The sequence below is a fragment of the Hyperoodon ampullatus genome (genome assembly GCF_949752795.1).
Source record: "Hyperoodon ampullatus genome assembly, chromosome: 11".
Taxonomy (NCBI): Eukaryota; Metazoa; Chordata; class Mammalia; order Artiodactyla; family Ziphiidae; genus Hyperoodon; species Hyperoodon ampullatus.
The window spans coordinates 88,595,530-88,667,618 of record NC_136924.1 but is presented as its reverse complement, the minus strand read 5'-3'; the positions used below and the strand labels follow the sequence as shown (position 1 = coordinate 88,667,618).

The following is a 72,089-nucleotide window of genomic DNA, read 5'->3' as shown; positions in this document are numbered from 1 at the left end:
TCTAGCAGATACATTTTAAAAATGCTTAAAGTAAGTTAGTCAAGTGTTATTTTTGAAAAACTTCTTGGAAGTTTTAGTATTCCAATGTGAGTTGTAAGTATTCAAGAGGCGGTTATAGGTTGCAGTGCTTCCCACGTTAACTTGAAGTCAAAATTACGTTTTCATAAAAAAGAATGATGAACCTTGGAGTTTACTTGAGGTTGTTGATTATTCTGATTGGTAGTGACAGGAAAAGCAAATTAGCTTATCTCACTCACCAGTTAATCGTGTAAAAAGAGTAACTAGTATGGTTATGATAGTTAGAAGATAAATGGAGAGAAATTACTTGATAGGATTTTCATATAAGGAGTTGACTGTTCCTAGAGGTAAGATTCTCTATATTCAAATACAGGTTAAATTACATTGCTATCATCTTAGAAAAAACTTAGGATATATTAAACTATAGTTGAAGATTTTAAGATTATTTCCAAAAATTTATTTTAAAAGGGTCTTTTTATACCTAGATATATGTATTTCTTTTAATTCTTCTTAGAATTAATTATTGTTTATATGTATTATAAAATTTAAAAGATTTGTAAAAAATCATTAATAATTACAAAAATGATGTGTATTCCTATAGGTTCTATTTTTTACCTAAGTGACAAATTTAGCTTTTTAGACCTTGAGCTCATTGTAAGAATAGATACCATTTATAAGTAGCCGTTTCCTCATATGTAAGTACTGGTACCCAGAAAGAAGTAGCCTCTAGCGTTCTAATTTTGCATATTCAGTCGATAAAGTAGGAGAACATATGAGACTAAAATTCACTAACTAGGTCTCTTCCTGAATCTAGGATATGTAACAAATAAAATACTGAAGAGATGAGTATGAAATTTATTTCATAGAATTTTTTGAGACTTGGAAATGAAGAGGATTATACCAAACAAATGAAAAATCAAATGACAAAGAAATAAGAGATCAAATAAATGAAAGATCAAATGAGAATACTGTTACCTCCCACTTCCCACCTGGCCACAAACAAGCCCATAGGCTTCCTTATGTTAATGCTCAGAGCAAATATCTTAAGGGACCCTTCGAATACTGGATGTGACCACCAAAGTAACTAAAGATAAATGGTGATGCCTGGCAGAATATTAGAGGAGTTTAAGGCAGGAAGGAAAATATGGTGAAAGAAAGGGGAATCCATAGAGCTTGACCAAGTAGTTAATACAAATATAGTGTTTGGTGAACTTTTTAGGAATTTCTAATATATGTTTTATTGAAGGATAACACACAAAAAAGGAAAGAGTAGATAAATCATTAATGTGCAGTAAAATTAATCATCATAAAGAGAACACAGTGAGGTAAAGATATGCCAGGGAAATGCCCTGGAATCCCTGCCAAATATAACTACCCCTCTCCTTTCCAAAAGGAACATCATAGATTTTCTTGTCTCCTTTGAATCTTACATAAATAGAATCATATACTATGTACTCTGCTTTCACTCAACATTATGAGATTCATCCATGTCATGCCATCATGTGATAACTGTACTGATTTGGAATTTTAAAAAATAACCAAGTTACTTATGGCAAATCATAGAAAGTAATATATAAAATTTCCAACATTTTGAGACAGATGTTTATCTGGGTAAACCAATAACTTTTTTTTTCTTTATTTCAAATACAGAGCTGATGATTAATAACTAAATGTAAGCCTTTAGTTTCCTACATTAAACTGGACATAGAATAGGGCTAAATATTTTCATCATTGGGCTATCATCAAAAGCCAAAGAATTATCCTGAGTGCTTTACACAAAATTATGATAAAAAATTAAATACAATATCACATGAACATAGGAATTCTCTTATGCACATAGGAAGTGTAACTACAATGTAGAAAGAGTGATTTTCCTGTACGGTCTATAGGATCCTTTTTGTTTCTTGGCCTTTGAATCATGGGACCTTTTGAGAATCTGGAGATCATTTACGTTGGAAGATCATTCACTGGAAAATTTTCCATATCTACATACACAACATTCTGCATTTAGCTTCAGAGTGTCAGAGACCACATGAGGGAATTCACAAATCTATGATGCTGAAATGAAGAACATTAATTTTGAGTTATACTCTTGCAAATGTTTCTTTAAGAAACCACAAAAGACTGTTTAGAACAATACTCATACTCTTCTGTAGAGAGGAAAGTCACAAAGGCTTTTGTCATCTTTTAAAACGTAATGATAAGTCGGCAAACAGTTTGCTTTTCTGGTAACTGAAATGAGGCCACTGAGGTAGAACTGGTTTAGTCTTTGAGTTGTCTAAGAATTGTCTCCTAAATCATTTCAAATGCCCTTGTTCTACTCTTGTCCCACACTTGTCCCCAGATACAACGTATCGGATTCTCTCTCAATCTCTTCATCCTTCTCCCTCTCTCTCTCTCTGATACTCTGTTCTAACAGGTAATTTTTTCAAACATCTTCAGAAATTCTTCGCTTTGTTCTCGTTTTATCACTGAATCATTTTGTGAAAATACCAGCATCAGTCAGGGTCTAGCTCACAGCTACCAGAAACTGCTGTAGGTATTTCTGCAGAAAAGGCACTTAAAAGGAATTCAATGCTAACAAAAATCAATGTTTGGGCCTCCTTGAATAATTCCAAAATCACGTCACAGAATTGACCACTAGGCTGCCAAAATCAGGAAATGAAAGGAGGACACTGCTCTCCCAAATTCTGGCTTCAGGATCACAAGATCTTAGCAGGAACTTGGAGAGCAGAGAGCTGCATTGCAGCTGCTGGTTTGGGGAACACACGGCCTGCTGTGAACCAGGAATAAAGAGGCTCCACCAGAATGGCTGCCTGCAGGCTCTGCTCCCCCAACCAGACTGATGCTAAGCCCTTCTCTCCACTTAGGGCAGCTCTGAATTCAAGTCTGACATGAGTACACATGATCAGTAGAAACCAAATTACATCCAGAATTCTTGCTACAAGGTACTCCTGAAAATGCAGTCTTTAACATTTCACATCTGCACAACACAGGAAAGGCCACAAGGAAGTGGAATAGGTGCTGATAAGATAATTTACTTTATGTGCCACGAATACCTAGCAGCATTCAATCCTGGCTTTACAACCATTAGGATGTGATTATCACAAGAACAGCAATAAAACTCCAAAATAAATTTTATTTAAAGGCTATTCATTTTTTTAAGAAAAGGTTACCCTGTATTTAAGCATCAGGGTTATTATAGAACTAAAGCCATGTCTATTGAATCACATACAGTGAATAACAGAGATTGCTCAAAATATCTTGCTCTACTGAAATTACTTTTCATTAAATATTGTTTGAAATAAGAGCTTGAAATCTGCTAGGACTTACCTTTTTGAAAAAATGTGTGTGTGTTCTACTTATAGAGGGATTTTTCACTTCATTAGCATTTTTTGTAATAGAATTTGATATTCATGTTCCAGACGTCTAGAAAGACAACAAGAAAAGCAGAACATTTTTTTCTGTATTTAATTAAATTTTTTCTTTACACAAGTTAAAAAGAGTATTGTATTATAAATATATATTTTTAAACATTTGCCTCAATAATGCTCTATAAAAGTAATGTCACATATGCATTTCCTGAAAGCAGATGTTTTGTTTTTAGTATATAAAAACAAGAGATCAGAATTTTTTGTTCATTCTTTGAATGTCCACGTACCTGATCTAAGTGTCAGGCTGCTTTTGAACTCTAAAGAAAGGACACTTGAATTAGTTCCCTTTTTTGGTAATTTATGTATAATAAAAATAATTCTGGTTATAATCAATAGCTAGAAAAGTTCTTATATAGCATGGTAAAATATAGGGAAAAATAAGTCAGTAACTGAGACATTCATCATATGTCAAAAATAAGGTGTCAGAGACATCCTTATATCTTTCATTCATTACGACTAAAAGAAAAACTCTTTGGTATGCTAATACAGAAATTTTTAGGACATTGTTCTGTAAAATTGACCTTTATATATAAGCCTTGTTAGTAGGTGATAACACTATTTGATATACGACCTCAGTTAACACTGAATACCACCCAAAGAACTAGGAAAAGATGCCAATTTGAACAGCCCAAAACTACTGTGTAGACATTGTTAAAGCAAGATTATAAACAATAATATATCAAACAAAAAACGTGCAGTGTAATGGAAGCTAAACGCACCCAGAGCCTCAATTATAAGAAAATATGCCTGCATTTCTCACAATTGCAGAAAGGAAAGTGTGTCTTCATTTCCACCACCGCACTTCTCCACTCTGACTTTCACTGATTATTACTCCATTTCCAGCAGGAGGTGAGAGAACCACAGTAGAAGACCTCTGGTCAGTCAGCCATGCAGCTTGGTGCCCTGATCCCACCTCTGGCGATTTCTGGTGTATCTCACACTGAGAATCTTTGATCTTTGTGTGTCTGTGTCTGTGTGTCAATGGGAAAGGGAGTGTCGGAAAGGGAATATCAGAAAGTGGTGGGGATAATGAAAACTCTTTCCAGTGTTGTCATAATTTTTCTCAACCCCTCCTTCTACTATCAGGAACTATCAGCACCCCCTACTGGGGAGCAAGGATGTAAGCCTGGGTTGAAATTCAGGCTCCAGTGTTTTCTAATTCTATTCCCTGGGGTCAATCCCAGCATTTGTGAGTGTCAGAAAGGCTATTTACCCTTAAATACGGAAGTCCTATCTTCAAAGCTATTGTAAGAATTACATAATTGTATGTAATATATATATATAAATGCCAAGCCTCAAGGTCCAGGGAGAGTAGATTCTCAATATATGTTGGTCCCCTTCCTCTTCCCCCAGCTCACACAAATCTGTATTTGCCCTCCCCCTAGTGGCAGACCTCCCACATGCATTATTTGCATAAATTACTCACACCAAACACTGTTTTGCTTTCAACAATCCGCCCAAAAAGTCAAAAGATAAGACAATATTATGACCAAATTAAACACTGTGGAAAACAAACAAAATGCAGACCTTCTAGAAATAAAAAGAATACAAATACTAAATGGAGTAATTCTTTTAGCCAGAAAAGAGATAAAGATGAGAAAATATAAACAGCATAATTACAGAGAAGGAAGCACACGTGCTGCTTGCCCAGCCTGGATGTAATTTTTGGTTCTGGTTGTCACAATTACAAGTTAAGTAGCATTATATTGTTCATGGGTAATTTACTTCTGGGCTGTTTGAAAGGACCAGCTCTCTGTGTTTTTTGTGTCGACACATCTGTTGACATGGCCGCCATCTTAGAGTCAAACTGCATAAGTTGATGATGATTAGGGATTCCATCCTCTGCTTAGAAATAAGACTGCTTTCTAAGAAACTTTTGTTTCTGTATTGCAAAAATCTCTGCTGTAATTTCAAACATTGCAAACCATGTTTTTTTACTATAGCCCTATTTCTCTCTTTTAATGTAATTTTATTGGTCACGTTTTAAGGGTTAGACACAAGGTAACTTCTTTGTTCTTACTGTACGTAACATTGACAGTGTTGTCTAGTCATTCACAGAGGCTTTTTATTTTTATTGTACAAACACCAAAAAAGCAAAATTTTTAAAATTTCTAATAGGTATGAATGGCTTAAAATTTTTATTGACTTGTGAATTAAAAGTTAAATTTTCTTAAAGAGAATAAATTTTTACCAGAATATATTTTTGAGAGAAAAAGAAACTTCTGTAGCACCTTTCATACCTATGTACAAGTATCTCCTAAATACCCTGAAAATTTCATATTTAATAATGTTTATTAAATAAAGGTTTCTTGAATATTATTTCTAGGAGATAATTAATATTGGAGTTACAGGATTAACTATTTTGTGGTGACTTTTTTCCTCCTTTATAACTCTACTTATCTTCATTTGTTGTCTTTTACAGATAAGAAACATTCAGGTCAGCCACATCAATAGGTTTTATTACAAAAAAACAGATGTTATCATCACCTATTATGTCAGTATAATTAGAAATATTGAAATGTTAAGCTTAAGACTGTGGAAAATAGCTTGTTTTCCAAGTTCTTCAAATTCTTATACAATGACTACTTCAAAAAATGAATCATTGTTTACATTTTAATGGGACCAGAGAAGAAGCAAAATTTTGGCATTTTTTAAACTTTTAAACAAATAATCTAGAATGTTTTAGTAAGGTCTGATAGTGGTACACGGGCCTCTCACTGTTGGGGCCTCTCCTGCTGCGGAGCACAGGCCTCGGTCGCACAGGCTCAGCGGCCATGGCTCACGGGCCCAGCCGCTCCGCGGCATGTGGGATCTTCCCGGACCGGGGCACGAACCCGCATCCCTTGCATCGGCAGGCGGACTTTCAGCCACTGCGCCACCAGGGAAGCCCAGGTCTGATAGCTTTTAATCCTACAGATCATGACACTATTTTAGAGACATAAGCCCCAAAGAGATGAATTTTACCAAGCAGTCTTTGCAAGTTTCCTCCCTGTCTACACGCCTACTTCATGCTATAGTTATTTATGGTGAGAGCTCCCTTCCTGGAACAGGTCATCTGTCTACATTCTTTTTGGCAATTATGGGGAAAGTCAAAGTTTCTTCCTAAGTCTTTTGGGCCTTAAAAAAAAGTCAGCCTAGGGCTTCCCTGGTGGCGCAGTGGTTGAGAGTCCGCCTGCCGATGCGGGGGACACGGGTTTGTGCCCCGGCCCAGAAGGATCCCACATGCCGCGGAGCAGCTGGGCCCGTGAGCCATGGCCGCTGGGCCTGCGCGTCCGGGGCCTGTGCTCTGCAGCAGGAAAGGCCACAACGGTGAGAGGCCCGCGTACCACACACACACAAAAAAAAGTCAACCTAAATTAATTCTCATGCCAAAGGGACACCATTTGGGGTGTTGCTCCCTTACAACTCTGTCCTTCAAAGTACTGGCAACTACACAACAACAATGAGGTCATCTAAATAGTGGGCTTAAAGGGGAAGGCAAAATCTTCTGTTCATGAGTTTGTGACTTTTTAATATATATTTGAAAGATTTAGTTATTGTACTTCTGATTCTCAACTACATTATGAATTAAGTTGTTAAATAGAAAAATTCTGAGTGATTTGAGTGCCATAGGGAAAGTACAGCTCAAATAGGCAAAGAATCGTGCATATACACAATAACTGTTGTATAGGTATTTAGATGTAAGTGCATATTTCGGAACATCTTATTAATATTCTCCCTAGTTAATGTTAAATCTTGCCCAGCGGGCATACATTTTTTTTTCCCTGTATTTACTGGTGTGCACTCATGTAAGGCTAGATCCAGGTTGGAAGAGACGAGCACATTCCAATTTAAATAGTTTTCTAATTCCCTGTTGCTGTCTTAGATTGGAAAACAAGTACTTTAATGGAATGAAGCCACTGAATCTACAAGAGTGCTAGAGAACCACTCAGCAAATAAGAAAAAGACTTTCACATAAGTGCAGAATATGTCTGATAGACTTGGCTTCCTAGATATAACAAATAGCAAATTAAGGTTTGAGATTATCAGAAATACAATATTTATGAAACAATAAAATCCTGGCATAGACACAAAAATAGAGGCTCACACACATACATTCATGCACCAACAAAATCATCTTATACAAAATTGCCACAAACAAAACCATATAAAACCTATTTCTATCCCATAGAAAATATTTCCAAAATGTCTCCTAACTTCCCAACAGGAAAATTAGCCTTTCTTATGGAGTGTGATATTAAAACTGTGCCCAAGGAGAGCAATTCACATTCAGAGGACACCATATCTGTATTCTGTTCCCTCATGAATGAAGGCATTGAATTAAATTGTCAGAGTTGGAAACTGCAACTAGAAAACCTGGAGTTCATTTTTTCCAGCTTCAAATGTTAGTTAGGAAAATTAACTTCAAATTCTTATTAGTAAAATTCTGTAATTAATTGTTTTCTAGTGATTGATGCTTACCGTATAATTTAACCCATTGAAGGATGCAAGTAGCTAGTTAAGACATGTTCTCTACAGTAATATTTTTTCAATTATTTAGTTTTATTTTAAAACTAGTTTCTGATTTGTTCTACTAACATATTAAAGACAGCCTGAAAAAAAAAAAAAAAGGTTCTGAAGAACCTAGGGTCAGTACGGGAATAAAGTTGCAGACCTACTAGAGAATGGACTTGAGGACACAAGAAAGGGGAAGGGGAAGCTGGGACGAAGTGAGAGTGTGGCATGGACATGTATACACTACCAAACATAAAATCAATAGCTAGTGGGAAGCAGCTGCGTAGCACGGGAAGATCAGCTCGGTGCTTTGTGACCACCTAGAGAGGTGGGATAAGGAGGGTTGGAGGGAGGGAGTCACAAGAGGGAAGAGATACGGGGATATATGTATATGCATAGCTGATTCACTTTGTTAAAAAGCAGAAACTAACACACCATTGTAAAGCAATTATACTAATAAAGATGTTAAATAAATAAATAAATAAAAATTAACAAAATAAAGACAGCCTGACAAAATAGTTGACAATGACAGTGTGTCCACTGCCAGCACAGTCTAGAAGTTTTCAACATCCAAAGTAAAGAAATGCCTTTCCAAACGGTACCTACAGGCTCAAGTAAGGCAATAGATTACTATAAATAATATTACACTTATAGAACATGGTAAAGAAGACTTCCAAGAGTGAAATTCCTCTAAAACAGACAACAGGAGGATTTGGAAATCGAAAGACTGAAGTTCTAATCGCTGCTTCACTTCTTGCAACACAAATTGTGATTTTTTTTCTTATAACAAGAGTCCTAACTCAGAGCCTCAGTATCTTGATCTATAAATTGAGAATAATAACACTAAAACAAGTTTAGTATTTATTATTTAGTGCAAGGTAGTGTGAGTGAACACAGATGTGAATATAATCCAGAGACATATTAGTTTAATTTTCACACCAGAGTATCATTCACTTTTCTGAATTTTATGCAAATCTCATGTGTTCCCTTCCTAGATAAATAAGGGTGAGTTATGTACCTGAGTTTGGAAACCAGGAGAGAAAGAAAATCCTCACTTTCCTACAAAGATGCTCTCAGGGTGTATCAGAAGTGCCCCAGGTCAAGACAATGTTTCTGAGTCTATTAATTGCCTCAGTGCTTGGTCACAATAACTGATATCAAGATAGGAGTATGATATTTTGCAGTTACCCTCAAGGTGTTTCTGTCCTGCATAATGTCAGAGCATTCTGAATACGCAGCTCCTGAAGAACTGTGACCGTAAATAAAAGCATGATGTGACAGAACCATTAGAAAACTCAGAAAGCGTGATTGTACCGACTTAACAAGATGACAGCAACAGGACATTGGAAGCTATCGTTGGAGGAAAAATATTCCAAGCAAGTAGATTGTTTTTGATTGCTTCTCCAACATTCATTTCCCTTTATGTCTTCTTAATGAGGCTCTGAATTTCCAGAGGGCGTCCCCTGACTAAGCTAAATCATTCCATGTATGCCAAAACCCCTTAGCTGCAGTGTAGGTGTGGGGATGATCACTTTAACCATAAATACTTGTTCTACTTCAAACCAGTCAAAGGAAAACTAGAGATTTGTTGTTGATAAAGGAAAGAAGTCCTCTCTTTTTCTGTGAAGGAGGAAGCCTTTAGCTCCTGAATTGACAGAAGTCATCTTGTTACTATGATAAAGAAGCCAGTTGAAAATGGAGGGCAAAGCTGAGATCCACAGAAAAGCCTCATTCATGAGCTTCTGCTCCTGGATATTTGTTCATGTGAACAAATCCCAGTTTGAGTTGCATTTGTCTATATCTTCCTACTGAAACCATCATAACCGATACACAAAAGTAATAAATCTGCCACTAAAATTTGATGCTTCGTGATATCATGTAATGAAATCAGACTAATCATGATTAACTTAAGAATGGTATTATAAGCAAAACCTATGAGGTAGAGAAAGATACTAAGAATTGGAAAGAAACAATATGTAAGTGTGTAGTAACAGGAGAAGAATAATGAGAACTTGCAGACAATGTAAAAATTCAAAAGTGGCTGTGAGCACATTGTAGCATTATTCACAGTAGCCAAGAAGTGGTAGCAATCTGAATGTCCATTGTCAGATGAATGGATAAAGAAAATATGGTATAAATACACAATAGAATATAATTCAGTCTTAATTTAAAAAGAAGAATAAAATCCTGCCAGATGCTCCAACACTGATGAACCCAGAGGGTATTATGCCAAGTGAAATAAGCTCGTCACAATAAGACAAATAGTGTAGGATTCCACCTGTGCAAGGTATCTAAAGCAGTCAAACTTACAGAAACCATACGTGGAATGGTGGCTGCCAAAGACTGGGGTAAGGGTGGGCAATTGTTGGTGAATGGGTACAGAGTTTCAGTTTTATAAGATGAAAAACTCGTAAAGGTTTGTTGTACAACAGTGTGAACTTGGGTAACATTGAACTGTACACTTAAAAATGGCTAAGATGGTAAACTTCGTGTTACTCGTTTTTACCACAGTTTTTAAAAAATGGCTCTGGAGTGAGCAGAGAATGGAGATAGATTACTCAGTATGGAGTTTTTTGGGGGGTGATAAAAAATGGTTTAGAACTAGGTAGAGGTGGTGGTTGCATAACATGTTGAAGGTACTGCATACAATTTTACTAAAATGGTGAATGTGAATTTTTAATGGTAATGTTTATGTTAATTTCACATCAACAAAAAATAAAGAAAAAATGTGACTTTGAAATCTATGCAAAGCAGTAGCAAAGTTCACACATACCTAGGGTTTACTATGACCCAGTCAAAATTTAACTGCTTTATATGTACTAAAATCATTTAATTATCACAAGCCTATAGAGTAGGTGTTATTACCATCTGTATTTTACAGAAGACAAATGAAAATATTTTCCAAGAACACAAACTTGTAGGTCACTCTAGTGAGGACTGAAGTGAAGCTATCTTCAATACCACTTCTTGGGAAAGAAATAGTAATGAAGCTGGTCTCCAGAGGTGTTTCACTTACTAAAAGAATTCTTCTTCCAGGTTCAGTCCATGTGATTACTCATTACAAATCACATGCTTATTAAAGCAGCTGGAATGAATCTCTGTTCCTTGCAACCAAATGACTCTACCTAGAACTCAAATGGAGAGGGGATTATAGAACAAGATGGGCCCTTGTGCTCAGAAGAAGAGCCTGAAATCAGGATCAGATTATCAGCAAAGTAAAGGTGATACTGAGTAAAAACAACAGAGGATGAAGAGAAGCAGGACCTGGAAAGACCCAGTTGGTCAGAATCAATTTATTTCTGCATGATGAGGAGAAAGTTGTAGTGGATTGAAATCAAGTTTAGTCAGATGGTTGAATCGGAATCTCAAAAATTTTAGATAGGACTCTCACCACCTATATAGTCCCTGGAAAGTAAATTAAATTTACTTTCAGCTGCACCTGCAAAAAGTGATCATGTTGTTCATAGAGGGATACTATAGCTTAAGCTATGCTATTTTCTGCAGTATTAGTAGTTATGGACTCATGATCCATCACCCTTTTAAAAATGTGAGGTCTTGGAGTTAGAATAGTTTGAGTCCAGTTTGCCACTTACTAGTCAAACCATTTGAATATGTCCCTGAGTATCAGTTCTTCACAGGTAAGATGGAGACAAAAATATGCTCCTTGACAAGCGTGGAGAAGGATAAAACAGAAAATATGTAAATTAACTAGCCAGTGCCTCATTGGTGATTCCAAGTGGTTCACTATTATGTTACTATAATACCTATGATTATCATTACATGTGTAAAATATCCAACCACGTAGAAAAATTCCTAAAATAACAATCACTCAGTAAAAGCAAGGTCCGATTTTTTCCACATATTAATTAGTTATATTGACTATATTTCCCACATTGTACATTTCATACACATGGCACAATTATTTTGTAACTGAAAGTTTGTACCTCTTAATCTCCTTTCCCGATTTCTCTCCTCCCTTCATCCCCACTCCCACTGTGGCAACCATCTGCTTAGTTTCTGTATCTATGACTCTGTTCCTATTTAATAATGTTTGTTTCATTTCTTTTGTTTTTTTAGATTCTACATATAAGTGAAATCATTCAGTATTTGTCTTTCTCTGTCTGACTTATTACACTTAGCATAATACGCTCTAGGTCCATCTATGTTTTGGCAAATGGCAATATTTCTTTTTTTATGATATATATGTATATACCATATGTGTGTGTGTGTGTGTATATATATATATACATATATATATACATATATATATATATGTGTGTGTGTGTGTGTATATATATATACCATCTTCTTTATCCATTCATCTATTGATGGGCACTTAGGTTGCTTCCATATCTCCATATCTTAACTATTGTAAATAATGCTGTTGTGAACATTGGAGTGCATGTATCTTTTCTAACGAGTGTTTTCCTTTTCTTTGGAGAAAATCCAGGAGTGGAATTGCTGAATTGTATAGTAGTTCTACTTTTATTTTTTTGAGGAATTTCCATACTGTTTTTCCATAGTGGCTGTACCAATCTACATTTTCAGCAATAGTGAATGAAAGTTCCCTTTTCTCCACATTCTTGCCAACACTTGTTATTGTTTTGTCTTTTTGATAATAGCCTTTCTGACAAGAATAAAGTGATATCTCAATTATGGTTTTGATTTTCATCTCCCTAATTATTAGTAGTGCTGAGCATTTTTTCATGTGCCTGCTATCACTTGTATATCTTCTTTGGAAAACTGTCTATTTGAGTCATTTGCCCATTTTTAGTAGTCAGGTTGTTTTTTCAATGCTGAGTTATATGAGTTCTTTGTATATTTTGGGTATTAACCCTTTATCAGATATACCATTTGCAAATATTTACCTTTACTTTTGAAAAATATTTTCACTATATAGATTTCTAGGTTGAGGGTGGTTCCTATCGGCATGTTGAAGATTTAATTCAACTTTCCTCTGGCTTCCATCACACCCATGAAAAACTGAGCTGTCAGTTTCATGTTGCTGCTTTGAAGGACAAGTGACTATTTCTCTGTCTGCTTTTATTTTTTTTTATCTTCGATTTTCAATGGTCTTAGCAGTATGTACTTAGATGTAATTTTTACTGGATTCATATTTATTGAGTTTTTCAGTACTTCTTGGGTGTGTTTTAACTAATTTTTCCAATATTTTCTAGTATGAAGTATTCCACTATTTTCTAATATTAATGGTTCTTATATTAATTTTTCCCCACATTCCATGTCCTCTATTCCTGGACTTCATCAATATTAATGTTAGACCTTCTTTCTGAGTCTGACATTTACTCTGACACTCTTTTTTCCCCAATGTTTATAATTTTTCTCTATGCAAATGTTCCAATATCTTCCATTGTCATAATATTTAGTTTTGTAATCCTATCATCTGCTGTATCTAATCTAATGTTAGACTCTGTTAATGAGTCATTTTGCCTAAAGATAAATATATATATATATATATATATATATATATATATATATACAATAAAAGAATCTATATCTGTCTGTATTACATAGATGTCCATTTATATTTCTGTTTTCCTCTTGGTTTTTGTCCTTATGATACTGTCTTTTGCCATGCTTTTTAACTTCTGATTGAATTTCAGATATTATGACTCTAAAATATTGTAGAGTTTCATATCATATTTTCAACTGTTATTTTGTATATCTGGGAAAAGCCTATCTTTCATTTCACTGTACAGATAGAGCAGTGACTGATCATCTTAATCCAACCAGATTATGATAAATTAAAAAGGGTGAAGTTCTAGTAAGGTTTAGTCTACCTCTGATTTATACTGCTTTCTAGGTTTTTGTTTTGTTTTTATTTTGAACTAAGAATATGATATACTCTGTGGAGTGCTTTCCCTACTAGGTAAAAAAACTCTAATCTCTATTCTCATGAGAATGCTGAAAACTTTCTTATGTTCTTCATTTTTTTCTGCTATTCTTACCCTTGGACTCCATGGAGCCCCAACATTTGGCAAGTGTACTGAAGGAAAATTAGCAATGTACTTGAGTCTCTAAATTTACATCCAAAGTCTTTGATTTTCTCTGCCCTTTCTCAGTAACTTCTCTTGAATTTTGTAATGGACTTCCAGCTTCTTCAAATGCCTGGGCTTAGCAAATGCCCACAGGTTGTTAAGTGTTTCAGAAGCCATCTTTCAACTCTAAGTTTTTTCTCCCAGAATTTTCTCGAGTTCTTTTGACCCCAGCAACCCTCCATTTCCTTCAGGTTTTTTTTTTCTGTATTTTAGCCATATTTGATGTATTTTATTTTATTTATTTTATGTATTTTATTTACGTTTATCTATACTAGATGGGAATGCTCATCTGCTGTTAAGTACCATATCTTAATCAGAGCTGAAAATTCACAAGGCAAAAATCATAAATACATTTGTAACTTAACAATATATAAAGTTAATTATTTTCTTTAATCTTCTTCTGAAAATTCATGCTCTTTTCTAGCATTCTAGTCCTGTTTTGAACATTTATCTATTCAATTGACATAATATTCTTACTGTTTTACACTGTCATCGTTTGTCTAGATTCAACTACATTTACAATATATCTGATGCATTACTGTTACATCTTGGCCTTTCCTTCTGGGAGTATTTTTATGTTTCTTATATGTACATCCTTTGGGTAATAAACATAAATCATAACTAATTAAGTCTGCTGTGTAACCGCCTGAGTTTCTAGGTGCTACTCTATTTAACTTTGAAATCTAAATGAAAAGTAGACAATTGTAAAAGAATATTAATGCACTAAGCTCCCAAAGATAGTTTTAGAATCAGGAAAGGGTCACATTCAAAATTATATACATTATTTTTTGTTTATATCTTTTGTCTGAGAGCTTTGGTGTTACTCTGCAACTATGAGACTCCATGAAATTAAGTCTGGTTTCTTCTCATCTTTTCGTGAAACTAAAGCTAATGATGCTGGTTTAAAGTGCTGCCTAATCTATGTTAATAGAATGCAGATTATTATGGAAGCTATAGTAAGCACAGGGAAATTGATAATGACTTGAATCAGTGCCTAGCTTGTTAATTGTAAAGCTTTTACTATAAAAGGAAATTATTTAACAACTGCACTTAACTAGTTTTAATAGACATAGAGATTAATGGTTCTTATGATATCTAGCACAGGATATAAAATTATTGTGTTTATGGTAAAACTGTGATCTTCACATGTTGATAATCTATATCCAGGTAAAGATTTGGAAATCCTAATGTTTCATTTTTTCCATGATTATATATTTAAATGATTTTATTGACAATAATATAGTGATAGAAGTTTTGTGACTAATAGAGCCAAATATTCAAATAGAGTGACACTTGAACAACACAGGTTTGAACTTCTCAGGTCCACTTATACACAGATTTTTTTCAATAAATACATACTACAGTACTACATGATGCATGATTGGTTGAATCCATGGATGTAGAACCTTGGAAACAGAGGGCCAACTGTAAAATTATATGTGGATTTTTTATTTCACAAGGGGTTGTCACCTCTAACCCTCACCATTGTTCAAGAGTCAACTGTATTATCACCTCCTACAGATAAGACTTACTGAAAGAAACTGTATCTCAATTCCACCAGCTTAAACATTTTAGAATCCACTTTAATACAGAATAAATTTGATACTTTACTATTACATATAAAGCTTAAAATTTGAAGGCCTTCAGAACAAGCAATTCACTCACAAAACTCCCTTTAGTGTAATTTCCTGATATTAGACCCTTTCAAGAAAATATATTTTAATAAAGAAAAGTAGATGAAGAGGTAAGAAACACTTATTGATTGGCTTTTGCTTGTTGTACAGTATACTAGTTGCTTTAAAAATGCTAGCTGATTTAACAGCTCCAATTTTATAAAATAGACATTGCTATTTTTATGTTCAAGATGCAACAACTGCAACAAACAAAGTTTAGCACCTTGTCACAAATCTCGAGGCTACTGAGTATGAATCTTTAATTTGAAAAGAAGGTATGTCCAAATTTTCCCACCCAGTAGATATTAAATGTAAAAGTTACAGACCAATAGAAGGTGGAAAGTTTTAAAGGAGAAGAAGTGAATGAGTGCCTAAAAACAGCTTCATTATCTTCATGAACTTCTGGTGAGGCAGTGCTATAGATTCCCCCAAATCCGATGACCACTTGCTTAATTTTTCACATCTTCTCCTTCCATTTTATATATAGTCCATTTTATTGCTTAGAAGATTCCATTAGGAGTGACCTAAGAGAAGGAGGTGTAGAGACAAAGAGAGGAAGAGAGAGAGAAAGAAACAGAAAGAGACAGAGAGAGAGAGAAAGGATGTGCTTTGAGTATATTTGGTGGTGTTCACATGATTACAATATTTACCATCATCCAAATTAACACCAGGAATTAACTGCAGTCCTTCTCAATGGCTTTGTATTCTGTAACTAGATGAGGTCCAATAGGTTGACACAGGAAGATAATAGAGAAAGCATTTCAGGTCATGGTAAAGATTATTGACTTTAATGGCAAGGAAGCTTCTGGAGAAATGGCCAATTTGTATTTCCCTTTGTGAAACATTTTCTGATCTGTACAAGAGAAAAAAATAAGGGAAAGAGACCTAACAAAGAAAAACTAAAAAGGAAAGAAAAAAAAAGAATAAGAAATTAAAATAAAAAGAAAAGAAAGGAAAGCAAAGGAAAAGAAAGAAAAAAAATTAAAGAGAAGAAAACTCCTCTATAGTCCCAAAGCACTTTTATACCACTAGTGTGATCCAGCTAAACAGCAAACTTTTCCCCTTGTGCTGCTTTATAAGGAGATTTCTAGCTGAAACTATTCAGTTATTTGTGATAACAGGAGAGTTGCCAAGTCAGGGGAAATTAAATCAGGCTATAAAATAATACAAAAGAAAGAGGAGAAAATATTACCAAGTTGGGACTAGTGTTTTGAGAGAGGAAAAGACTTTTGTTTTAGATGGAATTACAAAAATTGTAGGAGGACACCTGTAATATTTAGGACTTTGGGTAGACTAGCAAAGGTAAGTGGAATTTTAGGTGGTTTGCTCTGTGACATGTGATATAATTTCTTTTGCCACTTATTTGAGAAATTTTAGTGAAGATATAAATTGCTTTTCAGTGCTTTGCAGACTTCAAATTGGCGACTCTTTTGAATATACGTTGATGCTGAAATTGGCTTCAGGACAGCTCAATAACTAGAGCAGTGGAATGGATATTATGTTAGAATTAGTTGTAGGTGTTCCCACTGATAGTGACCTCCTCGAGAATAAGTGTCATATGCCTTGGTGCTTATTTTCCCAGTCCTTTCTCTTCTATGCTATAGGTGACACCATTTCCTCTTGCAGGTGCAGGTATATCCATGTGTAGCCCCAACTATGATCTCAGTCAATAGAAATTTAAGAGCCTGCTTCGGGTTCCTTATTCCTGTATGAGAGAAATGCACACAAGCATGTCATCTGTTCTTTATCTAGAATTTGCAGGTGCTTATGTAATTCACTGTCTTCCTCCTTGTACAGCTAATGACCCTTATATCAAGGTATTCTTCTGAGGGAGTAGTGAATCTGTTTGGTCCTAGTTTGTGTGAAACCATAAACTAGAAAGCACATACAATATCTACCACAAGAGTACTTTTAGCAAGTAGCATATAAGATTTTAATTAAAACTCAGTGAATGTATAGATTAAATGAATTCTGGGGCATCTGTTCTATTCTTTAATTCCAAGCTCTCAATTCTTAAAGAAATATACACTTCATTAATAATAAAACCATGGTTATTTCAAGACTGCAGTTAAATTATTGTTTGGTAGAGCTTATTTTGTGGCAACTACACTAGTTGTTCATCTCTTTTATGGTTGTGTTCAGTGAATAGTTTTATAAAAGTATTCCACTTGATCTAAGAGTCTTGGAACTTTAATTTTACTATGTAAGTGTGAGGTCCCTCCTTCAGTTCAAAAAGGTAAAGGAACACTATTTGGTGCCTATGGAAGGAAAAGAGTTTCACTCTATATACCTAGAGAATTATTCTTCCTAAGCTTAGACAGCCACCCCATGCCCATAGCTTGTCATCCTCACTTGTCAAAGTGGTGAGTACTTTCTCCTATGTATTGATACTTCCTAATCTTCATATAGGACACGTATATAATGGGATGATTCTAGTAGCAGCAGCTGACACATTCTGCATGTTTCCTGGTAGCCCACAGTAGTAAAGAAAGAATCTAGAATGATTCATTCTGCCTCATGTATGGATTTATTCAAAGTGAAAATGAAAACACTGTCTTCTCTGACTACACATAAAACAAACATCTGTTTCACTACGGTAGCAGTTATACTACAGGATAAGGAAGAAAGTTCTTATCAGTGTTTGAAAATGTGCTTTTAAACAGTTGACTTTGGTGCACCAACAGAAAGCCAAGAATAAGGTAACCAAAATACCAAAATCTTTTATTCTCGTATATAATGTTATGCCATTCAAAACATACTCTCATCAGCTCACTCCTAAAAACTCAGAACTCCCCCAAGATATAGGAAAAACACTTATAAAAGTGAGTGGCTTTTCCAAGATGAAAACTTTCTAGAGATCAGCTGTACAACATTGTGTGTAGAGTTAACAACACTGCACTATACACTTAAAAGTTTGTTAAAAGATAGATCATATGTTATACATGTTTAACCACAATAAAAACAGTGAGTGACTTGTCCACAATATCATATATTAGTGATAAAATTAGAATCTAGTACTCTGCTTCTTGGAAATACTTACCCTCTTCTCTCTCTCTCTCACTTTCTCTCCCTCTCTCTTTTCTCCCCCTTCTCTCCTTAAAATACATTTTTTAAAAATTTAAATGTATAGCTGCAAAAGTAAGAAAGTGTCATGTGGGAAATTACCTTCACACAAAGGTAGCTTCCAAGCATCCTACCAGACAAGTTTCACAGAGATCAGGGAAAGGAAAAAATCACGGAAAATTGAATTCCTTTAGTCAATTTAAAGCACACAGCACAAAGCAAAGTGAAAGAGATGGGTGAGTTAATGGGCTTAGGATATCATGCAATTAAATTGAAAGGACACTTCCTGATTCCGGGGAATTTTAATATTCATATGTCTCTCTGCTATATCAGCCTTCCCCACTGATGGTTTGGACGCAAGGATAAAAAGTGAGGTTTGAGTGTTTCTTGGGTGGAGGATTCGTGGGGCCATGATGGGAGTCATCAAACTTTGGCTGAATTAAGACTAAAGGAATATTAAATGTCTCATATATATTTCGTATGTCATGGAATACCTAATGTCCCAGGTACCTCGTGAATATTAGGTAGGTATCTCTGCGCTCTTCCATCCCTTTCTATATTCACACATATATGACCTACTTTGTCTTTCTAAATGCATCACAGTTTACTAATTTACCTCTGCTTACCACGTAAATTATTCCATTCACTTTCTTTTCTTCCATAACAGAATTGAATATGTTCAAACGTAGAAAATGCACTTTACAATAAGAAAAATCCCCTGGGGACTAAATGCAGGAGATGCTGAGAAACCAAAGAAAGAATGGATAAGCAAATGTGCTATCATACAGTGCTGGAGATGGTGTAAGTTTGAAAAGTTTCCAAGAAAGTAATTTGGCAATATGTATCAAAAGTCTTAAAACAATGCATAGCATTTGACATTTTCCTATTCTAGAATGTTATCTTATTTATATAATGATTCTATGGAAAAATACAGGCATGATAATACATATCACAGCATAATTTATTATAACAAAATTGAAAAAACATAAAGTGTATCTATAGAGCATTGATTAAATAAGTGTTACACATAAAATATGGTAATGAAATTTAAGATGATTATGTGAAAAAAAATATTGTCACATAGATGGTTAAAATCAGATAAAATATAACTTTATAATTTACTTTGTGAAATTTTTAATGTATAAAACTGAAATGATAAACAATATTATGCTAAAGACACAGCATCTATAAAATCAGCAATATGTATTAATTAGATAATTAGTGAAAACTTTAAAATTTCTTATTTTTCCCATTAAATGAAAACAGTTTTTAAAATGACTCCTGAAATAGTATTTCATGACAAAAAGATACAAATATTATTTCACAAGACTGAGGTGTATGTGTCTCTGTATGTCTTGAAGGAATTGTGTTAAAGGGGGCATAATTTCCCTATGTATTATTTCTACCTTCCCCTCCAAGTTCACGAGAAATTTAAAACTTCCAAGTTGTACATTTAATCCTTAAAATACGCAATGAAATAATAAAACAGTACACTGGTGAGGGGTAAGAACTCTTACCAAAAGTCAACTTGGACTAGGCTTTGAAGTAAATGTGATTGATTAAAAGAAAAAAATTAGAAACAATGATTAAAGTGCAGCTAATAATTCTGACCCAAGTCAATATTGGGTTTGGAAAACAATGGGAGTTACTTTTTTTAATTTTTAAAAATAGAAAGAAGGAAGGAAAGGAGGGAAGGAGGGAGGGAGGGAGGAATTTTCTTTAGGGTCTTAACTATATCTTAAGTATTGTATATAACCACTCCAAAACATATCATTTAAAATTCAAAAACAATTTGCATACATTTACTTTTTGTAATCAAAGGGAATATAACTATGCATAATGGTACAAGGAAATCAGAATTGATTTCTCCTTTTCACATAAAAATGTAACTGAAATAATTTAAACTTTTTAAAAAAATTATAGAAATTCAAACCAACCTACTAATTTTGGTATGGTTTTGACTATTCTAAATTTGAAAATATATATAAAATCATAGGGTGTATAACTTTTGTGGAACTGACCAAAATGAAAAAAAAAGGAATATACATATATTTTCTTGTCCTACCCCTCTCTAAATTTAGTAATAAAGTAACAATTATGTCAGAAAAAAGTGAATAATAGAGTTATTTAAAATGTTATTTTGTGATTTTAATTTGATTTTATTTTTTAATAAAACACTAAATCTATGCATTGTCACACACAAAGATGAAGAAAATCAGATTTTTAGTACGTAGGCTCTTGATACATAATGACAAATAGGTTATGTGAAGTTGAATCAATGTGTATGCTACCAGCAGGGTATGGAAATGCCAACCTCACTGTACTGGTTTTGGCATTGAACATTATCTTCATCTTAACATTTGTCAATATGATAGGCCAAACAATATTTTCAGTTTTGTATTTTAATTTATCTGGTTAAGAGGAACTTGAATGATTTTTTATCTATTCATTGGCTATTTGTATTTTCTTCTTTGTGACCCTTACTCATTTTATATGGCATTGCTGCTGTTTTTATTTTCTTTTGATTTATGAGACAATATTAAGTATTGAAGACATGATATTTATCACCTAAAAATTAAAGAAATATGCTCTGGAAATTCACTGGTTTTATTTATTTCTTACCACAAATAAAATATTTAAATTGTTATGACATTCCTACTCATCATTAACTGAATTTTTTTTTGCAGCTCTTGACTTTTATATTTTGGTTTTAATACATATAATGTGTGAGAAAGAACACTTTCTGATCAGATCCTGTACAAAGGCAGATCTATTATAGTGTCTTTTGTTATATTTCTCATTATTTCTAAGGATATAATAAACCTTAAATTGGAAGAATATTTTACAGTTACATTGTGAGATGTTTCAATAACTAAAGTATATTTACATGGCAACTTCAATGCTTCTGTAAATAATGGTCAATTTATCTATCCCTTTACTAAGGGATACTCAATTATCCAAAATGCTGCAGTGCATTTTGAAAATCCCCCCCAAAACATTAATAAATGCAGAGAATAGAGTGGGGCATTTTAATATCAAGCCCTTCTACAAGACGGGCATTTTCTATCACAGGGACTTGGTTATCAGTGCCAACTTAAATTTTCTGCATCTACTTTATACAAAATACAGTTCCCTACTTGAAGAATTCTGAAATTTCATTCCCTTCAATAAATGATTTTTGCATATTTATTATATTCTTAGACCATGCATGTAAATGTCCTACACCATTATGGCTTCATAGTATTATTAATGGACAAAAATGCATCTATCAAAGATTAATTTTTTCCACACATATATTTATAAAAATCTGAATATATCCACTTAGAAACAGCATAATGAACTAGAAATATTTCATGTGTTAAGAGACAGTTATAAAATAGCCCAAGTGGTATGAAGGAAAGAATTAACCACTAATACTACAGGGAATGAAAAAAGAAAAAGGAACCTATTTGGCTAGAGTATGTTGGAAATGTTTATGGAAGAATAGGAAATTGAGTGGCATTATTAGGCACTGAGATTACTCTTCTAATAGGAGACATAATTGATCCTGAGAATATTCTCCTCATTAATTTTAAGAAAATAATATCGGCAAGTTCATATCAGGTTACCAAACTGAAATAAGGCTTAAGCCACAATTTGAAATTACTATCATAAAAATGCCACTCTCTGAAAAAAGAAATGTTCACACAAATAAATAACCACAGATTAGATTAGTAATATACAGACGTCTTCCCAGAGATGTATACTTAAGAGATCATTTCTGGGCAGCATGAGATAAAGGGGGCTGCCTAATCTTCATTATGATTCCTCAGTGTTTCTCTAAAAATGAAGATATTATAGAGTCTTTCAAGAAGCAATATAAGTTATGGTAAGTTTTCATAGCAAATGAAAAATACTGAAGAAAAAAAGAGATGACATTTCCACGGAAATGACCATTCAAATCCATTTAGAAATTTTATCCTTATATGGAATACAAATTTGGATGCAGAAGATACTTGGGAAAGCCAGACTAGACAAGTGATCTTTAAGTGATTTTTCCTACCTGTTTGTACTCGTTGTGAGGACTGGAACCATGATTAAAATTGTAGGCTTCATGAAAGTAAATATGTTTATGCCATATAAGTATTACAATAATATTATAGACCCTCCAGGTTCCAGGTTAACACTCTCAGCTGGTTTTCTTCCTGCCTTTTAAAATTCTCATCTCTCAGCCTCCTTAGAGAAGGGTGGTCATATGTCCTGGCTGGTCTGGGTCAGAACCCATTTATGCCCATCACCTCTTATTACTGTAATTATTACTAAGGTCTCTTTCACTCTTGAGTGACCTCTTTTGAAAAATCAGTTATGTGTTAATAGTCTTAGTTATTTCCTCCTCTGCCTGTTATTCCTCTCAAGGTTTCTATACTAGGCCTGCTTTTCTTCTCCCTAAATTCAAGTCTCCAGACATTAATGTCCATTTATAAGACTTTGAATTTCTCCCATGTACATCTGACTCTTCAAACTGTAACACACACACTTATATACTGAACTCAAAAATGTTATACTCATCTCCTACTGGACATGCTACATGGATGTTCCAGAGGCACCATAAACCCAATATCTAAAAATGAATGTATTCTCTTTCCTCTCTAACCCACTCCTATTATATTCATTTGTGCCGGTGAAAAGCATCATAACCCACCTCAAATCCCAGGCATCATCTCCATCCTTTCTATCTCTTTTGTCCTATAAGCAACCATCAATTCTATCAACTCTACCTTCTATGTAGCTCCCTATTCTGCTGCTTCATTTGTTAGACAGAATAACATAGCTGTTAAGAATATGGTAGCTGAGTCAGAGAGATGTGGATCTGAATCCTTGTCTTACCATTTACGAATTATATAAAATACTTAATTACCCTGAGTTCAGGTTTTCTGTTTTGTCTGTATAAGGATAATAATAGTTCCCATGTACCTCATAGGGCACTTTTAAAATATAGGTAAGAAATTCTTGTAAAGCGGTTTTCCTGGTGCATAATTGTTCAGCAAAAATTGGCTTTGACTTTTACTATTGTTAATTGTTATTAGTGCAAGTGACTACCACCTCATGGTTAGATCATGGCAACCACCTCCTAACTCTGGTTTCCCTGATTCCATTCTTTCCTTCACATTGCCTTGCTTTATGTTGCAGGTAGAATCATATTTTTAAAGCACAAATGTGTGCATATTACTCCCTTGCCCCATGGGTACCCGTTAGTTTCAGCGTAAATCCCAAACCCCTAATCACCATGCCTAACCCATTCCTGATCTGTCTCCTGCTTATCACGCCAGATTTTTTCTTGCATTCTTCTTTGACAAAAAGGTTTACAAGCTTGAGTGTGCCAAGAATTACTAAAAACTATATTCAGACTGATTCTTATCATATACCCACAGATTTTCATTTGGTAAACCCAGGGTGGGGCTCAGAACTTTGCATTTTAAATTAACTTTACCTCCTGCACCTCCTCAGGCCGTCCCCACCCCACCCAACGCCAAGAGGTTCTGACGAGGGAACACAACTTCAGAAACTTTGGCTTGTATTGTATTATACTCCAAAGGCCTTTTTCAGCATTTTTTGCCTAACTGTCTCTTATTTTTTTTTTTTACTCACCTTAGAAGTCACTTTTTCAAGGAAGCAGTAAAATGTTGAGCTTCTTTTATTTTAATTCTTTGCAGAAAAGCAGACTTCTGATATTAATTTGGTCTCTTATACAAGTTCTCCTATTGAGAAGATAATTCATTGTGTAGTTGAAAGTTACTACATTTCCTCATTTTACATTAATACTTTGTCATCCTAGTGCACGTGTCTCTCATGACTTTGGTCAGCATGAATAAAACGTTCCTGAAATCTGAACTCTACCAGGCAAAGCAGTAAAACTGAGATCATTAATATTTAGAAATGAACAGTAGATCCTGAAATAGAATACATCTTGTGAGGTATCGCCTAAAAACAAAACAAAAGGACACGCATCTGTCTTAGGTTTGGCTTATTTTCAACAACATCTGGGATGAAACATAACTGTTGTCTCTCTGCACCCAGTGGCTTTGTACCTTTTGTCCTAATGGTGGCATTTGTATTTACTGAAATACTCAGCCATTTCATTTAAGACATAAAATTTAAGAGAACTAATATTATTTATTGTTATTTTTCCCCTTTTACAACGAGAGTCATCCCTTGCATGCTCTTGATTTTATTTAAATTTTCCCTCAGGTCATAAGTAATTTGATAGCTAGGTGTGTGTGTGTGTGTATGTGTGTGTGTGTGTGTGTGTGTGTGTGTTAGAGAGAGAGAGAGAGAGAGAGAATTTGTATCTTTGTGATTTATTTTTAAAAACTCTTCCCAGTAAAATCAGTAAGATTTTGCCTTTTTTTTCTCCCAGCATTTGACAGATATAGACATAGAGATAAGAATCATGATAGGCTGTTGAATAGTTTATCTGTTTGTAGTTTAACTTCAAATATATGACTCTAAATTTCAGAATAGATATATCACTTGGTGTAGTTCAGATAATTGATTCATAAGTCAGCTGCATCAGGCAGGTTTTGATGGTATCTTTATAAATAGGCCAGAGATTTCAAATGCCTGATCGTATCTCTCATGCTGACATGAAAGGCACTTAGAGGTTGGAATATGCTAGCAGTACAACTTGTATTCTAGATACAGTTCATGAGGCCTATTAGCTTCCTATGGTACAAGTAACAAAATATCACTGAATGTAATAAATTGAATGATAATCCCAGAAATGCTTTTCTAATTGTGTTTTAAAGGAGCCATGAGTGTTATGACTTTTACATTAGATGTTTAGAAATAAAACACAAGTCATTTTAATACGTTTAAAACATAAACCAGCATGATAATAAAATAAGAGGATTAAAAATTCCACAGACATATCCACCAGCGCATACTGCTAAGATGGTTTCTCATCCATATGTGAGTCACATGGAGCCTGCTTTTACAAAGTGCATTCACTCAATCTGTCTTCATAATTCCAGATGTATGCACACACATCTTTTATCCTAAAATTAGGTAATGGATTAGGAATTTGCATAGTGAGATATTTGTCAGATAACAGTAAACATACAAGATTCTGAGCTAGAAACAATATATTAGACAAATTTATCAGTTTAATTCTAACCAGATCCCTTGTACACTTTGTGAATTTCTTTGGGGCCAAGCATTCTATACCATACATTATACATCGTCTCCTCCCTGACTGCTGTCCTAACCTGACTTTCTGGTCAGTTCTCATGTACATAGAGGATTTTTTTTTTCTGGATAGGCTTGAAATACTTCATTCTAAGTACTGTTTCCCCACTCTATTCTGTACCACAAAAATAAGCACAAAACCCTATAATCCTAGAAGATAGCTATATCTGTTTGAAGAAAATCAGAATAGGTCACCCCAAAATACGCCACTTTGGCATATGGAGTATTTTGACTTCAAGGCACTTAAACAGCAGGGGAAAGAAAGACTCTTACCCTCTTTTTTCTTCCAAAAAGTTCCTCAACAAATATCAAAAAGTGCACAACAAGAAACACACTGGGGAGAAAACCTTCTAGCAACCCAAATTTGGAATGTGTTATCTGTCAAAGGAGAATATCTTGAAGCATGACACCCGGAGTTGTCTGAACCAATCCTAACAAGTCTTCACGTGCGGGAAGTGCCTGGAGACCTTCTGCTGGAGGATGGAGCTGCCGGTACAATTGGCATCCCACACGGGGGAGATGCCCTCCAAGTGTTGGGCTTGCTCGCAGCAGCTCATGAAGAAGAAGTTCATGCAGAGCTAAGGGACCAAGCTGCATGGAGCTCCCAAGCTCCATACCTGTCCCACCCGGGCCAAGTTCTTTTTGTCCCAAAGGGAACTGCAGCTGCACCAGGCTTTTAAACACTGCAGGGAGCTGTTTGCATGCAAGGAGTTCTGTGTGTGCAGCCAGAATGGCCTGCAGATGCACACCAAGGCCAAACACAGGAATTAGAGGGCATGTGTCTGCAAGTTCTGCAGCCACACCTTTACCCAAAAGGCAGGTCTCAACCTGCACCTGAGCAGGCACGTGGGCCAGAAGCCCTTCCAGTGTCACCTCTGTGGCTACACCTTCTGCATCCAAGCTGGCCTGGAGAAGCACAACCGCACCACACCACTGAGAGGCCTGCAGCTGTGAGTTCAGCACCCAGAAAGGCCCCTGCTGAGAAGCACAGGACTGTTACCAAACGCGAGGCCCTGTGCCTGATGCACAGTGAGGCCAAACACCACCAAAACGTCGGAGTTTGGAACATAGAAAGGTTCATTGCGGGATTATGCAAGAGGAGGGTGGCTCATGCCTTAAAAACCCCGAACTCCCTGAAAGCTTTCAGCAAAGCGCTTTTATAGGAAAGGTGAGGGAGGGACGTGGCTAGTTGGTGAACACTTCTTGGTGTCAGAGCCTTTGTCCTTGAGGTCAGGTCACCGTCAGGTCATGATGTTCCTGTAAACCTCCACCAAAACAAATGTTACTCTCCGTTCTGTAAAGAAAGGGCAAGGTCCCAAGGCTCAACTTTCGCCCTCTGAGGTCCAGGCCCCGGTTAAGTGGGAGGGGAGTGGCCTGTGCAGGCTGGCCGCCCGGCCCGAGAGCACTCATCCAGCACCCGGCCTGGCTCCTCCCACCAGTGCCCAGGCTGAAGAGGCAGATTTCAGCTGACGGCGCCTCAGAGCCAGGTGCCCAGACCCTGCCCAGCCGTCATCACCGAGGGAGCCAGGTGCCAAGCCCCAGCCAGCCCTCAGGCTTTTCATTTAAACTGGAGAGAATCATTTGTATAGGAAAAGTAGGAATACAGGTTGTAGCAAATACCCGTCAGGTGAATTCCCAGCTCACAGCAATTGCCCTTCTTTGAGAATAGCCCCAACACAGAGGTGGACCTGAAGTAATGATGCGCAATGTCCTTGCAACTTAACCCTGACCTCTGGCCAGCTCCTAGGGGTAGACAACTGATCTAAGCTGGACCAAGTTTTGCAACTTGAACAGAGAGACTGAAGCTGGCTGAAGCTGTTACCTTAATGGCAGCATCCATATACTCCAGTTGCTGAGGCCTCCGTGGACTGTGACTCATGGAGATGGCTCTGCCATTAGGTCGCAGAGATAGGGATGGGGGAGAGGTTTGCTGCTACTTCAAGGCCAGCGGGAGGCCCTGGTGAGGGCTCTGGAGCTCCGCAGGACACAGCCCTTAGCCTGTCCCCGGCCCCCAAGCTCACCTGCCGGCCCGAAGGCAAGAGGGCCTGGAAGGCCCTGGGGAGAAAGCCAGAATCCACCTCCAGCCACATTCAACGCACCAAGACCACTGTTGCCTGAGCAAGACATCTGACCCCCGTGCTGATTGTTGGGCAATGATGGTTACTCGCTAATGGCTGCATGCCCACTCTGCCCTGTTACATGACTGGCCGCCACCAGCAGGGTGCCACCAGGAGGGTCCCACTTCTGCCAGATCTGTGGGAAGGCCTTTAAAGTGGTGGCCCAGTTGCGTGGGCACGTCAGACAGCACAAGGGAGTGAGGAAGTTCAACGGCACCGAGCGTGGCTCCAAGTTCATCCAGTAGGCCCACCTATGACCTGTGCAGAACTGCAATCCACCAGAGCACAAGCTGGACCCTGGTCATTGAAAACCAAACAATGGTGGTGGGCTCAGCTGAGATGGTGAAGTGCCTGGCCCAGGGCAGCCTGGTCAGCGTCTGTGTGCAGAGGAGAGCCGGGGGTCCTGCATCCTTCATTCATCCTCACGGCTGCCATCTCTGAGAAAGGTGACACGTAGCTCCCCTGCCCACCACAGCCCACTTGGCCCTGGCCCCCAATAAGCCACAGGGCTTTGGACTCTAAAGAAAACAACTGCTTTTTTTTTTTTTTTGAATGCTTTACTCCCGACCACCTTCATGTTTTGCTCAAAAGATCTTCTCAAGAAGTCCATACCTAACTCCCATTTAAAATAGCCACCCTGTTTTCACCCACTCCTGAGACATGTGTGTCCTTCTTGGCTGCTTAGTTTTCCTCTGCAGTCCTTGTGCACTCAACATTATCTCACATCCTATATCATTTACATACTTTCTTTATCATTGTCTCTTCCCATTAAACTATAGGCTTTATGAAGGTATGGCATTTAATATATTTTGTTTGCTGCTGTATCTCCAGAGCTTAGAACAAAACCTGACCCATAAGAGATTATCGATAAACAATAATTGTTTTATTTGTTTTTTAAAAGAATATATGTGTTTTATGTTTGTAAGTGCAAAGATAAGAATGAAAGAAATACACCAAACTAATAATACTGACTACTCTGGGAGTGATCATTTGAGAATGGTATAAGAGAACTATCAGCATTTTTGTTCTTTATACTTTTATATTATTTTAAGCACTTTCTTCTTATTAATAACATGTATTTCTATCACCAAAGAATATTATAATAAAACTAACCATTAAAAAATAGCATAGTGCCTGCTATATAATATGCACTCAAACATTTTTTTCAATAAACATGTTATGGGCTCCAATTATATGCCAGACACTGTGGTAAGACCCGGGGTAGATGGTAGTGAAAATGAATCGCAAGAACTCCACTTTCTTGGAGCTTGAAGTAATGTAATATGGGTCTGTTCATTGCCTAAAGATTGCATGTACTTTCTATCATTTATAAAGGTATATTTATATTTGTGAAAATATGGCAAACTGATTTCCAGATTGCTTGGAAAGGGGCACAAGGGCAGTTTCCAGAATGATGGATATGTTCTGCATCATGATTTGACAGCAGTTACACAGGTGAATACATTTGTTAAAATTCACTGAACTGTGCACATAAAATATGTGCATTTTATTGTATGTAAATTGTCTTAATCAAAAATGCAAAAGTGTATATATTTTGTTTTCTAAATTATAACACCTGGTCTTGTAGGAAATTAGTGAGAGGTAATCCATCTTTAAAATAAAAAATTAATAAATGTGATTAATAAGATTTGTGATTAGACTTAGATTGACAAATAAATATCTATAGATATTAGTAATAAACTGAGGAGAGTTTTAGGATCCATATAAAAATTTTACTGTGCAAATCAGCCCAATAGACTCTTTCAATATTTGTAAATATGAAGTAATCTTTAGTTGTCCTTTGATTACAAAATTAATCAATGTTTATTTACAGAAAATTTGGAATCACAGATAGAAAATCATCCAAGGGCTAATAATCATTTGGCATATTCTATGGCAATCATTTTTCAAAGATACTTTTGTACATGAATGAAATTATACTTACCTATACTTTTGTATCTGGCTTTCATATTTACTATCAAAACATAGGCATCAACCCCTAAATTAAAAACCATTTGTAGATATGATTTTAAATGTGTGTCTGTTTTTCAGTGGTATTGAGGGAGTGTGGTGTGGTAGAGAAAACAGTATAGAGACCCAGCTACATTCCTTTCTGAATCCCAGCTTAGCCAACAGCTAGCCTTTGACTAGGTTAATCTTTTTGTCTGTGTTGAGGTGTGTAAATGATATAACTTAGTTAGGCAAAATGAGATAAAAATATCTTTTTTGCAGGGCACCTTTATATATTTATATAAAATATATTTAAACCATCTAGCACTGTGCTATGTACCTAGCATGCACTCAATAAGTGATTATACAGTTCACATACCACAATTATTTTAAACACACTTTTAGACAATGTTATTGTTTAAAATTTTCTCTGTTTTAACAAAGTGTACCTGAACTAGTCTGTTTTTCGGATTAACCACGGCCTAGGTGTCAAGATTTGTCAGTTTAGGGTCACGGATGATAAATAACATCACATATATCATTCTAGGCATATAATCAGTCTTATCACAATTTTTTATACTATAGCCTTCTAGTTCTTAAACTCTTAATTTTAATTATTCTCTGTTTATTGGAATTGAAACATTGATAATCTTTCAGTAATACTATTGAGTATATTTTTCAGAGCACTTGCATATTAGAAATTCTTTGTCTTCATATTTCAACCAGAATTTTTGTCCTTATAACTGGAATTTTGCAAAAGTTCCCCTCAAAACTCTTTAGACTTTTCACTTTTCTTAACTAATTTATGTAGTTGCAAAGAAATTTAAGCCATATTAAATTTTTCCATTTACCTGCTTTTTCTTTCTGGGACACCAGACTATGTAATTTTTTTTTTTTTTTCTGATACACGCTGAATCCTAGTTGAGACTTACAATTTTACCTATCTCCCTGCATTACAAAGGCAGGGGCTGTTGTTTCTACTATAGATTTCTGAGTTTATTATAATTATTTTAGGTTATATTCTAAACTTCATGCCTATAATATTTATTTATATTGTATTATGATATGTTTTAATATATTCATTCCTTTGTCCTTCTTTGGATTCTTAAAAATCTCCTCTTGTTTTACATCAGTGTCACTTAACTAATTTTCTGTAATGCCAATGCAACTCTTCGTTGCCTAAAATGCATATTTTAAAGTCTGTTCTAGACTTTCTATTTATTCTTCATTTAAAAAATTATTTTAGGATATATACTTTCCCATTTCAGATTAATATTTCTATGTTCTTGTCTTGAGTAATATTTTCAAAAATCCATTATTATTAATGTGTGCATATGTTGGGGGGGCATTTAACTGTTTGTTCTGTTTTATGTTCCTTGATCCTTATAAAAGGAAGGAGCTTTTGTGGTCTGGTTTGCCAACATATGGTGCTTCCATTTTTATCCTTATCTTCATCACCCTCTCAATCATTATTTTGGAAAGAGTGGAAAGAGATAGTGTAGCTTTCTCAAATCTCATACTTGAAGTCTAGTTGTTGTGCCATCTCAGCATAATTTCTACGCATAATCAGAATTGACTGAGTTTGGCTGTGCTTTGTGGAGGTGGAGAGGGTTCCCAAACTTGCCATCTTCTCATTACAAGGAAGAACAAGTATGTAATGAATAACATGACACAAATTGTTTTGTTTTTGTCTATTTTTAACAAATGCTATCCATGAATAATTCTAAATCACAGCTCTTTGAGACCCTGCCCCAACATTTCCAACAACCAAATCTCTACCTCACCTGTGTTTGCCTTTATCCATGAGTACAATACAGATTAAGAAAGTTTGCCACTATTGCTCTTCTTATGTCTCAAGCTGTGCATGTTTAAAGAAAGATAGATGTTGGTAGTGGGTCCTGAGTAATAAGAGATAAGGTATATGGTTCAGAAAATCACTCTCATGGAAGGAAGGGACAGCTGGTCTCTTTTCTGGTTGTGCAGAGCTTATGTGAAACAAGGATTTAAGAAAAGGGTAATATAGGCAAACTGCATTTTTAGTCCAGAAGGTAGCACAAAGATAGCTATGATTTTATCTCTGATTTCTATTCTCGATTCAGTTAGTGAAACACTGAATTTGTGTTATATGACTTCTGTTATATGAAACTTCAGTGTTATTATAAAATGTCATTATTCAACTTAAAAAATTGAATTTTAACAGAAAATTGTGAAATGGCAGATTCAGTCCTCTTAACTAGTCAATGTCTCAATTAAACCCCATGATTAAATAATATATGCCAATATGTATCCAATATTAAAGTTCTGTAATAGATGATCCCTTACTGGTGGTTATGTAAAAGTGAAATAAAATCATTAAAGCTCTGTTGTTTTATATTGTTCTTATAGATGAATTCAGTTTGTTTAAATATATTTAATAAAAGAACATCATTAGAGAGATATAGAGACATAGATATATAGTATAGATATACAGTATATCTATATACACTATACCATATGTGTGTATTAGTTATAAGTCTACCAACAAATATGTTTATCTTCAAAAAGTTGCTATTAAGAAAACAATAAATATTCATTTAGAATGACCAAATTCCATAATTTTTAAACTATTTTTGAGCAGGTTTTGCTCAAAACCTCTCCTGTTGTGGAGAACAATATGAGTAAAATATAGACTTCTTTTATATAAGGCTTCAAAATCTTCTTATAAATGTCAACCAACCGGCTATTATTTTACAATTATTGTTTGAATGAATTAAACTTTCTGTCCCCAACTCAACACCAAAATTTTAACCCCAAATATGTTTGTGTGTAGAAATAACCCCAAATTTTGCAAACCTAAATAGTTTCTTACCTTGAAAGTAAATTTATATCTGGAAAAAATATCAGTTTAATTTAATATGTGTTTTGAAATGTTTTCACGTATCTAGTTGTTTAATACTCACTTTTAAAACAGAGTTGACTAAACAACTAAAACTGAGTTGTTAAATACTCAGTCTTATAAAATGGTCTAAAAACTACAGAGGTAATGCATGTTCATACTTCCTCAAAATGGGGCAAATAATTCCATATCTTACTCTTCTTCAATGTTCTGTTTTTTCCTAATTCTTTATGTCTTAGTTGTTCCAGGATTACTAAATGTTGGTCAAATTTCACATTGCAACTGATACTTTTCATCGCTAATTCCCTCCTTACAGGAACTAATAGTTCCATTATTAAAAATAAACTTATTATATCTCTATCCAAAATAAACAAAAATAATGTTTGGTGGTTTATACATTTGAATATTATGATGAACTTCTTCTTTGCTTTGAAATAATATGTTGTCACTAAGAAGTATATTCCCAGTTTATAGTGTCTTTTTTTTTCCCTTGGGAATTTAAAATACTTTAAATAATTTGGGCTTTGCCTGATTCCCCCAGAAGTGTAGAGTATGACTGATAACTGCCTTTAGAATCCCTAATAGCTAAATTACAATTATTATGCAAAGTCCTACAACAGACAGTTATATGGATTGTTAAATGACTTTGCCTTTTTTGCAAACTATAATCATTTTCCTTTATTAGCTGAAGGATTTCATAATTTAAGGAAAATGAAAAACCTATAAGTCACACTTTCAAAGAAGGAACATGGATATTGCAAACATTAAATTCCCCCATAAAAATGTTACGGCATCATTAAACTAGGTTCAGATTAATACAATTCAGTCAACTCTAGATAGATATCTCCCATAATAAGCTGAAACAATACCTAGTGATCTAAGATGTAAAATATTTTACTACAGACAATTTATAAGCCTATAAAACATATAGGTATCATTCAACTTCTTTATTAATAGTGCATGCCTTGTATTAAATCAAAACCATTTTAAAGGCCCCTCCCCTTTGACATTCCCTTCCTCAGCTCTTGCCCCTCATCATGTGTTATCTCACTGAAGCTCATCCAAAGTGAATGACAGCATCTTTTTTACTAGAAGCAGCATAGACAATTCCCAGTCTAGTGCTACAGCTTAACTATCTTTCAGATTTAGACACACTTGCTACCTTCAACCTACAACATTCTATGGCCTTATGTTGATGTATTTGTTTCTCTACTGTAAGTAGATGTGGTTTCTCTCATTTTGGAAAACTGAAATTTATTATTTTTAGGTTTTTGCAAGTTGCTTTACACGTGAATCATATTCCCAAGAAAACTGATACTGGGAGAATTTTATGTTGTAGCCAATTCTTTTGAATCTGGAAGATCCTTTTTTTCACCCTGTTTTTGCCCAATAAGAAAGCCAAACATTTCAAACTGGCTGAGTTACTAGGGGTTTTAATGAGTTATTGGTCTGGTTATCTATTGCCACATAACAACCTTCCCCTAACAAAACAAGGATATATACTGGGCTCACAATTCTGCAAGTGGGGATAACTCATCCCTGCTCTACCTGGCATTGGCTAGAGTAGTCCTAGGTTAGAGGCTGAAATCACCTGAAGATTAACTTGTCTGTTTGTTGGTTGTTTGGTCACTAACCCCATGTGGTATCTCTGGCCTAGTGCCTTCAGGGCAGCCAGGTTGATCCATGCTGATTCTGAACAATGCAGAGTCCCAGGAAGAGATGGGAGCTCGAGTTCTTTCCTACCTGGTCTCCTAAGTCCTTTCCATTACTTCCACCTCATTCCATGTGTTAAAAGAGAGTCAACATGGATGATCCATAATCAAGGTGAGGGGAATCCAACTCAACATTTTAATGGGAGAAGTATCAAAAAATGTGTGGACATGTTTTATAACTGTCACATTATAAAAGGGGAAATTAACCCAGGACTTTTAAATATCACTATGAAAAATAATCAGTGGTTCATTTCTAAAGTTGCCTCACAGAAACTATTTTTAAGATATAAATTCCTTTTTTAATGTAAAACAATTTTTTCAGCTTTAATGAGGTATAATTAACAAATAAAATTTCAACTTATTTAAAGTGTACAACATAATGGTTTCTTATATGTATAGAGTGTGAAATGATTACCACAATTAAGTTAGCTAACACAACTATCACCTCACATAGTTATCTTTTTCTTTTCTTTTTGTTGAGAATGCTTGTTCTTATTCCTTTTTTCCATAGACTCCTTACAACAAGATGTGTCATCTCAGATCACCTTGTTAAAAAATCAGGGTATAATAAAGAAAAAAATTTTAATATATACAAATATGAGTAGTATACTTACCAGAGAAATTTTGAACTGTGACTCATCACAGATACATATGCTATGAAATTAAGATTATGCTATGATTAAGATTAAGATTAAATCATAGATTAAGCTATGAAAGAATTTTCATACCATTTTGACAGTAGAGTTCTTCCATATAACATGGATAAATATGTTATTTTTAATGCAAAATCATCCCAAAAGAATCTTTCTTTAACTAGGAAAAGAATTTTAAAGAATGAAGACCAAATCTCTAAGATTATTCAGACAAATAATAAGAACAAAATAAAACCAAAAAAAGATTAAAGTATAAATGCTTAAGCTGATATATATGTACATATACTTATATGGTCAAGATTAATATTATAAAAGATTAATAAAATCACTATAAATAGTTGATCAAAAAAGTATATAACTGAATTTACTAGAATAACTACACAATAAAAGTTTATTTCTCATTTACAAAGCAATCTAATCTGAATGTTCCTAGTTTATAAGAAGCACTCCTCACTTAAGCTTGATGTGTTAGTGCCAAGCAAAAGAAGACTGGGCCTCATTACAGTTCCGCCCAGAGGTAACCATGAAGCTCATCGGTAAAAGGAAATTATCCCATTTGCCAAAGCTTCAAGAAGTACACTTTGCTGTGTACCTCATAAGTCAAGAAAGGTATAATGTGGTAGAGAGTCCTAGGCTGTGATCAGTGGTTTCGCCAGTAGGTCAGAGGTATCTGTAAAGAGGTAAGACTGGAAGAACAGTGCCAAGAAGGACTGGAGAATAAACATGTGAATGGATCTCTCAGAGAGGGCATCATATTTACAGATCTTTATGTATCACTTTAATGCCAACTGGAAAGCATCCACCAATGAGAAGTCACTTTACAACCAAATGGACAAGATGAACTGCCCTACAGATAACCTGCCTTTTTTCTTGACTACCTTTGTGCTTATATGTAATGGACCCATGATAACAGTGGCCTTGGTGGCAGGGATGGGAGCAATGCTTGAGCCCACAATATGGACTTTGTCTCAATATAGCTTCTAAGTTTCCAACCAACCAGCATCAGAAATGGAGCCTCTACCCTGGGTATGTCACTATTTCTCTGGGGGCTGAGTGAGTGGGTAAACAGGTTATGAGGTTAAACAGGCATCAGGTTAAATGCTGGCATCCAGATTCTGCTGTCCCAGGAGTTTATCATCTGTCTTAATATTGAGGAGTGCAATTCAGTGGAAGCATCCCGACTGTCAACTCTGACCCATGGAGCACAGTCACTAGGAAGCTTGTCTAAGTTGTCTTTGCCTCCTCACCATGGCTTTCCTCACTTCCTTAGTAAAGGAAGTTCCTCTGAATCGTCCCAGAGGACACAGTCAGATGGTGGGTTCTTGGGTCCAATCTACCATAGCAATTCTAACCCCCCCATCTTCATGAACATTCTGGACTATTTTGTATACTACCACACAAGGTTCCCTTACTTCCACTCTTTTTACTCTAGTGCATCATCCAGGTTAGATTTCCACAGATCAAAAAAGCTAAATGTTGGATCGTGACTCACAATGAGCAAGACCATGTCGATGACTTAATTCTCTCCTTCCCAGACTAATAGTCTGTGTCACCCTCCCTGACTCCAGTCTACCACCCTCTACTCAAGATCTTCTACGTGGTCCCCTAGTTAGTGCTGACACATGTTAACCAAGTGTGCACGCAGCATTGCATGTATGCCCAGGTTAACTTCTCCAAAATCTAACCTTACTTATCAGCGATTTAGCTGAAGTTAGGCCTAGGGCTGCAACTTGAAACTCAGCAGGTGACAAACTCATCAGGGACAGCAGAAGGGATGCTGCAGTCCAGGAGATGGACAGTTGACTTCTGAAGGAAATTGTACCCAATGTAATCTGAGAAGGCCCAAAATGTTTGTATCTAATACAGGATTTCTTTCAGGACAATAAGGCCTTCAAGGTTATATAATTACTAAACAGTTTTTACTTTTTTCTTTTCCTATGATGTATGGATTTATAAATGAACTTTAAAAAACCCCTTATCTTTTAATCTAAAATGTATCTTAGTTGTATAAGTTAATTTTTCTATGATAATTGCCCTTGTTAACTTAGCATACAATAAGGAAAGGCAGACTTTTTCATTATCAGACCAACTGTAAACTACATACTTACGGGTAAGGAATTTAACTTCTTAAGGCCTTAGTTGTAAGTAAAATTTATGTAATATCAAATAATTCACTGGTTTATTATAAAGACACTTTCAAAAATAAATCCATGCATTTCAATTAAATAGACCATGAATTTCACAAATTGATAAGTTAAGCCCTATAATATATTAACTATATGACTATAACTATATATTTCACTAAAAAGATATATATAAAATAAAGGTAAATTGAGCCCTGTAGAATGGTAATTTAATAAAATTATATAGTAATCCACCCATAGGTTATACTCATATTATTCTGTGTAATAAAGAAAAGGTTACGTGTGAAGCAAAATGTACAAGATACAAACAACTAAGAAGGCAAACTATATATTTGAAAACACAGTTGTGGTTCATGGCCAATTATTTCATATCTCTAAGAGAATTTTTTAATTGCATACAAAGGGTAAATTTAATTACCATACAAACGTTTGAAACTCTCTGATATAATAAATCCCTTAGGATCACATGTCAATTAAACAGATTTCCTTCTCTTTCCAAATACATTATTGATCAGTTTGGCCATGGATTTAGATCCACTGGGTCTTCTCTTTTCTTTGAGTTTGAAGTTTGTCAGGATGCCCTTGATAATTCTGATAAACATCATTTCCACCTCCAGAGATTGCTCTGCTGCAGACAGTTCACAGAATTGGCACCGGTTATCCAATGCCAGTTTTTGCCCTTCTTCCCAGCCAACCTCTCGCACATGACAGAGATCTTGCTTGTTACCCACCAAAAGCACAGCTGATTCCACAGCTCTGAAACACAGATACACAATTCTTTGACAAGAGTGTTTTAAAAGTTCTTTTTTTTAATTAAGTAGGTTTATATCAAAAAGAATTATGGACCAAAAGAAAGAATACTGTGTGTGTGTGTGTGTGTGTGTTATTTGTGGTCATATGTGTGTGTATCTCATTTACTTACAAAAATTATTTTAGATAAAATGTAGTAAATGACACAGAAGCAACAAAGCTCTTAAAGCATAACATTTGAAGTGGTACAAACTTATTCCTGGAATTATGGCTCTGTTTACTAACAAGACATGATTGTAACATTTTCCACTTTCAATTCCCTTATATGTAAAAAAAAACAAAAAAAAAGGTAAAATAGTCCTCGTCACACAGAATGCTCACAGAGGTTAAATGAAGATGTGTATAAAAATCTAGCCCAGTGCCAGGCAATAAAGTATGCTTACTAAGTATTATCTTTCATTTCCTTATCAACTGAAAGAGAGGGACTAACTAATGCCTCTTTACTAATTCAATACTTGTTGCTGTTTGTTAATATTCATTACAGCATACTTTAAAGAAAATTTTACAGTCTCTTGACCTTGTACAATTTTTCTGTTTATTGAAGAAATATATCGCTTTGGTAAGGTAATGTCTTTGGCACATATCAATATAGTCTCCTCAGTTACAGTGTAACATTCCTAAAGCAGAGTTTTATTTGAAGAATACAGTAAGGCTACTAGGTCTTAAATGACATGGAACTCTGCCAAGATATCGCCTATAGGGAAGAAATGGGAAAATGAAAACAGTCTTCAGGCTGGTTTCATTCACATGACAGTGTGAGCCGTAAGGGAAAAAGCACTGTATGTGTTGGATTTTGAAGGCACTAAGAGTATCTTTTTCTATAGAGTTCAGAAAATTATTGTGAAGAATTAATGGGGAAGAATAAATGAAACATTTTCAATGGTGAATCACAAATATCAGATGTAATTTTATAAAACAATGCCATAATTTTGCTTTTTATCTACAAATAAGTGACTCTAGTTTACCTAGAGATTGAGAACTGGAAAAACTCAAAAATTATTTGGTCGATACATTAAAAAGTTTGTCTGAAAAATGTCAAATATAGGGATTTTTAAAATATACTTTTTTTGCCTATTCATGAGTGATTCTTTTGATTTGTAAGAATAGAAAGTAGTTTTAATTACTTTCCCTTACCTAAGTTATGGTGCTTAAATATAAGGCATTTAGCACTTGAAACAATGGAGGTCCCTCAAAATCAATAATATTATAGGAAATCAGAGCTATGAGGTACCTTAGTAAAATCACATTCTTTTCCCCTACCGTGTTTCCATCCGTTTTATAGTCAGAAAAAGGAGGTCTAGAGATTAAAGGGTTTACCCAAGGTCAATCAGATATAAACAAGAATTTAGATCAAATGACTCTAGGGAAATATAACTTATCAATTATTATCTGATTATTTCTTGATAGTAGGCATTTAAAATAGATATAAAAAGCACAGGTACCAATTTTCAGGAATAATATTGTGCTTTTTTGCTTCCCAGATTAGAATGCTATTTTAGATTTTAAGGGCAAATCTGGTTACGATCACAAAGAATCCCTTATACCAGCAGGTTAAACAAAAATAAATATTTTAAATGGAAAGGCTAAAACAATTTTAAAAAAAAGGAAAACTAAAATGGGAAATTCATAGGTTTAAATTTATATCTACTAATGCAAAATTAGTTTAAGGCACAGTTATGTTTTCCTTCATAGTCACTTGTGTCAAGACATTAGCAATCGGGAGTCGTTGATCAGCTCTTTGTTTTAAGAGGTGAAATGGAGAAAAAGGTACTCTCATACTTAGAATCTGTAACAGTTTGATTATTCAGTCTATTTTGCTTTGATTGATTGAACAGCTCAATGACTAGGAATTGGATGCCAAGTGTAATAAATCTGGATTTATTTAGTAGCCTTCACATTTTTTGTGGGAGTGAAAAAGAAAGGTGGAAAGGGAACTATCTGTGTACAGAGGACCATTATTTTGCAAGTGAATGTCATGTTAACAATAGAAGCTGTCTTGTAAAATAGCCATTTACTCGGGGCAAGTAACTGTTTATGTCAGCCAGGATATAAAGTATTCTCATCTTATTCCTTTTACTACATGTGTAACTCCTGTGGAATGGAAGGTGGATTGTTCAGGGCTGTTAAATTTTGTAATTGGAAGCCTGTATTAAACTCTTCCTAATGATGCTTACAGCTCTATGATGATTTACTAAAAAGAAAGGAGAGAGGAAAGAAAAATACCTCACCTTTTACAATGACTAGTCTGTGGCTCCCGAATTCTGTAGATTAGTGCTTTTGCAAAAGCAAACGAAGACCTGTCACTGATGTCATACACAATAACAAACCCATCTGCCCAATGCAGCTCACTTGTGAGGGAAAATTTTGCCTTCTGTGGCTGAAAATAAACGAAGCATGTTGAAAGTGGTGGGATCTGATCCCTGTATTTTACCCGTTAGACAGTTAATTAATGGAGACCCATTTCACCTGGAAGAGAATTCAGTAAGCCAAATACTGATATTTTCTAAAATGTAGTCTCTGTTTCTTTTTTATCATCCTCTTTCTTTAAACAAAAGTGATTAAATTTTAAAAAATAAAGAACTATAATAAAGTTATATCCAAAATCAAAATCAATATCCACATATATGTTTGAAAAGAGATGATATTTTCTATCCTTATTAGTAAATGGAATATGTTTTGATTTTTTGGTACTAGATTTAAATCAGTAAAAAAAAACAGTATTGATAAGGTTTAGCTAAAAAGATTTGAGGGATATCTTCTTCAAATCATAATTGAAAACATATTTTGTTTTACTTACCTGAGAACAAGAGTCGTATATTTCTAGATTCAATTGCTTCCCTTCCAAATACAAATGCTTTTTATAGATAGATTCTGAAAAATATGCATATACTCATTGTCAGTATGGAAATCCTCCAGAGTTTAAAAAATGGTCTTATATTTGGATCACAGTCCTGCAAAGTCAACCAGTCATATTTTAGTTGAGTACTACAGTAGCTCTTCTTTATTTCTAGTGGTCAAAAAAACATATATTTGTTAATGTATATTTCTTACAAATGAACTTTACCACTATACCTATTCACCTACATGTTTTTCTGCCTATATACTTATCTTCCATTCTATTACTATGGATGAATTATCTGTGTTTCTATCTAAGGCCAGTCCATTCACTATGAACTAGTTACTATTTCCTCTGACCTGCTGAAAGACATGGCTCCAACAAGTCTACCTCTCTCTTCTGCATCACAAAATGTTCCTCTTTATTATATCATTACTAGCAGATGAATTTCTCCTAACTTAACAACCCTTTGGATCCCAACTACTGCTCTATTTCTCTGCTGGCCTTTTGATAAATATCTATACTCCCTGTGTCCAAATTCTCTCCTTCCATGACCTTCAAATTATTGCAATCAGGCTTTAATTCCAGTTACTTGACTAAAACTGTTCTTATCAGGGTTATGGTTTTAGACTCAGTGGAAAGTTATTGATATTACCTGCCCTGTCAGTAGTATTAGTATAGTTGATCACACCTACCTCCTACCTCCATGTGAAAAATGTTTTTTTCACATGGTTTTCAAGGCAACATACTCTCCTGGGTTTTTTCTTTATTCCATATTGCTTTGTATTAATCTTTTTTATTTGTCCCACAATATCTTCTCTCACTCCAACTGTGATTCTAGTTTATGGATTTCTTCTCTATCTACACTTACTCCCTTGCTAATCTCATCCAGTCAGAGTCTTTATGTAACAATTATTGCTGATAAACCCATTTCTGTAGTCTGGACCTCTTCCCTGGACTCTAGACATCTACCACCACTGGGTGCCTCCATTTAGATACCTGATAGACATCTCAACCTTAACATGCTTAATAAGGAACCTCTGATCTCCCCGCAAAGACTGCATATCCCACAAGTTTCCATTTTATTAAATGACATACCCATAATTAGTCTCACAGGTTAAAAGCCTCAAGGGCATCCCTGATTCTTTCTTTCTCTTACATCTTATATTTATTCTATTAAAAATTCATTTTTACTCTATCTTCAAAGAATATTTTGAATTTGTCTGCCTCTCATCACCTCCTTTGCTCACACTCTGGTCCAAGCTATCATTGCTTTTGCCTGTATTATTAGAAAACCTCCTAACTCAGCTCTTTGCTTTATCCCTCCCCTAACTCCCTTCTTGCTCTCAGTTTATTCTCAATCCAGGAGCAAAAGCCAATTTGTAGACAGATCATGTCACTTGCCTGATCAAATCTCTCCAATGGCTCCCCATCTCACTTGGATAAACCTAAGCTTTTAAAATGCCTGAGAATTTCCCTAGTTATCTAGTCTCCCATGACCCCTATGATCTCAGTAGACCTCTTTGGCTATTGTCTCCCACATTCCTCCACTGAAGCTACACAGTCCTCCATACCATTCCTCACATTTTTCAGAAAGTTCCTTCCTCTGAACTTTGGCAACTGTTTCTTCTACCTGGAATGTAACTGTCCAAATATCTTCATGGCTCAGTTTTTATCACCTGCGGGTCTGTTCAAATGTCTCCATCTCAGCCAGGTCTACCCTGACTACCCTATTTTAAATGACCACACACCACTCCCCTATGCTTTCTTTTCCTTCATAACATTTATCATCATAAGACATTATATATATATGTAGATATTTAGATATATATATATATATGTATAGATATAGATAGATAAATGCATTTTTAATTAGCTGACCCTTCCCTCCAGAATGTAAATCTTATGAAGGCTCGGATATTTGTTCATTACTATAGCCTCTTTACCTAAAAGAGTACCTGCCACATGACAGGTATTCAATAAATATTTGTTGAATGAATGAAGGACTTCGTTTCTGTAACTGTCCCTCCAGTGTTTTAATACAAGACCTACCTCTCTCCAAAATTGCATACTGACACAAAATCATGACCCATTCTGGCAAATACTCTGTAACCTGTGGTTAGCAAAATGTAGCGGACATTTGGGAAAGCCGACTTTAGTAGGTTAGGGATGAATTTTTAAATCCTTCTAGGTTACATTTAATGAAATTTGTTAGTGTTTCATTAAATCTTAAAATGTCTTCAGACAGTTTATTCTAAGCTTTATAAGCTTACTACTGTGAACCATATACTTTCCTTCTAAGACATTTTAAAATACTCACTCTCAAAACTCAAAAACTGCCAACAGGGGTCACCAGCTCTTAACTTTTTAAAAGTTTATTATTTTCCCCTTCTAGCCCTCATTTACAAATGGGGTCATTTTTTTTTGCTAATTAATCCTCATGTGGTGGTGAATTTTGCTCATTTTTTTTGTCTTTAAGAATGTCTCGGGCTTCCCTGGTGGCGCAGTGGTTGAGAATCTGCCTGCTAATGCAGGGGACACGGGTTCGAGCCCTGGTCTGGGAAGATCCCACATGCCGCGGAGCAACTGGGCCCGTGAGCCACAACTACTGAGCCTGTGCATCTGGAGCCTGTGCTCTGCAACAAGAGAGGCCACGACAGTGAGAGGCCCGCGCACCGCGATGAAGAGTGGCCCCCGCTCGCCACGACTAGAGAAAGCCCTCGCACAGAAACGAAGACCCAACACGGCAAAAATAAATAAATTAATTAATAAACTCCTACCCCCAACATCTTCTAAAAAAAAAAAGAGTGTTCCCTTTAAAAAAAAAAAAAAAAAAAAAAAAAGAATGTCTCTAGGTCTTATATTTTTAATAGAGATGTAACAGCCAGAAACGTGTACATTTCATTTGCTTATTTATCTATTGATATATCTATATATCTATTGATATATCTTATAAAAGATTAAGATGATGTTTTTATTTTGTTGTTGCTGTTACTGCTTTTTGTGTGTGTTCTTTTATTTATGTTTTGTTTATAGTTTTAGAACATTTTCTCATGCCTGACTCCTAGTTTGTGTGTTACCTTTTTTGACTGAGGTTGTTGACCTGAGAAATGAAACAATAAGAATTTCTTTTCCTATGTATTTCTTCTCTCTATAATCAGTTTTCAAGTGCTTGCCCTAAAACATTTGGCAAATGGCATATGGACTGAAATACTATGTGGGCTACACGTAGGAAACAATGCAATACTTTAAAGTTATTTTCTAAAATACTCTAATAATGCTATATCATAAATGAATGCTAAAGATTTTTGTTGTTTATTTCTCATGAAAACACTTCCAATCATAACTTATTCTTACTCTAAATAAGTATTATTGAACAAAAGAATAATTCCCCTTTCTCCCAAATCTCATATTTCTTAAAATCTTTGTTCTTATTTAAAAAACCCTCAAAACCTTTCCCCACCACACCTTCAGTCAGGTAAGATATTAGTAGCATTATATAGATTAATTGCTGAGCCAAAAATATATTCAAACCTCTGGCAAAATTCACCACTTGTTATTAATTCCCCACTGTGGCATTTCCCATATGTCATGCTAATTCTGATCAAAATAACAGAAATTTATAGTAGAGTTAGTGAAATGATCCTAAGATTATATCAAGGTGCCCTGGCATCTGTTTTAGAATTTCTCTGAAACTTACATAAGCAACCTAGCTAATTATGATATGATCTTTAATCATAGCATAATTTTCCAGTTATTGTCACATGCTTTTGCAATAAAAATAAGCATTTATTTTGTAGTTACTTTTGCTTTTATAATTAATTTGTCTTTATTTTTCAACAGATGTTGCTTTAATTTCAAATTGTTTCAAATTGCTTACAAAAAAATCCACACTCACGTGCTCTACAACACTTGGCACAGGCGGCAGGTGCCAGTTTTAATGTTTTTCTAGTTCTAGACTGAAACCAACTGGATTTCTAATCCATTTTATTTAACATCAAATTGGATAACTTTTTATCATAAAAGAACAATTAATTCAAATACTTATTTGGGCTTTTCTAACCAGAACCCATGAATAAATAAATTGCTTAAAAGTGCAAAAGTGGGGGACTTCCCTGGTGGTGCAGTGGTTAAGAATCCGCCTGCCAATTCAGGGGACACGGGTTCGAGCCCTGGTCCAGGAAGACCCCACATGCCTCAGAGCAACTAAGCCCGTGAGCCACAAATACTGAGCCCGAGTGCCACAACTACTGAAGCCCGCACGCCTAGAGCACATGCTCTGCCGCAAGAGAAGCCACCGCAATGAGAAGCCTGCGCACTGCAACGAAGTGTAGCTCCCACTGATGGCAGCTAGAGAAAACCTGCGTGCAACAACGAAGACCCAATGCAGCCAAAAATAAATAAATAAAATTATTCTTTAAAAAGTGCAAAAATGGAAGATTCTATTAAAATGTTTCTCTGATATTAATTATGATGCTGAAGTTTTAAGGTGAAAAATTCTAAAGTAGTGACTTACCAAAATTAGAAGCATATTCTCCAATAAATCGCTTGGTAAGAAACCTTACTGTAAGGGCTGTAAAACAAAACAAGCTGGATTTGTGGTCTTATCTGTTTTAGGATACAAATAATTTAGTAATGTACATAAGCATCTAGCATCTCCGCTCAAAATTTACTAAGTATTAATGAAGACTTAAAACTTTACTAAATTCTGGTCTAAGAATTTCCACTGTACAGCCGTAAAAATTAGGAGGCTAGAAAGAAAGTGATCTCAGTGTGCTGCCCACTCAAATCACTGCGTAAGTAATTTACAAATGCAAAGACACGTAAGACAACTCACCTTTGTAACAGAGACAGATTTCTCATTAAATATGAGATGCAAGAACTATAACATCTCTATATTTTCTTTATAAAATTAATTGTGGCTCCATGGTGCTGCATGCTAATAGTGGCCAGGACGCTCTCAAGCATTTGCAATTGTTTAAAGGAAATAGGGACTTCAAAATGCAGGAAACAGAGGAACGACCTCTAGTGTTGGCTTATCTTATTGCAGCTTCTGGGTCTGGCCCGTTGTTAAGATTCATTAGGCTACGGTGGTTCTATTGGCGGCATGCTTAGTATCATCATAATGTGACCAAAAACAAAACAAAAACATAGCTTCCAAGGTCTGGTCTGGGCACCTCTTGCTCATTTCTGGGCATTTAAAAAGCCATGCGCCTCCAAAGTTTTTCTCACTTTGATAATGTGAAAAAATGGCATTTAAAAAATAATTCATAGGTCTCCACACATCTCTCTCCACCCTTAGTCTCAGGGAAGCAGAATCTTTTCAAGGGCATTGTTTGGCCACTGGTAGGTGTGGAGGCAGGTGTGCTGGAGTGAGAAGTAGGTGGGATAGTGATGGGAGGGATTTCCTGTTATTCCAATGAATTTCAAACATCAGTAGAACAAGATACAAATTAATAATTCAAACAGTTATATTCCTCAACCTGTATATAAATTTTATATACAGGTAATTACATTACTTGCTTATAAAGCGAAAACTCCTACTTAAAAATAATATATAGTTATATCAAGTTTATATACATATAGTATGTTATAATGTAATATATATCATGTCAATATATTTCTCACTCTTTATGTACTCTACACCATGCCACAGAAAACAACACCACTTACCAGATTTGCCTGTTCCTTCACCACCCAAGACAGCAAGTTTCACATCATTCATCTTGCTTTTCTGCTCCTTCTTGGTCCGTCCTGACTTCTGGAGATATACTGACTTGAGCCAAGCATGTGTTTTCCAAAATCCTTTTTATTATTGCTGCTCTCATTTCCCTAAGGCCAACTCCACCCCATACTCCTACCATCCAATAATAACTTTAAAAATATTTTCCTAGAGTAGTTTTGAACATGTCTCAAAAGAAAAAAGAAAACAGTGGACTTACTATTTAGACACAAAGGTTTACTAAGCCAATAGTTAAGAGTTTAACAGAAGCGTAGCTCATCTTCTACTTTCATGTGCCTGGAATCTACCTTCTCCTAGAACCTAGAAAGATGATCTCTCTTCATTAAGAAAGTTTTTAGAGGATGGGTAAACATTCCTGTAAATTTCCTTTGAGTGGATCAGTTTTACTTTTTCTATTAATATCTGAGGCTACATCTTCTTGGGTTTCTCCTGCGAAAGACAAGGGGGAATAAGTTAATTCAATTATGAAAAGAAATGAAAGAAGGGAGAGGATGGCTCTCTTGGATGGATTAGCTCAGGGTTGACAGCAATGCACGTGAATATCCAGCCCATGTTTTTGTGTCATTTGAGGCTCTCAAGGAGAAATATGGGAACCCCAGAGTTTCACCTTTCTAATGTCTTCCTTAAAAAGTAACTTTTCTCTTTCTTTATAAAAAAGTGTTATACCAATAGACAACAGTAAGATTTCTGGAAAAAAATAATAAAGCAATCAGCCTCATGTTGTTTAAATAGCACTAAACAGGAACATGTCATGTTTCCTTACATAGTACTTTTTTAAAAAGAAAAGAACATTTGGAAGGGGTGTTCTGACATAATTCACTCTTGCTATGAAATAAAAAGGCAAATTTGATATGCACAATTATCACTATTTTATACTTCTTTTCATCAATTGTCACTGCTACTCCAAGTCCCCAAATTATTTTCTTCCCTTTCTTTCTCCCCATTTGTATATGTATAAATATGAAAGTTGAGAAAAGAGTACAATAAAAAAATAGAAGAATTCAACTTTTGTGGACTACATTTTAAGACCCAAGTAAAGAAGTTTCATTTCCAGGTTGGGTCTATCACAGAAATACATGCTTATTAAAAATGCATTTATTTAACAAATATTGATTAATTGCCACTCTCTGTTAAAGCTATAATTGGTTTAATTAAATAGATCAACAATTAAATAATGAATTTTCTCACCTGATGGAGTCTACAGTCTACCAATAGAAAATGGAAACAGAATTACAACAAATATTATCATTGCTAAAATGGGGCTCTGACCAAGAGCTGGAGGAAGCAGATCAGTAGATAGAAAGGTATTCAAAAAGTAGGTAAAGTTTGAAACATGATCAGGACCTACAGAGAGAGGAAGGAAAAAGTGATTGGGGAAGGAAAAGAGGAAGGAAAAAGTGATTGGGGAGACGTGTCTGTTCTAAAAGAAGAAACAGACTCTGAAAAGAAAAAAAGGCAAGAGAGAGTATATCAGTTTGTGGGATCAACAAGGTAACATCTGAATAACTTAGATTTTGTCCTTTTATTACAAATTATAAAAAATTTTTAAATAAGCTATGTTTTCCCTTTAATCCATGTCACTGTATTAAAGTAACAGAGTGTTTTTTTTTAAGGAAGTTTAACAGTTGATTTAGTACACTATGGAATTAAATGTTTTTCTTCTTTTTGGAGAAGTCCTATTCTTATTTTCCTAAGAAACTTCTGATTGATGTCTTTAGGAAGTTTAGTATATCTACTGATAGGAAGGAAGAACTTCATTTCATGACATGTATGACATTGAAAACAACATATAAAGGGCTGTTATCAAGACACCTGCATTCTTTCATCATAGCCTCTTCCTCCCTTTGTCCATTGCTATCCCAAAGTAAATCTAGTTAAGAAAGCAGCCTGGAGCTAGAATAGAGTGAAGTTATAAACCTGAACAAAGAGAATATAGTTATGCACATACTTTTCTAAGAAACAGAGTGCCAATATATATATATTCTTTCGACCTCATGTAAAGGGTGCTAAAAAGTTAGTGTTCTAATAGACACATTATTATACTACCTAGAATTTTCTCACATCTCCCTAAAGAAACATCCATTCACAACCAAAGCAAAATCATTTATTACTTTATTCATTTGCTGAATGAACAAAAATTTATTGAGTGTCTGCCATGGGCTTGGCACTAATCTTCACTGCTAAAAACATATCAATAAACAAAGTATTCATAGATTCTGGTCATAGGAGATGGACATGTGACACTAAAAAAAACCCCATCTAGTTACGTATCGGTATTCATGAATGTTATAGTTTTATCTGTTCAGTTTTGTTTCTCTGAGATCAGATTAACCAGCCCTTCTCATCTAATCTCATTTCCCTATAGCTTCTGTTAGAGTAGATGCACCATTTCCATCACAAGCTTCAGATTCACAAGAGTAGAGTGATTCAAACAAATACCTAAGAAGAGTATCTTTTTTCCATTATCCTGTTCCAGATCTTGAAAAGATGAAATACTTCCCAACTTATTTTCTGTATCTATCATAAACCTAAACCAGACATAAATGGTATACACACACAGAGAGAGAACAAAGAAATAACCAATGTCATTTATGAATATAGAGCCCAGGTCCTAAGAATATGAGCAAATCAAATCCAGAAACGTATTTAAAGAGCCAAGCATAATGAGCTAGTAGAACCTATTCTAAAAATATTAAATTGGTTGAACATTAGGACATTTGGTAGACTATTTTAATACATTACCAAGATAAAGGAGAAAAACTGTCTCATATGCTCCCAAAAACATTTCATGAAATTTAACAGCTACGTAAAAAAAAAAATTAAAAAAATAAACTTTTGTAATCTAAAAATAGGAGATTTCTTAATGTGATTAAGGTTATAATTTTTAGAAATCCAAATATCAAAAAAATGCCTATAGATTTATTGCTCCTAATTTTCCTCTAAAAGGATATTGTCTGTTACTTTTTAGCATGGAATTGGTAGTCCTATCCAACACAATGAGGAAATAGCACATATGAAAAAGAGGAGACAAAATGATTATTATCTAAAAATGATAGTTTTCTATAGCTATATTATCTGAACTTTTAGCATGCATTAAAACCATTCAGTAAGGTGGCCAGATAAAAGCTACCATAACAAAAGCAACAATTCCAAACAGTAAAACTAGCAGCTAACACGTGTTTAACACAGTATAATAACAGTCAATTTTTAAAAGTGTTTTCCAGGTATACAACATTTAATCCTCTGAGAAACTTCATGAAGTAGGTGTCATTAATAACTTCTAACATGATAGAAATACAGTCCTTTTCACAAAGAAAGAGGAGTGGGGAGAAGGATGCAAAGAAGAATAAAACTAAAAGGGAATGTATAACATTTATATGATAAATTCTCTAATCCTTTACTGAAGATTATAAAACAATCTTTGAATATGTGGACAAACATGACTAGAAAGACTCAATGTTGTAATTACTGCCAAATTAATCTGCAAGCAAAATGTAATGACAATTAAAAACCCAACAAAGATTGTTTAATTGAATGTGGACAGCCTGTTTTGGAAAAGAAAATATGCAAGAATAATTGAGAAATTTTAAGGTAAAATAGTAAGAAAATATCTCTTATGAGCCAAATCATACCAAAAAATAATTAAATGCTACTTTATTAGAACTGGATTGATATGCTCATTAATAGAATAGATATTTGAGTATAGAAATTGAGTACATAGAAATTAATTTTATTATAAAGTTTTTAATATGTGCTATCATTAAATTGCATTGATACTATCAGAAAAAGTCACTGAATAATAAGTAATATTTGTACCTCACATGCAGAAAAATGAATTATGAATATTAAAAACCTTAGCATGAAAAACTAGAAAAGGGTCAAATTGACATATATATGGGAATCTTCCAAATAATCTCGAGGAGGGTAAAGTCTTCCTAGGCAAAAAATGAATCCATAGACAAAGGAAAAATACATATAGAAAAAAATAATCCAGTCACTTTTCATAATTGAACTTTAAGTGTCGGCTATATTAGTCCCATGGGATTATTTACCAAAGTGAGTGCATATGTTGATTTATTAATAGCACAATAAGTATCTACATACAAATGGATCGTTTTTAATCAGAATGGAGGTACTCATCTCACCTCTAATTATAATGCAAGTTACTGAAGGAATTAAAGTTCTAGCAGAAGCAAATGTTTTTAAGATGGAATTATTTCTGGATACTTTTATGTGTTAATATGGAAATTCATCATGGAAGCGTAGTGGATTTTTTTAAGAAGAAGAAAATGCTATTCTAATCTCACAACGCACATGTTTTCAAACAGCTAACAGATTTAAACTGCATTGAGGTGTACGAACATTTGCACATTATAGTGGGGTTAGGTAAGGAATCTAAAGGGAAAATTTTACAGAAAAAACAACAACAACATTTGATTGCTAAGCTCTGGTTTTTTTCTGTTCTCAAAGCACTTTTTGCAATTCATCATGGCACGAATAGCACAGGTAACATTCCCAGCCAGAGATCAGAAGCAATTTCTCTGCAATCACAAATCCTCCAAAACCTCTTCCAATGAAATTATTCAAATCCAGACATTTACTCTAATAACCAAATGATGAAGATATTGCAATAGTGGCTACAATACAAAACTTCCATTAATATGAAAAGTAGTTACTATGAAGAAGAGTGCTTTCTTGTTTGCTAATATTGTAATAAAATACTTTATACATTAAATTCAATTTACAGAAAAAGATAAAGTTTGATAACTTTTGTAGTAGAATTTGTAACTGGACATAATCCTCATCATAATAAAATTCAACTTTATGAACTAGTATTGTTCTATGTTACAATAAACATTTATGTATTAATATATTTATAAAATATGATTTTTTTTATCTATGATAAGTGTGTGTGTGTAAATTGCAACTGAACAAGGTAAAGATGTTTATATCATCCCCAAGCAATTTAAAAACTCAGTTGACATCATTAATAGAATTGACCTATGACACTTATGCCTTTATTATTCTAAATCACTTTTAGAACAAGCTTTGAAAGATAATCTTTCACAAGGGTATCAAATTCTAAAGAAATGTTTTATTCAATATGTAATGTTAGTAATTAACTAAATTACATGGGCTTTTTTGGTAAAAGAAAAATGATGAATACTTCACCAATTTTCAAGTGTTTTCAAAGCATATGTGAGACTAAATAATTGAATGGTTTTGCTAATTTTTCTCAGCATGTATACTTATAATTGCAATTATCTTTTGAAGGTAATGATTCAGTACTTATTTTACTCTTCTAAATTATTCTTGAGGTGTTTATTGTTTCATAAGGTTTTAGTTTCCCGCTATGTTTATAATAGTTAAAACATGATAGCTAACAGTAATTACGACTTAGCTAGTCACACTCTTTGTCTCCTCTACATATTTATGTCATCTTTCCACAGACACAAGAAATCTTTGAAGCTACTTTAGTTCTCCTCAAAAGTCATAAGTAGGCTAAAATTTTAGTTAGCTCTTTCTTAATCACTTGAAGTTGGCCAGTAGATACAAAAGCGTGGTCTTCAAAAACAGTCTTCCTTCTGTAACACAGCTGCTGCAACAGGAAGCCTGATTGAGTGCACATTCTGCAGAAATAATGAGTTTAAAAAGCTGAGCAAGGCAGATGTGAGAAAAATGTCGCTCATATTTTCTCGACTCCTTTCATTACCCTTTAGAAATAAATATTCCAAAATTAAAATTAAATTTTCAGGATTCAGATTGCTGTGTTGCCATAACATCTTACGGAAAAACCCGAACGAACTTTTCGACCAGCCTAATATATGTATACGTGTGTGCATACACACACACACATATCCATCTATCTATCTATCTATCATCTATCTATCTATATCATACCCTATTGTCTCTATTCCTCTAGAATACTCTGACTAATAAAACTTCCAAGAAGAAATTTTATTCTAATAGTATACTTTGAGTTGTAATTTGCTCAGGGTGACACAAGGAGTAAGTATTGAAGCCAGGTTGGCACAAAGCCTGCAGTCTTTCCACTATAACACCCTGCCACCCACCACAGATCTCCCCTTTCCCTGCTCCTTTGTCCTTATGTGAAGCAGACTCTTCCCTCTCCGATATTTTCTGCAAAATTCTGATCACCTATGCTTTAGCCTTAATGATGTTATTCTAACAGGTTTATGATACATGTTTACATTTGGCTTTTTTCTTTTACCCATCTCCTTGGCTTTTTCTCAAAAGTGGAGCCAAGCCCATTAGAGTGCCCTCTCTTTATATTCATAAAGTCATGGTTAATTTTTTTTTTTTTTTTTTTTTTTTTTTTGCAGTATGTGGGCCTCTCACTGTTGTGGCCTCTCCCATTGAGGAGCACAGGCTCCGGACGCGCAGGCTCAGCGGCCATGGCTCACGAGCTTAGCCACTCCACGGCATGTGGGATCTTCCTGGACCGGGGCACGAACTCGTGTCCCCTGCATCAGCAGGCAGACTCTCAACCACTGCGCCACCAGGGAAGCCCCATGGTTAATTTTTTAAGAGTAAATGTAATTCAATTTTTTTTCATGTTTGCTTTATACCAAGCATTTTCTTCTATGATTTCTACTACTCGAAGATTCTGAAATGGCTTTCTTACATTTCTGCCAATGCTATATTACAAAGAAAGCTATGTCCTGCATTAGATTGCTTTTGCTGCAAACTAATTACAACAAACTTAATGACAAAACAACACATACTTATTATTTCACAGTTTCTATAGGTCAGAAGTCCAGGCAACTGAATATTCTGATTCACGGTCTCATCAGGCTGCAACCCACGTGTCAGCTGGGGCTGTGATCGTCTCTGAAGCCCTACTGGTGAAAGAGTCACTTCCACTCTTCTTGTGGCTATAGGACTCTGGTTCCTCTTGTTTTTTTCTGGTTGTCATCCAGTGGCCTCTCTCAGCTTTTGGAGGCTACCTGCAGTTCCTTGCCACATGGTCTTGTCCATATGCCCATGCACAATGTGGCAGCTTACTTCTGCAAAGCCAGCAGTGGAGGGCCATCTCTCTAGGGCATGCTGGCAATACAAAGATAGATAGATAGATCGATAGACAGATAGATAGATTGATTGATTGATCTTGTGTGTGTGTAGCAGTGGATTATATATATATATATATATATATATATATATATATATATATATATTATCTTGTAACGTAATTATAGGATGGATATTCCATCACTTTTGCTGTATTCTAGTGATTAGAAGGGTTGAGGATTATACAAGGGTTTAACTCATTGGGGATCACTTTAGGGCATATGTGTCACATGCCCTAACACTTTATTTGATGCTACTCCTGAACAAAGCATACCTTTATCACATTTTATTTACAGATGTAAGTATTAATGGTGATAAGATCACATTTCACATTAACAGATAAGCATGTAGGTACATAACTATTTTTTAATGTGGTACTCTGTGTCAGAGTGTTCTATATAATTCCATTGGCCAGTTATGTCTTGGAATTTTTATCCTAAGAAAATGAATTCGTAAACCAGCATTTGAAAAATGAAGTATTTTTGTTTGCATTATTTTATTAGCTAGGGTCAGAAAGCAAGCCACGCTGGCTATTAGGTCCTCCAGACAGCGAGAAAAGCATGTGCTATCCTTTTTGTTCCTTCCATCTGGGTAAGTCATCCATTTTGAAAATAAAAGAGCAGAACTGACTTCATTTCAAAAGTTCAAGAAATATGCATTAATTGCCTACTATATGGCAGATACCTTGCTAGGGCACAGAGGGTAAGAAAGGAAGATAAATAAAATCATCCTCTGGCCTTGAGGAAGATTTAATATTTGTATATCAATTATAAATTGAAGTAAACATAAGGTGCCATGGGTGCACAGATAAAAGAAACCTAGCTAAATTCTAAACAGATAGTATAATAGGCTGAATAATAGCCCTCAAAGATATCAGGTCCTAATTAATTTCTGGAACCTGTAAATGTTAAGTTATATAAGAAAAGTTAACTGCAACTGTGATTAAGTTAAGAATCTTGAGATGTGGAGATTATCAGGGTGAGCCCTAAATGCAATCACAAGTACCTTTATAAGAAGGACGTAGAGGGATATTTGACAGAAGAAGAGAAGATAATGGGACCACAGAAGCAGAAATTGAAGTAATGCATCCACAAGCCAAGGAAGGCTGGAAGCCACCAAAAATTGGAAGAAGCAAGGAATAGACTCTCCCCTAGTGACTCTGAATGAGCAGGACCCGGTGGACACCTTGATTCCAACCCAGTGAAACTGATTTGGGACTTCTGACCTAAGTAGCTGTAAGAGGATACATGTATGTGGTTTTATGCCACAACATTTGTAGTAATTGCTTACAGAAGCCATAGGAAACTAGTAGAGAAGGTATTATAGACAGAGAAAAGCTTGAGCACAGTCAGGAAAGGAGGAAGCAGATGAGAGATACTGGACACTGAAAAACCTCTGCATTACTTGAGAGCAAAGAATGAGTGAAAATGGTGGGAGCTGAGGCTCATTTAAAAGACAAGGAGAAATCAGAGTGGCCTTATACACCATACTAAAGACATTATCCTGTAGGCATAAAGAGTTATCAAGAATTTTTAAGTAGGAGAGAAATGCTTTATTATTTATTTATTATTATGTATTATTTATTATTATTATCTATTATTTATACTCTACTCTGTAAAGTAATATAAAATACGGTTTGGAGATAGTGCAATAAAGGAGGTAAAAGAAGCTGAAGAAGGAGAAGCAGGAACACCTCTTAAAAGGCTATCTTATATTTTCAAAGGTTCTGAGTTAGAGCAGCAATGAGATCAAAGGAAACTTGTTTTGAGAAATACGTAGCCAATAAAAATAAGAAAATCTGGAGAGGTAGTATAAGAAAGTCAGAGTAAACCTTAGATGAGTAGCAAATTCTGATTTAAATGATTAGGTTGAGAGTGGTGTCATTAACAGGGTTTTGATGTTTAATTTCACTTTGAGAAGCAGATTGAAGGAACAGACGCTTTCATTTTTAGACATGTTAAGTTGAAGGTACCCTCGGGGCTGTGCAGTAGTGAGTTGGCTGTACAAGTCTAACGCTAGTGAGAGAAGACACAGAGCTGGTAGAACATGCAGTTCGTCTTATCAATAAATTTTCAGTTCAGAGTTCAGATTTTGTTTGTTTGTTTGTTTTTTTCCGGACAGGGATTTCAAATTGATGTATGAAAGATTTTTGGAAAAAACACCCACTTTGATCTCTGGAGAAGAGAAAAAGATGTTCACATAGACTTTTTCACATTTGGTTTTTTAGATGGTTTCTTAAACCAAAGTGCCCTAGATATTTTGGAAATTCTAAAAAACATATTAAGTAATATATTTCTGCTTATTTTAAACCCATTAAATAGGCATTATAGATAGTAGTCTTCCCCGTTTATATGCATGCATGCTGAGTCTCAGAGGGGATTTTAAGTATGCAACCCAGAGAAACACTCTTAGTAAGTAGAAGTTAGAATTTAAGCTACAGTTTCTTTGATACATAATCCCAGTGTTCTTTCTACTCCACCCTACTGTCTCTTGGCTTTAAGATATTTTTTCTCAAATCTAAATGATTCTTCTTCTTAACATTTGTTGAAGCTGATTTTTTATCAGCTTTTCAGTACTATGTAACAAAACCAAAAATGTGACAGAAATCAATTTTAGAAACAAATTATAGCCCTATAATATATAGCATAGCACTTACCACATAGCAGTTCTTACAACTGTCATTCATTCATTGTTGTCTGAAAATCTGAGTGTTCACAATCAAACCAAGGTTAATTGCTGAATTTGTATGTTAATAGATGAGATGTATATAGCCAAGTTATTATTCTAACTTCCGTTACAGAGAGATCCTTTGTTTCTGATAGACATTATCTATTTATCTAAGCAAATATTTGTGCTCTGTCACTCTTATAATTAAGTTCTTCCCAAAGGAACTCCAGCTGAGAACAGAAACCTTCCCATGAGAATCTAAAACAGAATTTCCTTTTGCAAATCCGTGTAATCTCATGGTCCTTATTCTTAGACTTGTTTTCCTTATTCAATGATGACATTATTTAGCTATGTTCCATACAAGTTGCAAACAGACCGTATTTTGTTATAGGAATCTTTGAAAATACAATCACAAAAAGTATATTTGATCAAGAAAGAACACTGACAGTTGCCTTCCTCAAGAAAATGGTTTTTACACGTTACCAGTGCCTTGTTTAGTTTTCTGCCCTACATGTACACATTTTAAAAAAACATTTCTACCACTAGCCTGGTTCCTAAGAGCTTGGCTTTGTTCTCACTCTTTGTTGTCTACCTGATTTAAAATTGTCATAGTGACCATTTGGGGAATTTGAGTTGGGCAGTAGTTCTCCACTGGACTTTAGGCCTGGACAAGCCAGCTGCTTCTCAGGGACTTGTCTCTCTGGCTGGGATTCACATACCCACCTCCATCTCAACCAAGCATAGCCCTCAGTCTGGGGTGTTCTATACCTTAGTGATCATTGATAACAAGTAAGCTTTAATATTTCAGTCAAGTCCTGCTGAATGAACAGAATTAATATAGAGAAACAAAAGATGTTCAAAGATGTTCAGGACACCATTAATGGTAATAACCCCGGGGCTAATCAGTGGTAATGAAAATGAATGAGAAATTCTGAGAAATATTTGTGAAAATTTGTTTGCAGAAACAGAATGGCTTAAGGATGATAAAAAATTTTCCAGTCTGTAATATGGGGATACTAACTGCCTTATTAACAGGAGTGGGGAAATCGAGAAGAAAGGAACATTTAAATTCAAGATATATTCTATTTGAGAGTAAACTGATTATTTCAATAGCTATTAAATTTATTAATTAAGAAATATATTTCATAAGATCTCAGCGATATTACTCAGTTTTAGAAAAGGGAAAGCAGGAGTGTCTGGATGTGAATATGAACTAGTTTTTTAGATAGTTCCTATGAAGAGATGTTTTATTTTTTAAAGATATATTTATTCTAAAACTTTCAGATATTTAACTATTCCACTTATAGTGCATATATACCTCTTATTTAGTAGCCCTCAAAGTCTTTTCCCAACAGGTTACGTTCTGGTAAAATAGTTTTCTCCAGAGGGCAGGCCTTGTTAAGAACAGAATGATCTGGCATATTTCAAAATGGTTCCTTGTCCTCTCCTCTTGCCAGAGGGCTATTTTTTTTCCCTCGGGTACACACTGTAAGAATCTGATAGAGCTCCTGAGAGTAAAACTCTCAAAAACATAGGGGCTTCCCTACAACTGGGTTCCCCTGGAGATTTTTACTGTCACACTTGTCTACACTGAGCCCCCAGCAATTCATTAGTTACAGTTCAGGTTTTTCTATCACGGCACTGGTTCCCACAGAGATTTCTGCTTGTGGGTTTCTGTTCTGGTAAGTTGTGATTCTCTGTACTTGACTGTCTGTCTCTTTAATTTTGGTGCATTGGTTTGCACTGTGACCTCATTTTTCTGATGGATCTAAGAAAAGTTGTTGATATTTTAGTTTGTTCAGCCCGTTACTTGTTGTTAGGAGTGAGTGGTGACTTCTAATCTTCTTATGTACCTATGAGACCCCTATATTTCCTTTTTAGGGAAAAAACATTGGTAACAGAAATCTATATAGTATGCTGGTTGAAATGGACAGGGCAATTATTATTATACTATTTTACAGTTGCTAAGAAGATTCTTGGAGGGATTAAATAATTATCCCATGATTACACATCAAAAATCAGCAAATGTATGCTTTCAACAAGCTTTGGCATTAATATTACACTTTAGAATTTCTTAGAAAAGGGAAAGCACATTTATAGAATTTCCAACATTTCTTAAGTTGGAATACATATTTTTCAGATAGCTGCCATCTTGTAAGTCACCAGTCAAGAACTCAAACGCACTAAAGTATTAGGTAGCTAAAACAAATGTGTGAAATGACATGAAATGGACTCAGATAAAGCAAAGGAGGTTCTGCACATGATGGTTAACTGAGGAGTGAATGCCTACCCCCATTTAAAGGTGTTCAAGCACAAATTTAGGGGAAAAAAACAAGCTAAAAATTCTCTGGCTGTGCTTGTGCCCTAAGTCACAGTTTTTAAAAACCTCTTTAAGTAATCAAATTTTCTTTTCTTGATGAATTTTTTAAATGATATGACATAATTAGTTTATGAGTTTCAATCATTTTGAATGCACCCAAACATAAGAAATCAAGATTTATGCCCTCAAACTACTCTATTGGTTCAAATCCAGGACTAAAATATCTCACAGAACAGAGAAAACCAAAAAAGAAAATGAATGCATTACCAAAAATAAAGTTGAAGATAAATTATAAGACAAGCTAAAAATAAAACATATGGGAACCAAACAAATATACTTATCATGAAGGGAATCTGCTTATGGGACTAATACCCTTTTTAAATATTTTGTAGCTAAAAATATAATAAGAACTTCTGCAAACCCTACATCATTTAAACCTCACAATAATGATATCAGTAATAGAGTTCTTTTTCTTAATCCTTAAAATCACATGGTATTACTACCATCAGTTTTTACAGTCCAAGTGACTTTTTTTAGATTTATCTTCATCATACAAATGCCTATTATATTTCAGATCTTCCCTATAGAATAATTTCCTTCTCCTGAAATTATATCCTTGTAAGTTCCTTTATAACAATCTATTGGAAGTAAGCTGTATGCTTATTTTGTCTGAAATTGTCTTTACTTTTCTCTTGTTCTTGAGAGAAAATTTCTTTGAATATATTGGTTGGTATGTATTTGGCCTCTGAAGTGATCATACCATTTTATTCTGCCTTTCATTGTTGCTATTGCTACTGTCAGACTTTGAAGGTAATCTCTATTTTCTTTCTGGCGTTTTTTCCTCTAGGATCTTTATCTTGCACTTGTTATTCTTCAACTTTATGATAATGTGTTTATGTCTGTATTTTGGGTAACTTGTTTTGTTTGGGATTTCTGTGTTTTTATTCAATTATATAAAGTATTCAGCTAATATTTATTTAATTACAGCCTCTCAACTTTTTATTTTATTCTCTGGAACTCAACTGGATATGTGTTAACATTCTCTTTAGATGTACTATGACATTTAACCTCTGTTTCATGTATTTCTCTTTTAAAATTTTCAGACCATACAGTATTCTATGTAGCTCCTTCAGATCTATATTGCAGTTCACTAATTTTCTCTTCAGCTTCTATTTATCCAGTTCATTAAAATATATGTGATATTAAGAATGGATGATTTATGACATGTTAGTAAAGATACTACTTATAGGATTTAGGGAAAACAACAAGGAATGGTGCAGTATCTTAGGGGAAAAAAAATCTGGGAAGAGTTACTATACCTAAGCCTGAAGGCATAAGAGAAGACAGCAGTCTTAAGAAGCTGTAAAGAAAGCTGCTTGGACAGCACAACCTAACAAGATTTCCGATCTTTGTAGAATGATATAGCCAAGCCAAAGCAACCCAGCAGAAAGCGATACTGGAGGACAATACTTCAGCCTCATTCTTCTGCCGCCTTCCAGTTTACTATAATTTACTACAATGGGCCCCATTGGTATAACCCAACCAAAAGCCAGAGGGCAAGAAAGCAAGCCAATACAATTCATTCTAGTCAGTATCTCAAGGCACAGAACAAAGCAGAAGAAAATGGAGGAGCAAAGAGAAAACATCCAGCACAATGGGACATGTTATGATTACCTTAGTCTATGTAGTATTTTTGATTAAAGCTCTGTATATGATCACTTTTTAAATTGTTCTTTTCAAAGGAACAAAAAAAGAAAAAGCAAGTGCTGCCATTGTATTGTTCCTTCCATTCAATTCAGAATGTTCCTTCAGAAATGTTTAGTCATTCAACACAGAGAGCTGATATAGTCCTAAGTGTCACTCACCATTGAGGTCAAGAGGCTCATTAAAGTATTGGGGTAAATTATATATTAGATTTATTCATTAAGGCATTCAGTTCTGGAATGAATGGGGCAAAATTTTCTTTTGCAGAAAGATAAAAGACTAGTTCTCACCTGTTACATCTTTATTTTTTATTTATCCCTTCAGTTGCAATTATCATCATTGTTATCATCATCAAAACCTCTGTGTGTGACTGAATTTAAAGTTAAGGAAAGCATTTCAATATTCTTTCATGTAAGATCACCTAGAATAATGCCAGACAAAAAATTAGGATAATTAATTTTATACTCTGACTTAAATTCTAGTTTGTCACAATACACTAGTTTAAAAGTGTAATCCTTAAATATTCTCAGTGCATCTTCAAAAAACCTAAAATCTGGACTCATGAAATTAATTGCTCTTTCCTTCTTAGCCCTGATCCAAATAAGTAATCTAAATATATCTGTGAAAAGATAATTATGCCAGTTAGATTTAGTTGATCTAAAAACCTAAAGCCCAGTAAATTACTCTTTATATATTGTTAATTCAAATGTTTTGTAATGTTTAGAGTTTAATTTATATTGAGTATTTTAACTTAATTTTTGTACGGATATAGGACTAAAAGTCTATGGTTTTTAATAGGAGACTCTCTCTTGAATTCCAATTCCAGCTTAGTAGGAGAGCCAAAGATCATGAGTAAATTCCAGAATCCATTGTTTCAAAGACTTATTATAAACATATCTAATACTTATTCCCACCCTACCCTTTTTCCTGAATGTTTCATATCAGTTCTCACACTTCCTCTTTTCTGCAAACCACTGACTTTTTTAAAACATTTCTGCTTTTGGCCTTGGCTCTGATATATGTAATTTCTGATCCAGTTTTTGCCTTCTGGCTCATAGTTTGTCTTTATCCAAAGCATGAGCGTATTTGAGCCAAATTCCCAACTAATTCACATATCAGATTTGGCCTTTGGCAAGTCTCATGAGTTCTTCTTAGTGTGGCTTCTGTGAATACAGACCACCATGTTTAGAACCAAAATCTCTCCCAGCTTTAAGTCTAACAGATTCAGATTTTTAACATTATCAGGTCCTCTATTTTGTAGATTGACAAGACTTGGAAAACAAATAAAAACCGTTAACGTCATTTCAAATTGGCAAGTTGCCTATTCTACAGAAAGTATCTGATCTGTGGGTGAAAATTTCCTGTTAAGTAGTTTACACAAAATATTCTGATAAAGTTGACCTTTTCTACAGCAGGGCAATCTCAAGAGTATGCTGTTTTTCATAAAATGACCCCTGAGATAATAAAAGATCCAAAAAAAAAGTGTAGAGGTTAAGAACATATATATGTATGTGTGTGTATATATATACATATATATATATATATGTATAACTGAATCACTTTGCTGTAGAGCAGTAATTAACACAACACTGTAATTCAACTATACTTCAATAAAAAATAAATTTAAAAAGGAATCAAAAGTAAAGAAAAATCCTATATATAATATATCCCTTGAATTTTTTATCACATGACTATGAAATATAAGCTAGAAATCAATAAACTCTCTTCTACAAAAAAAAAAACAAACTGTAGAGGTTAAAATGTTAAACTGAATTCTCAGCATCCACCAATTATAACTATATAAATTTGGAAAATTTTCTTAACCGTTTTTTGTATCAGGTTTTTCATGCATAAAATGGGCATAATAAGAGTGATTCTGTCAAGGGGCTGATGGAGGAATAAGTTAATGTATAGAAGTAAGCACTCAACAAGTGCCACCTCATTATGATTTCACAGTTCCTTTTGAATTTAGGAGCCTTATGATTCTCCAAGCCTCTAGTTTCCTATGACAGGCTGAGAGATTTTCCTATTCTTCTATTCTTCTAGCAAAGGGGAAAAACATATTGTATCAAAAGACACAATAACAAACAAACAGATATTTACCCTGAGTTCTGGATTCTGAGTGTTTCTATAGGGTCTACTATGTCTATTTAAAATGACAGAAGACATGGATGACACATCTATATGATCTGTCCCAGATGACAGTATAATAAGTGCAACTTTTGCTGGCTTTTGGGGTAAAAGCCCTATAAACTTCTATGCAATACATTTACAACCTCAAGCCAAAATTATACCTGGAAAAATGATTTTCTCTTAAGTAGGGATCCAAACACTTTAGTGCATCTAAACTCCTGGAAAAAAAATGGTTAAAACGCAGTTCCCAGGGCTACAACCCAACCTACTCAATAGGAATTTCTGCAGAATCTGGCCTCAAGAAAATGCATTTTACACCCGGGTTGGGACACACAATTTTAAGGACACTAGCCTGCTGTGGCCCTCTTTGCCTGGCAAAGCAATAAAGCTATTCTTTTCTACTTCATCCCCCCCCCCCACAAAAATGCATTTTAATATGTACCCTAGGTAATCTTGAAGCAGATGTTAGGTGGCTCCAATGTAACTGGAAAACACTTCTCAAGGTGCTGTAACTAAAGGCCCAAGTAAATGAGATGCCTATGGAGACCTAATAAGAGTACTTATTCAATTAGCCCATTTGTAAACAGAGATTGGTCCACCATTCACACGTGCTTGCTTTCCAGTTCCCAAAGTAATGCCTGCCCAAGTATATTCTATGGCCATTACCCTAGAATATGATGCATCTGGTTGGTGGAGTGGGATGTTCCTCAGTTGTATTTTATACAGTGAGCATGGGAAAGATGGAATGATGGGCCATTCTGCATATTTGGAGTGTCTGAGGAATTGAGAACTCATACTACTTAATGTAATAAATCAAGGAGGAGAGTTTATATTAGATGATATACAAATAGACATAGGGCAGATCATGGAATAATTTGTAGGTTAAAGTAATGATTTTGAATTGTATTTTGAGAACTAGGGGAAGTCTTTATAGATGACCAGTTTTGCCTGTGTGTAGGGAATGAGTTATAGAGGCAAGAGTGGAAGCAGAAAGATTAGATAAAAGGCCAACCCAGCAGTCTAGGCAGGAAAGAACAACAGCTTGATTAAAATGAAGCAAGAAGGGCTTCCCTGGTGGCGCAGTGGTTGAGAGTCCGCCTGCCGATGCAGGGGACACGGGTTCGTGCCCCGGTCCGGGAGGATCCCACATGCCGCAGAGTGGCTGGGCCCGTGAGCCATGGCCGCTGAGCCTGCGCGTCCGGAGCCTGTGCTCCGCAACGGGAGAGGCCACAACAGTGAGAGGCCCGCGCACTGCAAAAATAAAATAAAATAAAATAAAATGAAGCAAGAAAAATGGAGAGAAGAGTTTAGATTCAAGATGTATGAAGATAGAATAAACAAAAATCAGAAATAAATTGAAAATAATGAAAAACGTAAAGGAAGAAATCAATATTCTTCAAGAACTTTAGATTGGGGAAAATAGGATTTATGGTACCATTTACTGAGATTAAAAAAAAAAAGAGTTGGCAGGATCTGGGAACAAATTGGAAGATGTAAAGAATCAAGAACTTCATTTTGAACCTCTTGAAATTTAGGATATTAGATCTGAGTAAGCTTCTCAGAGAAGATTCTGGATAAAGATGTATTTTTGTAATCATCAGCATAAAAATGGAGGTCGACATAAAAGGAAACATTTCTGCCAATCTATAGAAATTTAAATTGCCTGAGAAACAATTATTGTCATGCATCCAGTTCATGTATTATAGTTTCTTGTAAAACTGCATTTGAAAGGAGAGTTTTCTCTCTAAGAATGCTGTTTGCATTGAATCAGAAGCATCAACTTAACCTGGGAGCATATTAAGACTATAGAATTGCAGGTCTCACTCCTGGCTTACTGAATCAGTATCTACATTTTAACAAAATTCCTAGGTGGTTCATATGCACATTAAAGTACAAGATGGTACCACTTTAGCTTATGGAATGGTGGGAAAGAGGGAAAAGAGTTAAGGAAAGGCAGTATACTGCTATACATGGGAATCTGGGGCCACTGACCTGGCCTCCAGTGCTTTGAAATTTCTCTCTCTTTTTTTTAAATTTATTTATTTTATTTATTTATTTTTGGTTGCATTGGGTCTTTGTTGCTGCGCGTGGGCTTTCTCTAGTCGTGGCGAGTGGGGGTTACTCTTCATTGCGGTGCGCAGGCTTCTCATTGCAGTGGCTTCTCTTGTTGCAGAGCACGGGCTCTAGGTGCACAGGCTTCAATAGTTGTGGCACGTGGGCTTCAGTAGTTGTGGTTCACGGGCTCTAGACCACAGGCTCAGTAGTTGTGGTGCATGGGCTTATTTGCTCTACGGCATGTGGGATCTTCCAGACCAGGGCTTGAACCCGTGTCCCCTGCATTGGCAGGTGGATTCTTGACCACTGTGCCACCAGGGAAGCCCTGAAATATCTCTTTACTATGCATTTGTGTGCTGCTACCGCTGCTACGAGGATTATACAAAAGAATTCACCAACCTGTACAACAAGAACAGTGTATAGTTTCCACTGAGGTCAAGAATAATATTTTATTCATCTGTGTATGCTCAGTACTTATCTTGGATATATATGTAAATGTCAGTATATAATATCTCCAGGGAAAAGTGGAATGAATGAAGGCAAGTTACCAAATTCAGAGCAATTTTTCCCCTAGAATCATAGAATGTGTAACTAAGGGAATCTCAGAGATCATTTAGCTAACAGGTATTTTAAAGGAGGCTCTTTGCAGAATTTTCTCAGTTTATTATTTGATCTTATACATTTATATCACTTTAATTCCAGACCATTTGTTTTTCCTTAATTACTATTTTGAAATTTTATGTTTGATGAAGTCTGTATAAATCAATATGTTTCATGGCTGTTGTATCACTCTAAATTACTTTTATTATTGTTCTTTCTCTAAATTACTTTTATTATTGTTCTTTAATATTATAATGTAATTTTAACTTTACAATATTTGTGTCATTTTAATTAAAAATTCTTCTTTTGAAACTAAAAGCTACACTTTAAGGCTAAATAACCACTGTGTGTGTATATGAATAGTTAATATAAATACATCAACATGAGTTACAGACTAATTAAATTAGTTTAAGAACATTTATAGATTTATAAAAGCTTTTACTCATAAATAAATACTGTAGTTATCCCCACAGGCCCAAATGTACCAATCAAAAATTTGGCTTGGGTATTAAGATTGATAGCACACATCAAGAGGTTCTGAAAAGGTTTATTACTCATATAATGAGGCTTTCTTGGATAGCAGTGCAGGCTCCCAAGCAGATCCAAAATGGCTAAGGAGCAGGGAATGGGGCTGGGTTGAGGGTGCCAGTGCACATGGCCAATGCTTGAAGTGTTCAAACTTCCTGCTGGCACCAAATGAGGAAGTACCTGGGCTGTTTTATCAGCTTGTGCGCATATGTGGTAGAGGGGGCAAGGGGAGTTGTGTGATGTGAAATCTATCAGCAGTCAAACATTAAAAATTCAGTCAGTCTTATTATAATAAGAAATAAACATTTTAATTTTAAATATTTAGCTACATTGGTAAAACTTAAAGAAAGAATAATTTCTGAGACATCTTTAAAATATACATCATGTATTTCCCAATAATTAAACTAACTGCAATCAATAGCTACTAAGGGACTGCAAAAAAATTTTCAATATGGAGATAAATTTAATAATTTCTTTGATAACTCAAATTTTTCACCGTTCTTTTTTTCCATGTTGCAATGTTTCTCACAGTTCAAGATGTTTTCCACAGTCAGAAGGTTTATAATTTAAAACAAGAGCATGCAATTATTTTATATTGGTTTAAACAGTTTGATTTATATTGATTACTTTAAATATTTTCCATCTTTTAAAAAAAAACTTTATCCTTTTAACTAACCATCTTATTTACAGATATGATGGTTACAAATCCACACACAAAAAAGTGTATTCTAAAATTCATAAGATTTTATCATAATTTAAAAACATGTTACATGACTTGACTTTCTAATATTGACTCTTATCCTCTGAAGAAACCCTTACTGTATTAGCAGAAGGTTATCCTAAAACATCAGCATTTCTACCATAATGAGAGAACAGAGGCTGAAAAGTTCTGAGCCTACTCATGACTTAACTGTTTCTACTTTTAGAGCAGGACTGACCTTTCTCAAGCACAGGATTTGAAGGGACATTCATACAACTTTTGGGGACTTCAAAAAGTTAGGAACTTTCACCCCTGAGTTTAATACGATTGATGTCCATACACTTCAAATTTTAGAGCTTTGGTGAATGGCTATGATGAAAGTCAATGTTATTTTGACAATTTGGTAGTAAAAAAAAAAGCTCTAAGGAATGTTCTTTTTTAAAAATATCACTAAATGTCTATTATGGGAATATGAGACTGGGTAAGCAAACGCTAGTTAACTAGAAATTATCATTTCTATTATATATTCATTTTGTGTATGTGTCCTCTTTTCCTTTGCTGAGATATAAAAATGTACGTGAAAGAACAGTGATTTATATATGTAAACTGACATATGTTGAAAGAACATAATGAAGCTGGAATATGCATTTCTTCTTTTAAAAATAGCAAGAATATTTCTTTTGTTGAAATTTTAGTACCCATCAAGCCCAGTTCAAAATTTACTTTGTCATTCATATTTACCCTGGTCTACCCAGATATATTTAATCTCCCTTCTACTTAAAGATTTAAAGAACAACGACAAGAAACAACCAAGCTCATAGATACAGAGAACAGACTGGTGGTTTCCAGAGGCAGGGGATGGAGCGTGAGCAAATGAGTTAAGGGGAGGTTAAAGGTACAAACTTCCAGTTATAAATTAAAGAAATCATGGGGATGTATTGTACTTTTGAAAGACAATAAGGGAGTAGATTTAAAAAATCTTCACCACAAGCAAAAAAATTTATGTATGGGGACGATATTATTAGACTTATTGTAGTGATCATTTCACAATATATATGAATATTGAATCATTATATTGTACACTTGAAACTAATATAATATTATACATCATTTATACCTCAAAAAAAGATTTAAGTGTTTATCCTTCATTTAGTCACATTCTGCCTTGACTATTGCTTTGAATTTATTTACCTCTACTGAAGTTTCTACTACAAAAATCCAGTCTTATATTAATATGATTCAAAGAAATATATATATGTGTATATATGTATATACATACATACACACACACACACATATATATATATACAATCTTTGCAAGACTGAAAGGTAGATGAGAAAATAATCTTGAGGAGAAGCATATGAATAGCATATGACTAGACCTCTGGGACTGTGCACAGTATATAAGGATATTTGTGTCCCATTTGTGCTGACCAGTGAGCACCCATGAAGAGGAGACTTTTAATAATTAAGTAACATGACCCATCCTATGAAATTCTGTCAGGTGCCATTCTGTGTACATATAAAGCGTCCATGACAGCAGGAAGAAAGTCTATGCATGGCCTCAAATTCATAATATCCCTCACCAAGGCTCATCTTCCAACTACCACTATTAAGGATCCTGTTGACAACAGAAAAAACAAATTCCAAGTCTTTGATCTGGCATAATTCCCTGGGAGTACCAGACGTGGTGGCAGGTTGTTTCCACTATCTCCTTGCATCATCGAAGGAGTAATGATTTACCCTCAGATGAAGAGATTCGTATACCAGATTAATACACAGATTTGTTTATCCAGTCCGAAACTTTTCTGTCAGCACCACCATTCATGCTTTATCCAAAATTTTGACATTCCACACATCATCATGGGATTCAGTTTGTGGCAAAGGAATGGTGGAACAACCTACTGGAGGCTCAATACAAAATCATCTGGGACACATAAACTACACATTTAGGATGCTATTCTTTAAGATGTGGTATATTCCTCCAAGGAGAGGCCACATATAGTGCCATCAACTCTAGAGCCCTCTACCCAGTAACAAAGGAACAGGAAAGAAAATGTCCCCTGTCACTGACAACCACAAACCACATTCCCATACCTGTAAAGTTGATCAGTTGGTTGGGAGGTTTAGTGCTTAAGAGAAAAATGTTTCCCCTAGGACACAGTCAAGGTCCTATTAAATTGGAAGCTGAAACAGGCCCTGACCATCTTAGGCTCCCCATGTAGATTCAGTCAGACAAAATAACGGAGCATTGTATTGGCTGATGTGTGACTGATTCTAAATCCTCAGGGCAAACTGAGCCACTGTTATTCAATGAGGATAAGGAGAATATATTGAAACCAGAAGTTATTACTGATGTACTGACTAGTATTGCTTTTATGAGAATGCTAGTACATTGGAAAATTTTACATGACAACTTGATAAGGACATAACCACCAAGGATTCAATCTATGTAAATATGCAGGTTTCGGTCACATCATGGAAGAGGAATCTTATCTAGCTGAGATACTGATAAAAGGTAACCCTCAATCACAAGCACTGAGTATAATTATTTTGCTATTACTCATTACAATCTTGATCAGCCAAAAAAATGTTTTGATTCACAGTCTTTTTTTTCATGTATTTTAGCGGCAGTAAAATATTTTGCCTTTGGAAGATTAGACATATAATTACTTAGATAGCCATCTAATTATTTGAATTTTTTACCTTTGACTCTTAACCCATTTAAAATTTGATGCATAGCTTGAGGTATTTATATGTTTCTACCTTAAAAATTAATAACCTTACCAACTGGATGATTTTAAATTTATTTAATTTTAATATATAATGAATGCTTTCTCAGATGGGTGAAGTATAATCTTTATTATTTATGAATTTATTTTGTATGAGGCAAAACAAATACATATTATTTCAACTGTTGGTGACAGAATTTCTTTTAGTATAGAACCTTCTTTGGGGAGGAGCATATGTTGGATAAATTAGTTAAATGATGTAGAAATTTTTCTGATTAAAAGTTAGAACTGGCGAACATTTTATCACAATCAGTACAAACTTTTCTCACTTCGTTTTTCCTTCCTCCACTTGCACGTGTCCCGTGCAAATCTACCATTTCTCTTGTTCATTCTATTCCTTCATGTTGCTCATTAAAATGTTACATTTTATACCCAGTATTGTTTGTAATCTACAAGGTTTTTATCATTTAGATAAAAGCAATCTACTTCATGCACAGCTGGTTTCTGGTGTGATCTAACAGCTCTAGTGGTATGTCTCAGACTCTTAATGCCACACAGAGCATCGCTGAGCTTTTCCCATAAGTAAATTATATTACTTGTAGATGAACTTGTTTTATAACATGTATCTAGAAAGAGTTTCAGCTCATTTAATGAAATGCATAACATCAAATTTCATTGAAAATGTGCCTGCAATCACTATTTTCCTTTGCATATATATCCCTGATTTATTTGGTTTTTATCACATATTTCTAAAACATAACTTTGTATATGAATACTGGTTTTAAACATTAATAGCACATTTTATGCCTTTATTTTAGTGATTTCTTTTTATTTTCGATTGCAACGTACTACTTGAAATTTGTAATTAAAGAAGTTTAATTGAACTGTATTTTGTGTTTGGTTTGCATGGTTATTTTATTGTTATTAATATATGTCATATCACTTAAAGTCCATGAACCTACATTTTTGAAAATTAGCTAATTGGCTTTCATTTCACATCCTTGCATCATTTTCAAGAGATCAAAATTTTGTTGTCTTGCTTTAGATCATGTTTAAGTTTTAAATTGGAAATTTCAAGTTGAATGCTGTAACTAATTAAATGTTTGCATCCTGTTATATGTGAGTGAAATACTTTTCATTTTAATCTTATAAAGTATTTTGGGAAAAATACATAGGAAAAGAGGAGCGATAAAATCAAGTAATGGCTCTACTGAAAGTTTAACATGATTATCTCCATCTTTCATTTTAGAAATTGAGTTTTGGTGAAAAATAATCATGTTTACTACATCCATTACTTTGTATTATCTTAGTCTAATAAAATAGCAAGCAGAAGCATGGAGTGGATGGGAACTAGTAGGAGAGAAACATTTGGCAGGTAAAATGAAATGAAACCACTGAAAGAGCACTTATTCTTAATTGATTAAGAACTGAGAACCTGACATTGCTTGGGGGGGGGAACATCTACAGAAAAAAATTTAAAACTGATCTTTATTGGAGTATAATTGCTTCACAATACTGTGTTAGTTTCTATTGCACAACAAAGCGAATCAGCCATATGCATACATATGTCCCCATATCCCCTCACTCTTGAGCCTCCCTCCCATCCTCCTTATCCCACCCCTGTAGGTCATCTCAAAGCACCAAGCCGATCTCCCTGTGCTATGCGGCTGCTTCCCACCAGCCAACTATTTTACATTCCGTAGTGAATATATGTCGATGCTATTCTTACTTTGCCCCAGCTTCAACCTCCCACACCACGTCCTCAAGTCTATTCTCTCTGTGTACATCTTTATTCCTGCCCTGCAACTATGTTCATCAGTACCTTTTTTTTTTTTTTAGATTCCATATATATGCATTAGCATATGGTATTTGTTTTTCTCTTTCTGACTTACTTCACTCTGTATGACAGACTCTAGATCCATCCACCTCCTTACAAGTAACTCAATTTCGTTTCTTTATATGGATGAGTAATATTCCATTGTATATATGTGCCACATCTTCTTTATCCATTCATCTGTCGATGGACACTTAGGTTGCTTCCATGTCCTGGCTATTGTAAATAGAGCTGCAATGAACATTGTGGTACATGACACTTTTTGAATTTTGGTTTTCTCAGGGTATATGCCCAGTAGTAGGATTGCTGGGTCATATGGTAGCTCTATTTTCAGATTCTTAAGGAAACTCCATACTGTTTTCCATAGTGCTTTTATCAATTTACATTCCTACCAACAGTGCAGGAGGGTTCCATTTTCAACACACCCTTTCAAGCATTTATTGTTTCTAGATTTTTTGATAATGGCCATTCTGACTGGTGTGAGTTGATACCTCATTGTAGTTTTGATTTGCATTTCTCTAATAATTAGTGATGTTAAGCATCTTTTCGTGTGCCTCTTGGCCATCTGTATGTCTTCCTTGGTGAAATGTCTATTTAGGTCTTCTGCCCATTTTTTTTTTAACATCTTTATTGGGGTACAATTGCTTTACAATGGTGTCTTAGTTTCTGCTTTATAACAAAGTGAATCAGCTATACATATACATATATGCCCACATCTCCTCCCTCTTGCATCTCCCTCCCATTTCCGCCCATTTTTTACTGGATTGTTTTTTGATATTGAGCTCCAGGAGCTGTTTGTATATTTTGAAGATTAATCCTTTGGCTGTTGTTTCATTTGCAAATATTTTCTCCCATTCTCAGGGTTGCCTTTTTGTCTTGATTATGGTTTCCTTTGGTGTGCAAAAGCTTTTAAGTTTAATTAACT

General features: G+C 34.9%; 1 protein-coding gene across 1 annotated transcript; it reads right to left on the bottom strand.

Annotated features, from left to right (window-relative positions):
• Positions 1 to 37,886: 37,886 nt before the first annotated feature.
• Positions 37,887 to 46,849, bottom strand: RERGL (RERG like; the record flags this gene model as incomplete). The annotated part of the gene is made up of 5 exons (XM_079714361.1): positions 46,733 to 46,849; positions 45,576 to 45,632; positions 41,021 to 41,094; positions 40,452 to 40,600; positions 37,887 to 38,169 (listed from the first exon to the last, which is right to left on the bottom strand). The coding sequence occupies exons 1-5, from the start codon at positions 46,782 to 46,784 to the stop codon at positions 37,887 to 37,889; spliced, it is 615 nt and encodes a 204-aa protein (XP_079570487.1). The 5' UTR covers positions 46,785 to 46,849.
• Between the last annotated feature and the right edge of the window lie 25,240 nt (positions 46,850 to 72,089).